The following is a 72,089-nucleotide window of genomic DNA, read 5'->3' as shown; positions in this document are numbered from 1 at the left end:
CTAAACATTGTTTACACTCAGCGCCGCACGCATGCGACTAATCATGGAGCAAGGAGTAATTGCAATTGTTCACTCTAATATATATGCACCTTCGCACTCAGATCGAATCTGGCCCAAAATAGCGCTTGCCCAAGTGAACATTTTCTTATACAGAATAAGCTGGCATAGCCTGGCTGTTGAAGTTTGTTGTTGACAAGATGTCGGACAATTTAATTTGCAAATGAGCATCACCCTTGCTAATTGACGATTTTAACTCGATAGCGTTAACGAGCTCATGTCGCAGAAAAACCGATGTCGGTGGCGTGACTGGAAAATCCTGATTGGTCGATAGGTTCATGACGTCAGAGCTACATACCCTAGCGCAAGAATTTCAAACAACCCACAATGCTTACGTGAAGCGTGACATCACGCGTGGAATGAGCGTGATTAAAACATGATATGTAATGCGAAATCAAGGTCACCGTATGTTTCAAATGATTTCACTTTTGAAAGTAATTCCTTTGCCTTAAAAAAAAATTTAAAAATTTTAGGCAGGATTCGAACCCACAACCCTTTAGTTGCGACTCAGACGCTTTTCACTAGGCCACGCGAGGCACGCTTGCGCGGCAAATGAGAATGCGATGCAAACGAGGCCCGTTGACGCGATCGCGTTCCACTTTTAAAGGCGAAGCTTAAGCGTCCTTCAAAATTATTTTTTGTTTAGTAAAACGAAGTAGTATTTCACGCTCTACTCGACAAGGCAGCTACTTAATTGGACACTTTCTGACGGTTTGCGTGCGTAATCATCATAGTTCCACCGCGCGCCCCTGTTTACATTCTTTTCGTCCAGCCCACAGACACATAAAACTAATGTTCACCAGATAAAAAAGGCAATAACAGACTTCTATATGTTTGAGAAGTTATATGTGTGAGAAACACATAGTTATTTAAATTAGCTTCAAAATCAGAAATGTAGGTAAGGCCGTCCCATATCACTTACAACATGCCTGTCGAGGATAAAAACGCCGGAAAAGATTGGCAGAACCGCTTTCAAATAATTTGGGGGGCATTGCTTAAGAGTGGTCGGCCCTCTATTTATGTTGTCAAATATTCAATTAGTAATTAAATATATTTTATATTGATAAAAAATTTTTACTTTATAAAGTTCACATAACCGCTTGAGACCGACTTGGAAGGACGATACTCGAAACGACGCGAGCTGTGGAGTCTACGCAAAAGTGTTTTTCTGTTTGCTGATTGGCAGTGTGAAACATCGGGTTGCAGGGTACGCTAAAAAGGACTCTATGCTCACATGATGAATTGGAAGTCAAATACACGAAATGTTCAAAAAAAGAAAGATAATTAATGTTATGTTTTCCAAATAATCCCTTCCAGAACGCCTTACTGCAAAAAGAGATGCGTAAAGATGCACGCAATGATATTCATGATTTTACATAAATAGCGCGAAGGACAGACAAAGAGTCTTGAAATCTTAGTATATTACATTTCATCAGCTTGCATGAGCTCGAAACTTCCGAAATACTGCCTCGGGAGGCTAATGTTATATTCGGTTTTACCTGCACTTGTTTTGAACCCCCACTTTACAGCACTATGCTAGAATAGTCATGCGTTCTAACATTTCTCTAGGCTGCCATATCTCATCGCGAGACAGCTATAAATACTTCACAAATTTACAATTAGGACATCTATGGCTAGTGTTGCGAACATCATATTTCACCAGAAAGCTGAACTATTTAGCATGGTATGCACGTGACGTTATCACACTATAGGCTGGTGGTCATTCTGATTCCTTCTTGCTGAGAAAGTCGAATTCGACGGTGCAAAGGCACGCTGCAGGAGGTGCAAGCTCAGTGAATGCAAAGTATTTGAAATGCTAGTATTATTATTCTTAGTGCATCGTCGTGAGGAACGGTGCCAGCGTCTGGCACGACAAAAACGTGCTTTTTGGCAAGAGCGCTTTTCCAATCAAAGTAGTTTCCAGGGTCACGCTTTTTGGTCTGCGCCAAAGATGCAGGGAAGAGGAACCTTTACAAACACAGTATGTTTCTAAAACTTCCCCCTCCCCCCCCCCCCCCGGCCCCACACACAGACGCACTTCTTTATACAGCGACGGCAACCAGACAGCCGGCTTGCCAGTTGTTTGGTTGCCACCGTCGCTCATAAATGGCGGCAACCCCTCCAGCCTTTCCACTCTGGCTTGCCGACTTGCGGCCGTCCATTACTTCATTCCCACCGTAGTACAGCATTTCTGGCCTTCCTTCTTCACCAGAGTGGAAAGGCTGAAAGTATTCCTGAGGAATTGCCTCCTTCGTTTGTGTCTGTTAATTTGACAATTTTATTTGACACTCGTTAACCGCAACCTTTCATTGCTTTTATTTTGCACCTCGTGAAGTTTAAAGGGGTCATGAAACGATATCGGGTTGGAATGTGCATAACTTTTCCGAGGCGTACTGGTCCCCTGGTCCAAGTGTACTCGCACAGGGCGCCACTGATTACGAAGCTTCTTTGTCGCGGTGCAATTGCGAGGATTGAACGAGACTATTTCTTTTAGTCTTGCCTTCTCAAAGATTGATGTCGTAATTGTAGGATTAAAACCACCCGCCTGTCGACAGTCGAGCGCGACTCGTGGATTGGGCAGGAGAACTGTGTGAGCACCGTACATCGGCTCGTAACAATCAATGCCTCGGCGGACACTTGGGTAGTGGCTCGTGTCCAACCACTGTGGTGATGAGAATAGTCGAACTCTAACAATGCCTGGAGCTCCAGCACGCGTTTTCTTCCTTTAAAACTCCAGCGCGGGGGTATGATTAACGTGGGCGGCATAAGATAGGCACCAGGCCACGTGGCCGCTTCTGGCTCCGAGTTGAGGGGATGAACGATGCTCATATTTCTCTAATTTTTTCGGCGACTACCATTGCCTAGAAAAAAGAGCAAAGCCAAGTTCAACCAGTTATTAATGTTAGGGACTGATCCTGAGTAGTATTTAGTAATGTATAGAAATATGTTATAGCTCATATAAACAAAATACAGAGGGGTCGAAACTTGGGCAATAACTTGAGAACGGCGCTCGTGTGAGACTTACAGCGACTGCCAACGTTCGGCTGTTCCTCTCACGTCACTAAAATATCTGATTTTTTCTAGGTATTCCTTCCGTACACACGTGTAGTTCTATGTAACATCATATTAATAGGTCGCATTTAGTCATTTCAAAACTTCTATTCTCAGGGACATCTTTCGGATATACTTCAGCAAGAACGAAAAAATGTTTCAATGCCTCAATAATGTAAAATTGGTCTTGCAACATTTATTTTTGTACTTTCAATAAATAGTGTTAAGAAATAACCCGTGACGTTGATAGGTTCCGGAAACATCCATTAGTTTTCCCCTAATAACAGATGCAGAAAAAATAAAGGACAGAGACAGCTGTCGATATCTCCTCAACTCGCAATTTGAACAAGCGGCCACGTGATCTGACCCTAATTATATACCGCCAGTGTTCATCGCAGTCATGCCCTAGGCTGCAAGGGTTTGCAAAGCAAAAGCTTGGGCTGAGCTTCAGATATTTTTAGTGTTGGGCTATTGATTATCATATCTAATTGACATGAGCCGTTACCTGAATGTTTGGCCATGCTGATTGTCATGAACCCGACCACTCGACTAGGGTTATGAAAATCGCTTACGTCACGGTGTCACGTGACTCTCGGTGCGAAATCGTGATGTCATGTTACGTCATGCTGTCAACAAGGTTAATGCATCTAGTGACTTTCTTAAATGAAATCGATTTAACGCAGTGAGTTACGTGACGTCACGAGGCCACGTGACATTACTTGACAACATGTATTGACACCATGACGTCACGTGACAACTTGATACATGGTTAATCATAGTGCCAACAAAGGTGCAATGAAAACCCACAATTTATCATCCGTTGCAATTATGTATATGACGATTCGATCAACAGATAGAAATACAGCCGCCAATTGTTTATTCCCATATGTTCATTTTGTGATACTAGCAAAGAAGAAAAAAAATATTGCCTTGAACCGTTTTGAACCGGTTACCGTTATATTTTTTTTTCGGTTCGGTTCCGGCTCAGTTTCGGTTCGGCTAAAAATAACGGTTCTGTTCCGGTTTTCGGTTCGGTTCGGTTCCGGTTCGACACCATGGGAATAATTAAACTATGATAAAATCTTTTATAACATTTGGAACTACAATGGTTACCCAAGACGATGGCTTTTTTTTCATTTTTAAAGTCATAACGCTCCAGGAGCCCTTCAAACTTACATGTTTTTGATGTATATCTTTTATGAACATCAAACAGATTTATTGGCATCTAATAACATTTATTGTATAGAATAGATATACATTGCGATGTATTAGAGTTTCACAATGATCTTGCTATGGTTCGCGACAAAGCACAGCAATATTACATGAGACTCCTAACACCGAATCTAACGCTGAAGAAGTAGCACTTTTGAATCATGACGATCGGCAGTTGCGTCTCTGCACACTGTAGGGGAACGGAGTGCCGATACTGTAAGCGCACCTCATTTAGCGGCTCTAGTTCCCGCGAACCTCCTTTCCCCTGATATGAATAATACACCATTATTATAGCTTATTTAGTTATAACCAACTACAAATGATGAGAGGGGGAAGCGGCCGGGTAGGAGAAACGCGGGTTTTATCTGTGACCGTTCTAACCATCTCAGAAGAGAAAATGCCAACTTGCGCTGGTTTCAAAAAGACGATCCAAAGAGGCGGCACGCTGTGTTCTTTGTGATTGTGCGTCTAATTCATATACAGGTACATTTGAACATCAACGATGGACGTCGATCGTCTTGAGGTAATGTAACTTATTAACATTATATAAATAATAAACATAATGAAGGATTGAACGACTCAGTTCTTCAATTCATGTATTGTAATATGGCGGTAGCCTATTGTACTTATTGGTGATGAAGAGCAATATGAGGTGACGACGTAATGATTAAATGATGAGGCTCTATAAGGACGACGACATTAGTGGGTATCGAACAACAATGTGCAGTGCCAGACTTGTTTCAAGTATCGTGTACCCAAAGACTTTTCCTATGGTAGAATGAATGAGGATGCTGCTTTACAACTGTACGTGAAACATGAAAACTGCACTGCGCGAAATTGCAGCTTATTAATTAATATGAAGGACAGATTTCTAGCAGCATCCCCTGATGGACTGCATGGAACAAATGGCCTCGTTGACGTAAAGTGTCCCCGTTCCAAAAGATTCCTGAAGCCAACTGAAAGCGCAAAAGAGTATAGGCGAAAATAAGAAAAAGGAGCCTGGTGTGAAAGGTCTAAGTCACCACCATAGCTCCTACTACCAAATGCGAGTTCAGTTACACAATACACAAAGAGAGTTTTGTGATTTCGTTATATTTACACTCAAGGGCATTGATATCCAACGTATTTAGAGGGATGAAACCTTCTGGTCAACCAACATGGAACCTTTTCTGCTGAAGTTTTATATGGAAGGCCGGTCTTCCGCTGAAAGTCCTTACCAAAACGACTAGTCCGATCGAATACCCTATCTGGGAATCTGTCGATCTTCGTTCGTAGGCCATAGTGTCATGAGATCGGGGGGCTTGGCTCTTTGTCTGCCGAAGATTACTTCGGCGGGTGTTTTCCCCGATGAAGATGAGACCGTTGCGTGCTGCCGGAACAAGAACATGGCGATTCTTCACTGAACTGCTTCTTCCGGAAGCTTCAAGAGGGCTTTCTTCGTTTCGCACGCCACCTGTTCTGCTTGCCCGTTAGTTGCAGGATGGTATGGAGCACTAATGTAATTCCTGATGCCGTTCTTTTCTTGAATTTTTGTCTCAAAAACTTGTTTATTTCACTTGAAAAAAAGATTTGGCGCGTTATCAGAAAAAGTATTTTCGGTAGGACAGAAGTAGCGAAAAGAGGGCGTAGAACGTCATTGACGCGTTTGGACGTCGTTGCATGCATCGTGTAAACCTCCAACCCCTTAGAGTACGCGCCGACCATAACTCTGCAGATGCGGATAAGTTTCGCCCCCCACCGACTGAATAGTGGATCGTTTTCAGTTACTTTTCATGATGGCGTTGGACTCAAGGAAGACTTCGAGTCTTTCCACAAAGTTAGCCCAGGTGCCAGGACTTATGTCGAAAGCGGTAAGTGTTCGAAACGTCGACAACGTCGGTAGCCACGTGTTGTGCTTGACACTGGACACTTACCATTCGCTGAGAAGAGACTTGCGTGTTCGTCTGCCATGAGTCGTCAGATATCAGGTCATCACCGCAACTCCATCTCCCGACAAAACAGGTCTTCATTGCCCGCATGTCCATAGTTAGCAATCATGTGAACTTATTAATTCCCAAATGCTCATAGCTTGCCGTCGCTCAACGCCGCTCATTCATAGCGTCTTCATTGCAAATAAACGTCTTCCTATTTATTCTGATGCTTTTCATCATACTCCTCCTAAGCTGTACTTACATTGTGTCAGTCGGTACTTCCGAAAATATTGTAGTGGCGTTTGTTTTCTGGGAACCCCCTATAATGTAACAACCTTTACAACATCTTCCGGGTCCCGTGAAACAAAATATTTCGTGACATCACTTTTTAGTCGTCATTAAATGGTGAGGTAAGTGCCGTAAATTGCGAAGCAGTTTAATAGACATTAGTTTTCAATAGTGTCTTGGAAGATTGAGTCTACTGAGCGCACATTCCTGCAGAAAAATTTTCATTGACACGTGAATCAACATTTGATTCCTTCTTGGTAAGATTTATTGCGAAAGCCCGTGACAACTGCCGAACCGCATGTCCCTATCAGAAAACAATTATTACCCAGCCTGACATTCTCGCATACATGAGTTTGCTGGGCCACGCTGAGGACAGCTGGCAGCAGTGCGAGCAAGGCCACGATGGGAACCTGATGGTGCTCGAGCCATCCCACCGTGAAGCAATATTTCGGCCACCCCACGGGTGCGTGTCGCCATCTATTGGTTCAATTAACGCCTTGTTTAAGATGGCTGCCGTGGGACCGGGGCGTTAATATGGCTTTGAAAAGAAAATGTGATACATTTCGGTGTGGGTGGGAGCCGAACCCGGGCTTTCTGGGTGCGAGACGAGCACGCTTCCCCGACGCCACGACGGCTCCACTGTTCTGGCTGACGCAAATTGTGCCTAGTGCGTGTTGCGAGCCCGGAGCACGAAGAAAAAACACCCAAACTGGATGACAGTTTACAACACACAGGTCTTTAATAGCCCATAAAAGAATTCAGTGCCGTCCTACATCATTTTCGAAGGCGGTGCAGGTGGCGCCCGTTGGCGGTTAACACTCCTCCCCCCTAAGTGGCGTTTTATTTTTTCATTGTCTCGGAGAGTACCGCCGGACAGATCGCTTGACTCTTGAGCTCCTCCTTAAAATAGCGGGACACTCTTCGGCCAGGGCAGGGGTTGGTAATAGGCAGGTTTCCCCGGATGGTACGTGTCGGCTGCTGCTCAGGTTCATCTTCACTTGGTGCGGTATTTTTCATAGGTAGCGGTAGCTCGGGATGCTCTTGAGGAATGACCCCTGGCTAGTGTGAAGGATGAATGGGGTTCAGTCGAAGGTGATCTCCATGTCTATGCCAGGACGTTCCATCTTCCAGGGTAATCTCGGCTGGGGATGGACTCGCTGGGCCCAAAATTAAAGCAGGCATCCAAGGTGGTCCAGGTCTGAAATTCCTCGCAAATACCGCCGTATCAGAATCGAGCAGCGGACCATGACGGCGACCTTTGTCAGCGTGCAAGTTCTGCTTCAGTTGTTTCAGTTGGACGGTGGTCCAAAGGCTGGTGTGCATGACGTCTAATGGCGTTTTGATTTTCCTGCCTATGAGCAACTCGCATGGCGTGCGACCCGCTATATCATGTGGCGTCGTACGATACTGAAACTGTAACCTTGCCGCCTGAGTTTTAAATTCACCGGGTGCACTCTTCTTGAGTTAGACCTTTATAGTTTGAACTACTCTTTCTGCTGCTTCATTAGAAGCGGGATGTATGGTGGTACCAGCATGCGACGAATGCCATTCCGCTGCAAGAATTCAGCATACTGGCTGCTGATAAATGCTGGCCCCTTATCAGAGACAAAAAGGTCGGGCAGACAATGTTGCGCAAAAACTGTCCTGGACGCCGACATGGTGGCCTCTGCTGTGGGTGATGGAACAAGATGGAACAGGGTACGCCACGAGGAGACTTGTGGTAAGCTTGACAGACATTGCAGTCTTTCACTTGGCTGGCGATACCATAATCGATCACAGGCCACCAGACATGGCATCTGGCAATCATGTCGGTTTTTTCTACTTCAGGATGCCCAGCATGAGGACGTTGAAGCATTTGGGGCCGTAGGAGCGTATGCACTAACTACTACACGAGATTCCCCCAAAAGGCCACAATCGTGTAGGCTGAGTTCGTTGTACTTGGCAGAGAAAAGACCCCAGTCTCCACCGGTAGAAAAAAGTGTTGCAGTGAGCATAGCCTGCACAACCTGTGAGAGCAGAATATCTCTCCTTGTCATTCGACCGACTGCAGCTGGAGATAATGCATCAGGGTAGGACTGGTCCAGCATGAACACGTCGGCTGGCGTGCTATCGGGGGCGCTGTTCGTCGGAAGAAGCAGTCTGCTGAGACCGTCGACGTTCCCCAACAGCCTGCCAGGCCTGTAGATGAGTTTAAACTGGTAACATGAAAGGGTCAACGCCCACCTTGTAACTCGGTGAGAGGCTTGGCTTGGCACGCCTCGATCGGAGCTCAGCAGTCCGAGTAAAGGCTTGTGGTTGGTAACCGCAGTGAATGGTCTCCCCCACGGGTATTGGCGAAGCTTGCTTACGCCGAAAACCAAAGCAAGAGCTTCTCTGTCAACTTGACTGTAATTTTGTTCAGCCGGAAGTAAACGCCGTGACGCGAATGCCACTGGTCGCTCCCTTCCATTACTATCAATGTGCGCCAGCACAGCACCGACACCGTACGGGGACGCGTCGTAGCTATGTAGAAACTCTTTTTTGGATGTCGTAATCCACCAGCACAGGTGCTCTTTTCAATCTTGTCAAGGGCCTTTTACTTTCACAAAAAGCTTGCTCTTGCTCCTTCTGCCACGTCCACCTTTTGCCCTCCATGAGCAGCAATAGCACGCGACGAAGCGTCAATGAAAGATTTGGTAAGAAATGTCTATAAAGTTATTCAGACCAAGTTAACTTTGAAGTTCCGTCGCGTTACGAGGAGCAGGGGCGTTGGTGACGGCATCCACCTTCTTTGGGTTTGGAGCCAATCTTTGGTTGTTAATCACATGGCCCAGGTACTCCACTACAGGTGCAAAGAACTCGCATTTCTCCAGCTTCACCTTAAGATCGGCATCCTGAAGTCGCTGGAGGACGCTCTTGAGGTTCTTCAAGTGGTCCTGGTCATCAACACTTGTGACAATGATGTCGTCAAAGTAAACAGTTAAGCTTGGTAAGCCTCGGAAAAGATTTTCCATTTCGCGCTAGAATATGGCTGGGGCCGAAGGAACTCCAAGCGGGAGCCGTGTGCATTGAACGAGACCCATGTGGGTGCTGATTGTCACAAACGTACGACACTCTTGGTCCAGGGGTACTTGTTGATTCACAAAGCTGTATTTGCATCCCTAAATCCAGCTTCGTGTACTTTTCTCCTCCTGAGAGCGCAGCCCACAGGTTCCCAAACGTGACACGGGATTCACTGTCACTTTAAAGTCCCCGCATATGCGCACTCTGCCATCCCTCTTTAAGAAAAGAACAATGGGGACTGCCCAGTCCGCAATTTTGACAGGCTTGATCACCTCTTCCTGTTGCAGCCTTTGGAGCTCATGGGTGACTCCATCGCGCAATGCAAATCGAAGAGGTCGGGGCTTGCTGAACTTTGGTGGAGCATCAGCGGGCACAGGAATTTTCGCCAAAATTCCCTTGAAGGTACCTAAGCCTTCTTCGAAGACTGAAGAGATTTGACTTATAAGAGTCCCGGCATCAGTGAGCCTGTTCACAGTTTTGAGTCCCACGAAGCTCAGGTGCAAAGCACGACGCCAGTTCCGGCCAAGCAACGTTGGTGAGGGCCCGGTGGTAACCAACAGTGGAAGAACTTCCTCATGACCTTTGTACTAAACATGAACGTTTGCTTTGCCTTAGACTTGCCCAATGCCTTCAAAAAATCCCCGCAAAAGAACGTTTGAAGGTTTGGGACTCATATTGGGACATGCAGCGTGAAACTTGTCTGCAGACGTCACCGAAACGCTTGCTCCGGTGTCTAGCTCCATGGAAATTGGTTTGCCGAAGTCTTCAACGGGTTAGAAAAAGTCGTACCGCGAACGACCCACTTAGGTGCTACATGTCGTAAGTCGTCGCTTGCACGAACTGACTTGGGTCTTAAAAAGTCTCAACGTCGTCGTGGACTGTGTTCATCTGAACCGACGACGTCGATCTTTGCTGGCCTCGACGAGGCGTCCAAGAAGCCTTTGATTTGTGCGGATTACCGTCCTTCCTTGAGTTGCAGACCACCAATAGGTGAGCTTTCTTGAGGCAGCAATGACACGTCGAAACGATGTGTCTGCATTGAGATGCCAGGTGGCTTCTGTCTCCGGAGCGAAAACAGCTGGTGTTTTGGTCTGTGTCTCCAACGTTGTGTGTAGACAGAATGCTTGCACCAGTTCGCCGGCACCCTGCTTCGCAGATTCCATTGCGAGCGCAGTTTGAACGTCAACTTAGAAGGCGAGGTCCGGCAGCTCGAGCAGCCGGGTCTGAATCGTAGCGTTGTTGGTGCCACACACAAGTGTATCACGTAGCATGTTTTCGGGTTCGGCTCTGTAATCACAATGCTATGATAAGCATTTCAGCGCTGCAACGAAATCGCTGATCGATTCCGCTTCAGAACGTACCCTGGTGTTGAAGAGAAAACGCTGAACCACGGCTGAAGGTTTAGGAGCGTAATGCTTCCCAAGTATAGCCAGAATCTCGGTGGTTGTCCATTCCAGTAGAGTCAAGGGCTTCACCAGAATCCGAAGTAAGGTGTACTATAGGAAACAATATGAGCGTGAGCGCGCCTCCGCGGCGAAAAGCGGAGGCGCGTTCATACTCATCATACACAGTACATCCTTTGGCCGCAGCACCTCAATAAAATTGACGTCTTCTTCGCAGCAGCGACGTCGTTGGCGTTGCAAAATTCATGAAGTCTTTCCACGTAGGCAGGCCACTCGTCGCCTCCACCTCGAAGGCTTAACTTCAGCCGAACGTTGGAATTTTTTTTCTTCGTCTTCCTCGTCGCCAATTGTTACGAGTGCGGAGCGCGAAGAAAAGACATCCAAACTGGATGATGGTTCACAACTCACAGTTTACAACACACTGGTCTTTAATATTAGCCCATAAATAATCCATTGCCGTTCTCCTACACAATTTTAGAAGGGGGTGTAGGTTGCGCTAGTAGGGGGTTCACAGCAGAGCCGTACATTGGGAGCGTTTGGCCAGTGGGTGTGGCGACGAAGGCGCGCCGGAGAGGAGAATAGTAAATGAAAGGGAGGAGAGCGCCGAAGGAGCGAGAGAGAAAGAAGGGAGCAGAGAGGAGACGACCGCCATTTTTTAGCAGCGCTGTCGGAGACTGGTCGGAGAAAAGAACTGCTGAGGCTACGCGTCGTCTGCTACGGGCCGACTTCTTTTTCGCCTGAATAAAAGTTTGTGGCCATACGCCGAAAAATCTTAATTTATTAGCTTTTTAACCCACCGTGGAATAACAGAATGTCATTTCTTGCCAGAGCCAGCGATATAAAAGGCAATAATCGAGATTTAGATGCAGATCCCTCGCATTCCGCCGGGAGAATGATTGAAGATGGCGGCCCTCCCCACTCAGGTGGGAGCAGCCGGGAGTTCACGCGCATGCGCTCATGCCTCTCGCTCTACGCCGCGTGCTGATTGGCTCACTTGGGAGGAGAGCGTTACGGCGGCGAGATAATAGACTGACCAAACTCTCCCTATATACGGCTTTGGTTCACAGTGCGTGCGTTATTGCACACGTTTCGTCGCAGCCCTCTTTCTGACTAAATGTGTGGCCTCTTGAGTGCGCAACACCTCTAGTCACCTTCCACAACAAGAACACTGTGAAAGACTTGAAATATTTCTCAACGTACTTCGCCCACTACAAGCCAAAAGCCCTCTCAATCGACCTCATCCCACCACTGCCGACACCACCGCAACCGTTACGACGCGAAGATTAAAGGCCAGACATATATCTCTCTGGTGACAAACACATTGGCGCAACAGAAGATGACATAATTCCGACAGACCTAGATTTAGACAAAGAGGATCGCATAGCTCAAAATAAAGTTCATCGTTCTGCAGCAAAATGGGCCTAATGTTTACGGTCTGTGGCTAGCGTGTACGCAAACACACGCACATAGAATCAGCAGAAAGAACTTTGATGCGTATCGAAAGCATCAATAAAAACTTTTCGCCAAAGGGACTATAATGCTTTCGCATTCCCACACGTAAGCAGTCTTAAGTGTCTCTGCCGAACTTTTTTTTACCCATCGCAACTGTTGAAGCTACTGGCGGCGAAGTTCTGCTCGAGGGAAGCGTTCAGTTGCTTCTAGAAAGAGGAATTGGTGTCGTAAAAGGAAAAACAAAAATTCAAGGCGGGAGCACCATGGTCCTGGTTACAAATTTTCGACAATAGCCGCAGCACTTTACGCAAACTATTGCTGCTGGCCACGTCGACAAACTCCACAACTCAGCCGCAATCGCTGCACTTTCAGAGGAGTCGACTTCGTCGCAGCACGAGGGAGCACCGCCCTCGCAACTTGTCATAGACCCGAAGCTTCCAGCCATTGAACAAGGACGGCTGCTTGATCTTCGGAGCGAAGTTAGCGAGTGTTTTGCAATTGCATCAAGGATCCGACAAGCAACAGTAGCTAAGCACGGTATCGTTACTGACGACGACGCGCGTCCTGTTCACCAGTCGCCGTACCAAGTTTCCTTGAAGGAAAGAAAAGTGACTCATGATCAACTCCAGGAAATACTCATTCAGCCTTCAAAAGGTCTTTGGGCGTTCCCAGTCGTTCTCGTAGAGAAGGAGGGAACCCTGAGGTTCTGCACGGACTATGCGTCGATAGAACGCTGTTACTAAGAAGGACATCTATCCGCTCCCCCGCATCGACGACACTCTAGGCCGGCTGCACCCCGATATTTTTCATCGGTGGACCTGACGAGTAGCTACTGGCAGATTGAAGTCGACGAACACGACCGCGAGAAAACTGCCTTCGTCACTCCCGACGGACTGTACGAGTTCAAAGTGATGCTGTTCAAACTTTGTACAGCACCAGCCACCTGCACCTTGTCATGGACGCCCTGCTGGCAGGTCTGAAATAGCAGAGCTGCCTCGTCTACCACGACGATGCCGTAGTATTTTCATGGGATTTAAGCGAACACCTGAGACGACTTCGAGCCGTCCTTCAAGCCATCAAGATCGCCGGCCTGTCACTCTAGCCTGCAAAATATCAGTGCGCCTATGACAAACTAGGTTTCTTGGCCATATCGTGAACAACGGAGGTGCTCGCCCTGACCCCGAGAAGATGCGCGACGTAGCCGCATTTACGCCGCCATCTGACAAGAAGGCCGTGGCAAGATTTCTCGGACTATGTGCCTACAATAGGCGGCTTGTTCGGGAGTTCGCCAAGCTGTCCGCACCGCTGACGCACCTCACGAAGGACGCCGTAAACTTTAAGTGGACACAAGCACGCCGGCGGTCATTCGATGAGCTCAAACGAAGACTTCAGACGCCCCCGATTTTGGCCCATTTCAATCCGTTCATTGAAACAGAGATCCACGAAGACGCCAGCAACACCGGACTTGGTGCGGTACTGGTCCAAAGTTAAGAGGGTGCAGAGCAAGTAATCGCCTACACAAGTCGGACGCTGTTTAACGCAGAGAGGAACTACTCGACGGCTGAAAAGGAGTGCCTTGCTGTTGTCTAGGCATTAACAAAGTTCCGCCCGTATTCTTATGGAGGTCCTTTCCGCGTGGTCACAGACACGACTCGCTCTGCTAGCCTGCGAATCTGAAGGACCCCTTGGGACGTCTCATCCAGTGGAGACTACGACTGCAGGACTGTGTTGTATAAGGCCGGCCGGAAGCACAATCACGCCGATTGCCTGTCAAGGGCCCCCCTCAAGGCCGGTCCTGTTTGCACCGAAAACGACGGCGATGAGTGTTGCCTCGGAGCTCTGGATGTCAGCGAGATGGCAGCACTTCAAGGAGACGACCCTAAACTGCGAGCAGTCATCAAGGACCTAGAGGGACAAGGAAGTACGGTTCCCCGGGCTTTCTTACAACTCCTGCCTGCCTTTGCCATTTGACAAAGGCTGCTCAACAAAAACTTCGGCGACAACAAAACAGCGTGGCTGTTGGGGTTATCCCTTCCAGCCGTAGAGAAGAAATCTTCCAAGGAGGCCATGACAACTCGACGGTGGGGCACCTCGGGTGCAGCAGGACACTTGCCAGAATTCGTGCAAAAAAAAAAAATATAACTACTGGCCCAAGCTCCCGAAGATTGTTAATCTCCACACATGATTGTGCCAGGAGTGCCAGCGCTGGATAAAACCGCCGTCAAAACCGGCACGTCTTCTGAAGCCGATCGGGCCCCCGACTGCACCCTTCGAGCAGATCGGAATGGATCTACTTGAAATTTTCCAGGGATGGGCAGTATTTCAAATACAAGTATTTGAAATATGTATTTCATATACTTTGTGTATTTTGTATTTGTATTTAATTACAAATTGGGTCATGTATTTGACGTGTGTATTTAAATACTAAAATACGGGTATTTCAAATACAATTGTAATTAAATACAATTTTGTGGGCGAAAATACATCCCTCAAATTTATTGTCACTGTCCAGAGCAGGAAGAAAACTATGTTCTGCACCGAATGCAGTGTCTCTCAATCAAGCACAAGCGTTTAGTGACTTTGTGATTACGGTGCTATACTCTGTTTCACCTTAAGATGTACCGCAGGAAAGGCTATCGCAAGCTCGTTGCTCTAGGGCACATCTCGACGGCACAAGCTCTCATGCGTTACGAGCGGCTCCCAACGCTATGAGCTCGCGCCTCTAGCCTTCGCTGCGGTACAACATAAGGTGAAACGGAGGTTAGTCCTGGGCAAGAATAGTGAAGAAATCGACGTTCACAGGCAGTATGGATAAATAAGTGCCTGTGACAGCTTGTGATGCTTTCCAGCCTGATTTCCATCCATATTTTTGCCTGGAACAATCTAAATGCACGGGTCGTCCAGATATTCGTAACTGGTGCGAGTTGCAATAAAAAAAATTTCTCTAGCTAGTGCAGCGCGCCTTGGTCGTCTCGGTTCTTTGTTGGTCTATACCAAAATGTATAATCGACAAAAAAAAGCTGCTTGCAGCTCTGTACTTTTTTTAACCTATTACGTCCAAGCCGATTACATTGTTTTGTGATTATATTTCTAGTATGTTACTATAGTCGGTTACAGGTTAAGGAGGTAGCGGCAAATGCCCCTCAAAGGGACTCATATATCCCTCCGCCATATCCGCATCCAATAGCGTCCCACAGTTTCTGTGGCGTTGCGGCCGACGGGCGAGGAGGGTCTTGCCTTTTGTACATATTTGCTTTATCTTTCGACTTTGACTTAGCATTGTGGAACCCACGAGAGGGAGATTAGAGTTTTCACCCCTCCGATGGAAACAAATACGACTTTCGGGGATTAGCTTCCCCCTCCGATGGATACAAAGGCTGCTTTCAGGGGCTCGGTTTCCCCTCCAATGAATACAAAGGTTGCTTTCTTAAAAAGTGGGATCGGAGACAAGTTGGAATCCATTGAAGCGGAACAAGGAGCGCTTCCAGTGAACTCTTCTTTCGACTGCGGAGAGATTTGAAACGGGCGCATCACGCTTGTGGGAGGAGCTTCTCCTACCTTCTTGACTTGTAACCGACTATTAGCCCCGAGAAGTTCGCGTGGCGCCCCCTTACGGCGAACGGGGGTGACGTCACGGTGAGGAGAGAATTTTTCCCCGACTCGCCCCGCTCGCCCTGTGGAGGCTGTGACGACGCAAGCTGACAGCGCGCTCGTTTCTATTTAATTATTTTTTTGGCGTGTTTTTCGTGGGAAGTGTAAATTTTTATATGTGCCTTTATTGGGGTATGGCCTGTAGCTACAGGCGAAACTTCAACCAACATTTTAAGCATGGTTGACAGGGCAGGCAACGCATGAATCGCAGCTGGTGTATGAAAATAAAGAAATTTGGCCACAATTGCAGGAGCATCACTATAGATCTACATCTCACACAATAAATGCTGCTGGTGGTCTGAATGAATTGGCAGGTTATGTATTCTATATTTTTTTGTATCTCTGTTTTTAAACAAGGTCACCGAAGCAGAAAAGCTGCATGCTGCTCGAGCAACATGCTAAATACAGTCTGGGCGATAGGGAGAGAATTATAAGTAAGACAGCCCAAGTGCAGGGACAAAGTAAAAAAAACAAGGAAAATTTATTTATACGTTGCTCGCATTTGACCTTTGCTGGATTCTGATAGTATTTCAATAGACTACACGTGTGGTATCTGTGGACTTGTTTATATCAATCCTCAAGTAATGTATAACAAATGTAAGCGAAGGTATCTAGCTCGTTATTAGTCCCTTAAGCCCTAAAATAGAGATTTTACTTAAATTTAATTGTCCTGAAGCTAAAATATCAGAAGCTTTTCTCACGCAGACTGTCGCCCTTCACAGGTTCCACATTTTCTGCTACTAGTGCTGCATCTACCACTGGACAGACGTTTGAATGCTTGCTTTTACTCCTGTTTTCCTCTGTCGTCAGAGACTCCAGCTGTAGGGAGTTTGAAGGCTGAGGAAGCTTTTGGGGACCTGCAGCAGTGTCTCTTTTAATTGGAAATGACAATTCAGACTAAACGGTGTATTTTTCAAATAACCAAGGCTGGAATAAAGAATGTCAAGAAAAGGTATAAACATTCCAAATACGGCACTATTGCTGTGCATATTTTGGGCAGTTCAGTACATATCATACAGGCAACTGGGGGCAATTCAGCCGTTTTTGCTGCTACCATACAAACTAATTTCCAGTAGTTGTGCATCTTCTAAGAAATATGCTTGCATACGTGTATAAACCATATAATTAATTCACGAAGAAGCTACATTTATGCAAAACCACCCTGTTCCACGAGCACTTCAAAGATCATCAGACGCAGGGCCTTTAATACATCTGCGAACCAGCGCATGCAGAGTGGCAGCGCTGAGTCGGGGTCGCGAGCTAATTTGCCGACCACCCAAAGGCCCACGATATCAATGCCACTTCAAATGCCTTGAAAGCGGGATGTAATATCGTCCCAAATCATGAACATGCAAGGAACGAAATTCCAGCGTCTGAAACACTTGCGCCACCGCTCCACCGACCCCTCGCAAGATTGTCTTGTGTCGTGTGGACGGACGGGAAGGTTCATCAGCGGAATCGTCTCCGCCGATAGCTTTCGGGATTTGTAACCCAATTTTAAAGGTAAAAGGGACAAGCAGGCATATAAAATATACGGAAGCACGTCAATATCGGCCTAACTCAACGTCTTGTACATCGGGTAAACGAAGTCCAGCTCCTCGAAGAGCTTGCGGCACACAACGCCAAACCAGAAAACCGGTGCTCGGAAGCGAGCCGATGCGAGATCGCGGAGCGCAGTCCTCCGCCTGACGTCACGGTACACCTCACCCAATCAGGGCGCGGCGATCGCAGCGACGCTTGTGTTCGCTCTCGGGGCTAATAGAGCCTCGCACGCTAACTCCCGAGTGTGCGATTATAAAATTAAAATAAGATACCCAGAAACCCGTTGCAGTTGCCCTGAAGTCGCTGACGCAAATTTTGAGGAATGTATTTGGAAAAGTATTTGGAGGAGACCAAATGCATTTGATTGTATTTGTATCTTGTATTTAAATGCTTTTTTGGAAATGTAATTAGATTTGTAATTAAATACATTTTTGACGAAGTATTTTGTATTTGTATTTCAATACATATTTGCATGTATTTTGCCCATCCCTGAAATTTCCCCACCATCGACGGAAAGAACCCGTTGTATAATCGTGGTAACTGGTTATCTCACCCGGTACGCCAAGACAAAAACACTTCTATCGAGAACCGCTGTGAAAGTAAAATAATTCGTCATAGAGTCCATCGTCCTTAGGCACGGCGCTCCTAAGGTTTTAATTACAGATATCGGTTTGTCGTTTATGGCGCAGCTGACGCAAGAAATTCTTTGTGTCCGTCACATCAAGCATCGTCGCATCACGGCTTACCACCCACAGACTAACCGGCTGACGGAGAGACTCAAGACCATCGCCGACATGATCTTAATGTACATCGACGTGGAGCACAAGACGTGGACAAGGTGCTGCCGTAAGTCACGTTTGCTTATAAAACGACATTTCAAGAAACCAGCGGAGTAACTCCCTTACAGCTGATGGATGGCCGAAAAGTGAAGACTATGCTCGACGCAATGCTGCCCTACGAGCCAGCTGACGATGCGTGTGATGACATCCAGATGGTCTCCCAACGGGCAGCAGTCCGCCAGCTCGCCAGACTCCGGATAAGAGATAAGCAACGTGCCGACGCTGGCCGCTACAACTTTCGTCGTCGGCACGTTCACTTGCAGCCCGGATTCAGGGTGCAGGTGTGGACACGTATTCGTTGTCGCGGCCTCAGCGAGAAACTGTTGGAGCGGTACTTCCGACCATACAAGGTACTTCGTCACCACGGGGAGCTTAACTACGAAGTGGTGCCCGACGGAATGCAAACATAACCACGACGCTCTCTACGACCCAAGGTGGTTCACGTGGTTTGACTCAAGACGTTTTATGCTCTCTAGGGCTGTGGACTTTTCGTGCTCCTGAGGACTTTATAGCTTATCGTTCTTTTGATTGTTTTTTGTGTTGCATCGGGGCGATGCGCTGCTAAATGGGGGAGTGATGTCACTTATGACTTCGAGGTAGTGCCTCCATGGCCGAGTGGCTATGGTTCTTGGCTCCCACGCGAAGGACCGAGGTTTGAAGATTGGGAGCAGGCACACCTTTTTGTTATCCGCGTAAAATGTCGAGTTCTGGTAAATTCGAGAATCCATGCTTGTTCGAGGTCCGAATGTGCTACACGTCAAAACGTTTGCGCCGATTGTTCCAGAAGTCCACGCGTGTACATAAGAGGCTCCGTGTGGCTATGGTGCCAAGCTGGTGCGCGTCTTCGACTGGTGTGATTAGCGTCCTATGCTGCCCATACATCAAGAGTGGCTCCGAAGTGGCGACAAAAGCTGCAAGAAAAGCCGGAGTGTCATGCTGTAGGATGTCGTGATCCTGGCGGTTGGACGTAGTAATGCTGGCGAAAAGCGCGAGCGAACGCAAGTGTCGCCGACGTGACGGCGTCCCAACTTCTGGCTGCCGAAGCGTCCGTGGACTGTCACATTGGAAAGCGACCTGCTGCAGAACACATAACCACCGCTGCTGGGACGCCGCCTAAATCGCGACCGGTCACCGCATGACACTTGTATGACGTCATCAGGTGGACATTGAGGGACCACTTTTTTGACGCGGCAGACACACCAGTTGGTGACGCGTTCCAAGCAATACAGTGAGGCGAGCCAGTGTCAGTCTCATTCTTGCTCTCGATCGTGCTACTCCGCCGACCTTGGACGTCTGCGACGCTATCTGTTTGTATTTTTGTTTTCGGTACAAGCTCGCCAAATTAAACGCTTCGTTTCTGTTCCTTCGTTGCCTCATCATCTTTCATTCGTTACAATATGCGGCACGTGAATTAACGACTTCTGTTCTAGTGGAACGAAAACGACCTCTGGGACACACAAAAGAGGGTCTGTGTAAGAGGAGAGTTCATATTTCCTTTCTTCAACTGTTTGGGTTATGACCTCGCCCGTGTAACTTTGGAGAGGGATGCCACGTGTTTGGCCGCCATCGCTCCGACATGCTCAAGGCGGCCGTAGTCTTTGTTTCTTACCAAGTCACAGTGGAACAAAGTATCGCAGCACATATTTCATAGGTCTTCCAATCCATCGCCACTGGATGGAACCAGCCAGCCACAAAAACTTCATGTTCCTGCTCTCAGTGCCAAACAAACAAGCAACATCGGATTTTGCGAAACAGCTTTATTTAAACACAGAAATATAAACTGTAGAAAGTGACAGCCCATCTGGTGTAAATGAGACGCGATTGCGACGACCTACGCGCAAGGTACTAACAATGCAACTGCAGCGCACGTGGGCGTCGTGAAGAGTAACAAACAATGGAACGGCAACAGTTCTTACATACAAACATTGGGAATGCAAACACCAATGTGCACACATTGCACAACAAGCACAGTTGTGGTAGGAATTTCATTTGGCAGGTACAGAGCAATAAGCAGTCAGACAACTGAAAGACTGCAGAGCGGAGGAAGGCACGTTGTAATAGTTCACAGGGCTTAGATGACAAGTTTTTTGTTCGTTTTTTATACAGAAAAGCTGTTAAGTGCTAATTCCCCCACTATCGTATCCGCGGACAAGCGGTGTGTCGACACAAAACTCTAGACAGCTCCCGCCATCTATGAGCGACGGCGGCAACCAGACAACCGGCTTGCCGACTTGCGGCCGACCATTACTTTTCCACGGACAAGCGGCGTGTTGACACAAAACTCTAGACAGCTCCCGCCATCTATGAGCGACGGCGGCAACCAGAGAACCTTTTTCCCCGGAGTCCGCGTCAGCGGCCACCTGTGTACGTGCCATCGAGCACGCCCCGTGATTGGCGCGGCCATACTAGAATAAAACGTCACCGTCTCACCTACCAATCGTGTGTGTCCTGTGTCCCGAGACGTCAAGGTCGCGCCAGCGATCTTATCAGTTGCCTTTTGGACTCAGGATGGGTCGGCCGCGTACCGTTCGTTCGGAGGAAGAAGAGAGGAAATGGAAGGAACGGCGGCGTGCGCAGCAGCGCGAATGGCTGCGCAAACGCCGCGAAGCCCCTATCGCCTCGAGTTCCACTGCGACGAGTGCTTCCGAATCACTTGCGAAAGAGCAGATCACTCGCCTGGAACGTGCCTGAGAACAGAAGTGGCGATGTGACCGGCGCCGGCGGGCCAACGCCACGGACGACGATCGTGCCACGGAAGCCATAGTACACCTTCGCTGGTCTTCCTTCTTCACCAGATTGGAAAGGCAGAAAGGTTTTTTTACCTTGGCTTCTACACGACAATTGTAAAGAATCCTTCTGTGAAATGTCTTCTTCGATGTGCCCAATCAGATAGGCCCTCACAACGACAACAAGGTATATCTACATTGTTATTAACTTCCTATCACAACTACGGGTGACCACCAGTCTTGTATTTATTTTGATGAGGTATGTAATACATCACGACTTTCCCCGAAAATGCAAAACGGCATCAAATGACCCTACCGAGACGATTTTGGTAGCTAAAAACCGAAGCACGACTATGTAAAATCCAGACAAGTGGCCAATGTCGCTTTAGTCATGTGGCTCAGAAAAAAAAAAAAAGCCGAATCTACCGCCAGGTCTAATTTGACTAGAATGCCTTCAGATGTAAACAATGAACGCAGCATCACTATAAAAATACTCTGCATCCATCTTTGTGTTGGCAAAGCTCCGCCTGATAACGCACCTTAGAGAAATGAATCAATTGAAAAGGTGGCAACCCTGGAGAAGTGAGTATTTACAGCGACCACAGACAAAGCAGCAAGCAAAACATCTTTTTTTACAACTCAACAAGAATGCCTTTTATCTCCAGCGCTTTTTGCGACTAAAATATTCAGTAGCCTAGAAACTGGACATGGCATAAAAGGCATTCTTTGTATACATAGCAGCTTTAAAGGCAACGGTGCTAACATAATAGCTCACAAGAAACCAGGAAATACAAGAGACCTCTAGTAAACACAAGGAATAATAATAGTAGACACCAGACAAGGCTTGGGCATATATCATGGAAGCCTATATTATTTTGTGTGTACTCACAAAACCTAATTTCAAAGGGTGCGCATCCTGAACCGGGCTTAGGTGTGCGAATTTGGCCGTGTGTATCCGGACCTCTTAGCCTCTTTTGCTCTCATAGTACAGTTCATGTAGCCACTACAAGCACTCTTTTTAAAAGTACATTAATCCAGGTTTGCAGGTACAGCTTGCTAGCATCACTTGCACATTCAATCTAAAGCCAATTCTATGGGAACCACTCTTACATGACCAGCTTTGTATGGACTTTAACGACTCCATTAAGAAAAGTAAGGTTGCTTTCTACATTATTTGTGTAAGCCATGAGAATATTAGCCATACCAGTCCCGATTTAGCAAATAATGTTGACCAAGTCTTTTCAATCCTGGAGCAGCAGAACAGTTCACCAGGATGGCCGCACTTGTACCAAGCTAGGCGCAACAATTCAACATCTCACGTACAATAGATTTCGTTTATTCACGCAGTGCAAAGCCCAACACCTGACGCCAGGCAAAAGTGTCGACATCACATCTATGACCAAATGTTGGCCTAATAACACCAAGCAGTGAACCGCAAGGCCGCAGAACAACAGCAAACATGAAGAAAGACCTTTGAGTAACTGCCTAGCCTTTACACCCTGGTGCAAAAGACCAATTCCAAAAGTCAAGACAAATTCAGAACAATATTGTAATGATGACCAGAACACAAGAAATATCTCTCATCCTCGAGAAAAGGTGCAACAATAAGAGTCCCAGAAGACTGACTAGGGGGGGGGGGGGGGGCAGCTACAATAACTTAACAGTAAAACAAAACAAACAAAAAAATCTGACGTTTTAAAATCTCTGTAGCGCGGCTCTTGAGGAGGGGAGTGTATGGAGGAGAGGGTATGCCGGTCCTCCTCTTACGTACCCATCTCTTGCTCTCCTTCTCCCCCTCCTTTACTCCTCGTCCTCTCTCCTCCTCCTTAAGTGACGTCAATTTTCCCGCTAAATTTAGCGGGGAAATGCTGTTGAGGTCATGTGACGTCAATTTTCCCATTGAATCTAGCGAAGAAACTGAATTTGTTCTTCGGTGACGTGACAGTGTGACACCAAGTCATGTCACGTCATCTTCCCCGCTAAATTTAGCGGGGAATTGAATTGGTGTTGAGGTCACGTGACGTCAATTTTCCCGCTCGATTTAGCGCGGTTACTCCGCCGCCGACGTCGACGCCGACGCCGCGAAACCCGAAAACGGGCGCCTTAGAGCTGCGCCCTAAAAGTAACTAGACGGGTTTGTGCTTTTCACACAAGGGCCACCTTGGAGTCCGAGTAGCACTGGGGTTCCGGGGCAGTGGAACTGTAGCTCCGAGGTGGCACATAGGTGCCACGGGAGACAGGCTGATCCGCAGGCACCATGCAAATGCCCGGGTTGTGTGCAGCATTTGCCAGCTGCTTGTAGAAGGACAGCACCACCACGTAGAAGTAGCACTAAAAATGAAAATATTTCCTGTTACAAAAATCAGCGAGCCACTCCAACGAACCTAGGAAGATGTTTATGTCGATATGAATACAAGGGGTCTACTATTCTTATGCTTCGAAATTTCAAAAACTCTCCCAGGTTATCCCTGGTCAATTCCAAGAGGAAAAAAGAAGGCATCAAACCAGAAATATACCATATTTACTCGCGTAATAGCCGCACTGTTTATGCAGAAAACCCGAGGGTTCGCTTTTCCGCGAAGCACGCAGGTTGCCAGTCACCGCAATCGACAGCATGAGTTCAGCTGTTTGCAGAACAAAGATGACGTCTTCGTGCGAAGATACCATCTCTGAAGAATGCATTTGTATGGAGAATCGTGTTCTCCATCTTGCTAATCACTATGCTAATTATGTGCAACGCAATGATTGGCTGTATATGTGTTTTGTGGGAAAGTAGACGTAAACATCTTGTTCACAGATAGTGCGGCTATTACTCGAGTAAATACGGCAATGAATGTGGTATTGCACTAACAAAAAACATGCTAAACTAGCAGGACCCGCTCTACCTTTGGGCACAAAAAATGTTCACGCCGCTATCTTTCACTCAAGACCGAATGTAAAAGATTCGTGGTCCCCTGAACTGGTTATATGGAAAATTTTGGCATTTTTTTTATATCAGCTGAACAGATGTGGGTAAGTCTTTAAAGTCACACTATTTCAGTTCCTCAGAAAACCTCGGATAGTTCATCGTTTTTCCAGACATTATGGCTATTCCCTAACCCTGCTGCCCACAAGACAATACCAGATTATCTCAACATTTTGACCGGATGTCAGCATTTTCGTTTAAGCAGAGTTCCGGGTTATTCAAATTGATTTTAGTGAAATGCAGAGGCTATCTTTCCAGGGTTATGTTTTTGAAAACTTGGCATTTATCGGAGTTACGCTCTGTAGTATCCACAATTCTTACAACTTTAGAATTAAGAAAAACAATATCCCCATACAAATGCCCCGAAAGATGCAAAAAGCCATTTCTATTGCGAAAAACATTTACATACAATATGTTAGCAAAAATCAACTAAGTGCACAGGCGAGCTGGTGGATTTTGATCATGTTGAAAATTGCCTGAGAAAATACAGTAGCCGAGTATAAGACTTTACTTTTCCAGTACCCTTTTTCTTTTACTAACTTTTCCCTGTTTTACCACAGCCTCGGCTACAGCAACATGATAAAAAATGTGGTATCTGGACTCCACCGTTATCAAGATGCCACAGCCCCATTCCATAAGAGAACGAAAATGTTACAAAGGTGTAAACTCGAAACCAGAAGAGTGGCTAGAACAATTCCACATACTTTCGACTGCCTTTTATCGCTTTGCCCTTATGCCGAATTCTCCTTTTCTTAAAGCGGCCCTGCAAGCACTTTTTACTAGTTTTTAATTTCCATCAAACCTGAGCGCACTGACCGTAGTAACTTAATGTAACCTTTTCTTTCTCGAATTTCGCCTTATTTTAAAAGTTATAGGCATATTAAAATTACAAAAACAAGCAAAAAATAACCTCCCTCATGACGTCCCTGGTTGCTTGAGCGGCCGTGAACTAGAGAAGGGATAGTGAACTCAGCGAGCGCTTACGGCTGCCGCACTCCGTGTTGACGGCGCGAGAGGGCGCCACTAAAGCGTATTCTGGATAGGCTGTATACAGCGGACAGCCAGAGCGGCTCTCATTGCATTTGCTGCGCGATTAAACACTAATTCGGCATGACACTTCATTGTCCACAAACGACAGCAAACACGGGGTGAAGATAAGTTCAGAATGGGAGTCACTTCGCGCTGCCGTACCGCGAAATGGCCAAAACGCAAGACAAAGCTACTCGCTGAAGGCATTCGGAACGCTCGGAGCCGGTCGGATCCTCAAGTCCGTAAACGACCGCAGCGCCGCCGCGTACATTCGGGACCTTTCCGTGTCGGCGCCTGATCCCCCTACTCTTTTCTAGTATGCGCCGCCTTTTCCACCGCTTGGTGGCGCGTATGTCGACGGGTCATTTCTTGTTTCCGTACTTTATAAACTGCATTTGTTTCTTTTCTGACCTAAAATACTGAACAAAAACTACTTTTATAAACAATTGAAACGTTTCGCGCCACTTATATTTTGTATTTCGACTAAAAAGAAGCTTTTAGCGGCTCTGACCAGTAGTAAGTCCAGGACCAAAGACGTCACATTTCGCGCGCTTTCGGTACCGCGGGTCGCCCCCGTCGGTGGAGGAAGCTTCTGCGTCGTCCGGTTAAAATATGATGCACTGATATTTAGTTACTTCCTCCGTGCCCGCTGGCTTGCCCGAACCCCAAGAGACGTGGAAACCGCGAAAAAGGTATACGCTTAAATGTGATTACAGGCCCCCTTTAAGGGCACATTCCATACTTTCCTAATATAAACGTCTGCGTAACACCACCGACACGGGGCAACAGCGTCAGTACCTGGCCCATTTTGCCCCTTTTCCTTACAGCTATGGTGCAAGAAACAAGTGTTCGACTAGTGTGTTTACTCCGCCCTAAAAAGTGGTCCCTCGATTTCTGCCCGATGACATCATACAAGTGTCATGTCACCAGCCACGATCCTGGAGGCGTCACTGTAGCGGTGGTGGATGTGGCAGCTACGCCTGTTCTGCTGCAGGTCACCCTCCTGCTGCTTGACAGGCCACGGAAGGTTTGTCAGCCGGAAGTTGGGACGTCGCGACGACAGCGACAGTCGTGTTTTTAATGCGACAGCATTCTTTAGCAACCCCCCGCCCCCCCCCCCCCCCCCCCCCCGATTTTTTATACTTCCTGGCCTCATAATACGCAGTAGATATGCGCATGTTGATGTTGTCCTATATGTCGTCCTACATGGTGTCCCAGATGTCGTCCTAGATGTCGTCCTTAATGTCGTCCTTGATGTCGTGCTCGATGTTGTAATCGATGTCGTAATCGATGTCGTCCTCGATGTCGTCCTCGATGTCGTCCTCGATGTCATTCTAGATGTCGCCCTCGATGTTGTCCTCCATGTTGTCCTCGATGTCGTCCTCGATGTCGTCCTCGATGTCATTCTAGATGTCGCCCTCGATGTTGTCCTCCATGTTGTCCTCGATGTCGTCCTCGATGTCGTCCTCGATGTCATTCTAGATGTCGCCCTCGATGTTGTCCTCCATGTTGTCCTCGATGTCGTCCTCGATGTCGTCCTCGATGTCGTCCTCGATATCGTCCTTGATGTCGTCCTTGATGTCGTTCTTGATGTCGTTCTTGATGTTCATCTAGATGTCGTCATAAATGTCGTCCTTAACGTCGTCCTTAATGTCGTCTTACATATCGTATAAGATGTCGTCCCAGATGTCGTCCCAGATGACGTTCTTGATGTCGTTCTTGATGTCGTCCTTGATGTCGTTCTTGATGTCGTTCTTGCTGTCGTGCTTACGTGGTCCTTGATGTCATCCTAGACGAATGCTCTCGTATTTCAGACAACAATAGTAGTTTCTGTAGCAATGATTTTCTAGAACATCTACGTCCAGCTCGCCAGGATCGCAACATCCGACATCATGACACTCCAGCTTTTCTGATGCCGTATGTTGACATTTGGGACTACTTTTCAGGCTCTAACAAAATGGCAGTATAGGACTTTAAACACCAGTTGCAGACGCATCCTGTGCACTGCACTGCAGCTTTCCGATACAGATGTCTCAGAAAGTCACGGAGAAACACTCACCCAAATGCACAGCCAGAGCAGACGAATGCAGACGACCAAAAGGATCTGGGTGGTACCCTGCGGGTCAAGCAGAATGTTGCAGCCCAATTCAGTGCAACAGGATTGGCAGAAACACTTCAATGAGCATGATAGCACAAACCTGTAAGAAGTGAAAGGGGGGAGCTAATAGGGATAAAGACCTGCACATGTCAGCCTTTTTCCCTATTTGTTCCGCACTTTCATTTCATAGAGTTCATGACACAACAATAGGATCCTTAAAGGTGTTTGTTTGTTTTTCTTTCTTTTTGTTTCAGATGTACTAAACTATACAGATTTTCGAAATACCCAGGCTTTACTGTTCCGGGAATGCTGTTCATTTCTAAAAATTAAACATTGATATAGCCAGAATGGTAATACAAGGTTATGCCGAAACCAACAATAAAATTTTCTCGCACCCTCCAGTGGGGCTACATCACATGTTACATGTGTAATACCTCCGTCAGACGAGCTCGTTTAGTGTCACTTCAAGCGAGTGCACTTCAGAACATTCAATGATCCTCTAAGTGCTTTCTAGCTACGCGGCCAAATCTAGTGTCACTCGGAAATGATGTCAAAGGCGATTGGTGAAGTAAAGAGCACGCAAATTACTCAAATATACACGCAGCTTTCTCAATAATCTTTTTTGTATCCTTTTTAAAAACATGTTAGCGGACATTGTGGCGTTAATCAGAAAGCTTTGCTCCAATTTGACGAACATATTGAGCCATGACGAGCCGAGACAAGTTCGAAGCAGATATTTCCCGACCTGGAAGACCTTTGCGCTACGGAAGTCTTCCAGGTGGTCTTCGCACAGTATGATCGCAGCAAAGGTCTCCTGCTCAAAACATGGGCGACTTGGGGTTCCTGGTGCTGCGGCTGATTCCACATTACATTCCGAAGTTTGCGGTTTCACGATCAAGCGGTACCCCTCCGGCTCGATTTCGAAAAACAAAAATGGGCGTCGAGCGTTGCTGCGCTATCAAGTGCAATGTGCACAGCCTACTGGAATCCTGACCTGCTCACTGAATGGCACCCTTTGGGACACGCTGTCGCCGAAGACGTGTATCGCTTTGCCGCTGGAGGCGCTCAACAAAGACCTTTCTGCGACCCAAACCCTCTTCACAGCCTGCCTGTCTGGCGCACTCAAACTTTACGGTGTCTTTCGGTCGTGGGTTGTGTCAGCGCCGGGGACAGCTTTGCAAAATCTCGAACAAGCCGCCGATAGTATGCACAAAGTCCGAAAAATGTTCGCACGGTCTTTTTGCCGGACGGCGGCGAAAAATCTGCCACGGCACGCATCTTAGTTATTTGGGTCAGGGCGAGCAGCTAAGTTACTCACAGCGTGACCCAAGAACTTGTGTCCGCTGAAGGTGAGACGACACTTTGACGGCTTGAGCGCCAGTCCAGCGGTTTCGATGGCGTGAAGCACGGCCCCAAGGCGTCTCAAGCGTTCGTCAAAATACCGTAAATATATGGCGACGTCATCGAGGTAGACGAGACAACTCTGGCATTTTATATCTGCTAGCACAGAGCCCGTCACACGATAGAAGGTGGCTAGTGCTGTACAAAGTCAGAAAGGCGTCACTTTGAACTCGCACAATCCGTCGAGTGTGACAAAGCAGTTTTCTCGCGGTCGCATTTGTGGACTTCAATCTGCCAATAGCCACTCTATAGGTCCATCGACGAATAATATCGGGAGTGGAGCAGCTGGTCCAATGTATTGTCGATGTGGAAGCGGATACACGCCTTTTTTGGTCACTGCGTTCAGCTTAAGATGGTTCAATCAGAACCTTAAAATTAAGTCCTTTACGAGCGCAATTGGAGAGGCCCAAGGACTGCTTAAGGGTTGGACGATGTCGTCGTCGAGTATTTCCTGAACTTGCTGTTGAATAATCTCGATACGGCAAGTGGTGAACAGGAAGTACGTCATTTTTTGACAATGCGGTGCTTCGCTAGCGTCGTTTGTCGAACCCCTAAGGACGTGGCGAAGCACTTGCTGAATTCGCCGAGAAGCTCAAGCAGCTGTCGCCGTTCTGTAGCACGAAGCTTCAGGCCGATGTCAAGTTTCGAGGCCGATGTCAAGTGCTGAGATAAAGACGGATATTTGGAGATTGCGATTACTTTATAGATGACACCAACCTGCCTCGTGCAGAGGAATATAAGTGTTTAGGATTGACCTTTACAAGCTACTTACGATGGAATACCCACACGGAAAAAGTTTCCAGAAAAGCTAACCAGGCACTACGGTACTTCAGAAGAAATATTGCAAGCGCTTCGCCAGAAATAAAAACATTAGCTTACAAACCACTGGTGAGACCTGTCCTTGAATACGCAAAAGTAGTGTGGGATCCATGTACGGTAGCTAACTCGTCCAAACTTGATAATGTCCAGTGGTTTGCTTCTAGATTTATCTTTAATAAATATAATCGTAACCCTTCCCCCCCCCCCCCCCCCGGACTCTGCAGACTCGCTGAACTTCCTTCTCTTAAATTAAGAACAAAGTGCGACCGCCTGAAATTTTTTTTTGATCATTCATGGTCTAGTTAGTATAGACAAAAATAATTACATGGACGTACGCGTCAGTGAATGTACGAGACATCGTCATCGCATGCACACCAGGGAACCATCTGTCAAAAATGATTATTTTTAATTTAGTTCCTTTCCTACGGCAATAAAGGAATGGAACCAACTCCCGAATTCCGTCGTCACTATGACAAATGTCAGATTTTTTTAAACATATAAAGAATATAGTGCTTGATAATGTGCCGTGAGTTTGTGTTTTGAATGTATTTCTTTTGCTTTTTTATTCCTCCGGGTGAATCACTTTTTTGAAGTGTCAGTGCATGATTGTTCTTTTCCATCTTGTATGCATTACCACTCTTGTAAAGGTAGCACACCACAAGGTAGTGTGTTAGGACCGCTTTTATTTTTAATATTCATAGATGACCTACGCTGTGGAATATCAGTTCCAATTAAGCTGTTTGCGGATGATTGTATTTTGTACAATAAAATAGAAACTGAACAAGATCAACTAAAACTGCAAAATGAACACCTCAAAATCAAACATGGGTGTACGACGAGTGGCAAATGGAGTTAAACCCTCGAAAATCAGTCGTTATGTTTATAACAAGAAAAAAAAAACATTTCCTAAATTGTGATTACTTTATTGATGACACCAACCTGCCTCGTGTAGACAAAAATGAGTGCTTAGGAGTGACTTTTACAAGGGATTTACGATGGAACACACAAACGGAAAACGTGTCCAGAAAAGCTAACCAGGCATTATGGTACCTCAGAAGAAATCTTGCAAGCGCTTCGCCAGAAATAAAAACAGTAGCTTAGAAAACACTTGTGAGACCTGTCCTTGAATATGCAAAAGTAGTGTGGGATCCATATACAGTAGCTAACTCGTCCAAACTTGATACAGTCCAGCGGCTTGCTTCTAGGTTTATCTTTAATAAATATAATCGTAACCATTCCCCCACGGGACACAGTAGACTTGCTGAACTTTCATTTCTTGAATTAAGAACAGAGTGCGACTGCCTGAAATTCATTTTTTGACCATTCATGGTCTAGTTCAGATAGACAAAAATAATTACATGGACGTACGCGTCAGTGAATGTGCGAGACATCGTCATAGCATGAACACCAGGAAACCATCTGGCAAAAAAAAAATGTTCCAAATTTAGTTTCTCTCCTGCAGCAATAAAAGAATGGAACCAAATCCCGAATTCCGTGGTCACTATGACAAATGACTGTGATTTTATTAAAATATAAAGAGTATAGTGCTTGATAATGTGCCATGACTTTGTGTTTTTAACGTATTTATTTTGCTTTTTTATTCCTCTGGGTGAATCACTTTTTTGAAGTGTCAGTGCATGATTGTTCTTTTACATCTTGCATGTATTGCCACTCCTGTAAAGGCCTTGTAGAGGGCCGACAGTATCAATAAATAAAATAAAATAAATAAATAAATGTTGCGGCTCTTGTCAAAAGTTTGTAATGAGGACCATGGTACCCGTCCTGAAGCTTCATTACAGCTCTTGTGTCGCCGATTACTCTTCCTAGAACCAGTTGGATGCTGCCTTTAAAGGGGAACTCCACCGATTTTTTTAGCTACCTCAACTAACTATATTTTCTGACTCCCCGGCCTTTACTCTCTCCGCTATGCTATTTAGAATCGCGAAATTCATAATAGTTATTGCGAAATCGGCAAATGAAAATGATGCAAAAACCAACATTCAAATATACGCGCGCTTTTCAGGGCCGTGACGTCAGTGGCAGGCAGGCTTGCCAGTCGAGCAAGCAGCCAAAAAATAGAATATGCCGATCATTTGCTCCGTGCTGGAGCGCGGGTACTGCAGCGAGCTTCCCAAGCATTCATTTGACACCATGAAACTGCTTCGAATCAGTTTAAAACAAAATCTACAGCCCAAAGAGTGAACCCCTGCCTTCCACTGACGTCACTTTTTCACTGTTGCCAGTAGAGACTTCGAGCTTGAAAAACACGGTGAGGATCAAAACTGTAAATTCATTAACTTCGCGAAAAAACAATATTTTGACCTAATATTTGGGATACTATTTTCGCGATGTTTGTTGCTTAGTTTAGCAAAATTTCAAGCAAATCGGAGACAATGAAAAAATCGGTGGAGTAGCCTTTTAAGCAGAGCTTCCACGCAGGAAGCTTCATTGATCCCGACGGGCGCAAAAACGGGCGATCGTGGCGACAGGTTTACGTGGTCGGCGAGGGCTCTGACCACGGGTGACGCCGCTCTGGGTATCTCCCACGCTAGGACAGAATTTGGTAGCGTCAACCTTGTCGCTTCTAGGTCGACGACCGCGCCGTATTCGCACAAGAGGTCAATCTACCGAGAATAACCTCCCTCGCACAGTCATGAAGAACGACCAACTTCGCCATGCAGGTTTCACCGTGGATTTTGAGTCGAGCAGTGCACCTCCCGACAGATGTTATGAAGTGCCCTCCGGCTGTTCGAATTTGTGGCCCATCCCACAAAGTCATTGCTTTCCGAAGGCGTCGACATAGCCTACTGGGGCCGAAGAGTCGGCCCCAGTATTCACAAGTGCCACCGCGTCAAGGCTGTCGATGACTCATTTGAGGTTGCTGGGCACTGTTCCGGGAGCACCGTTACGAGGCGTTTAGTCGCTAGAGAGGGAGCTGTCCGGCATTCTTGGAGGATGTTGTCTGTATTGGCGAATGTCAACCCCACCTCCCAGAGTTGAGCGCTTAGTTCTCCCGGCGAGGCAGGGCAAACAAACTCTGTCGACGGGACTGATGAAGATTTGACGCCGGACGCCGTGGGGACGGGAACGGAATCATTGGGGTCCAGCCGGCAGCGGAGACGGCGATCGAGGCAGGTATGCCTCGATGTCACTTGGCCGCTCTCCAAGCCGTGGTCAAGGGTCATCAGGCGCGAAATCCCGGAAACGCATCTGGCGGTAGGGGCACCATCGATAAGTGTGGTCGGCTTCACCAGAAAGGTAGCAAACAGGGCGTCCGTCAGCTGTGCGCCACACATCGGCCTTCCTCAGCCAGGGTTGCTGCGGGTTGCTGCGGGTAGGCGTACTGGGCCCGTTCTCCGCTGCGTTGGAAGTGCTGGGGTGCGGGAACCTCACATCGAGGTTGCGCCTGGTAACGATGGGCAGCTGACGGCGGTCGTCGAACTATGGCGGCGTAGCTGAGAGGGGGTTCTTTGGGTGCTTCCACGGCGACGGGAGCTTCTGCCTGGAAGGCTCGCTGAACCTCTTCTCGGACGACTTTGGCGATGGAAATTGAGGCGGGGCGATTGCAGTGGGTGCTATTTCTCGATTTGACCACTTCGGTCAAATCGAGAAGATGCCAGAGTCGCAACATGCGTGCCGGTTAGTTGGTTGTAATGGCTGGCTCGAACCGACAGTGTACGCTCGATCTTTGTTGCTTCGGCAACGAATTCGTCGACAGTGGTTGGAGGGTTGCGAACAAAGCCGCCGAAGATGTTGCTCTTCACGCCTCATCAGGGCACGCAGCTTTTCCTCGGTGGCCTGAGGGTCAGCACGGCAGCTCAGGCGGAGAAGGTCTTCAACAAAGCTGGTGACCGTTTCTGGGGCCGGGAGTCCTTATTTTCAGGAGGTCTTCCACTCGCTATCGTCGTTCCCGGTTCATGAAAGTCCTCTTAAAGGGACTACGAAATTACCTTTTTACTTTTGCCAGATAACTTTTACATTAAACCTTCAACGTTCACTGAATGCAGAACAGGCATCCGTTTTTGTCTCGGTTTATTAACCTTTACACAAACAAATAATGAAATATCGACTTTTTCGTTCTCTCCAACTGACCGCACAACAAGTTACGGCGCAATTTTGACGGTCGTGACGCACCCTGGCACAGGAACCGGTAGTTATCTCGGCTGTAGGAGAATGGGAGCGTTAGCGGCGGAGAGTTGGGGGTGCGCCGGTAGGTTTTACTGCGCTGATATCACCGATGTATTTTCTGAATTGGCGCCTCTCTTCGCCGGGATAGCCATGGACACATTTGTCCACGGGTCACGTGACGTAACTCTTCAGGCTAAATCTAGCGAAGAAACTGATTTGGTTCATAGGTGACGTGACACCAAGTCATGTGGCGTCATTTTCCCCACTAAATTTAGCGGGGAAATTGAATTGGTTTTTGAGGTTACGCGGCGTCAATTTTCCCGCTAAATGTTGCGGGGAATTTAAATGCTGTTCAGGTCACGTGACGTCAATTTACCAGCTAAATCTAGCGGAGAAACTGAATTTGTTCATAGGTGACGTAACGCCAAGTCATGTGACGTCATTTTTCTCGCTAAATTGAAGGGAACAACTGAATAGGTGTTGAGGTGACGCAACGTTAATTTTCCCGCTAAATGTTGCGGGGAATTTAAATGCTGTTGAGGTCACGTGACGTCAATTTTCCAGCTAAATCTAGCGGAGAAACTGAATTTGTTCATAGGTGACGTAACGCCAAGTCATGTTAGGTCATTTTTCTCGCTAAATTGAAGGGAACAACTGAATAGGTGTTGAGGTGACGCAACGTTAATTTTCCCGCTAAATGTTGTGGGGAATTTAAATGCTGTTGAGGTCACGTGACGTCAATTTTCCAGCCAAACCTAGCGGAGAAACTGAATTTGTTCATAGGTGACGTAACGCCAAGTCATGTGACGTCATTTTTCTCGCTAAATTGAAGGGAACAACTGAATAGGTGTTGAGGTGACGCAACGTTAATTTTCCCGCTAAATGTTGTGGGGAATTTAAATGCTGTTGAGGTCACGTGACGTCAATTTTCCAGCTAAATCTAGCGGAGAAACTGAATTTGTTCATAGGTGACGTAACGCCAAGTCATGGTACGTCATTTTTCTCGCTAAATTGGGGGAAACAACTAAATAGGTGTTGAGGTGACGCAACGTTAATTTTCCCGCTAAATGTTGTGGGGAATTTAAATGCTGTTGAGGTCACGTGACGTCAATTTTCCAGCTAAATCTAGCGGAGAAACTAAATTTGTTCATAGGTGACGTAACGCCAAGTCATGTGACACCATTTTTTTCGCTAAATTGAGGGGAACAACTGAATAGGTGTTGAGGTGACGCAACGTTAATTTTCTCGCTAAATGTTGCGGGGAATTTAAATGCTGTTGAGGTCACGTGACGTCAATTTTCCAGCTAAATCTACCGGAGAAACTGAATTTGTTCATAGGTGACGTAACGCCAAGTCATGTGACGTCATTTTTCTCGCTAAATTGATGGGAACAACTGAATAGGTGTTGAGGTGACGCAACGTTAATTTTCCCGCTAAATGTTGCGGGGAATTTAAATGCTGTTGAGGTCACGTGACGTCAATTTTCCAGCTAAATCTACCGGAGAAACTGAATTTGTTCATAGGTGACGTAACGCCAAGTCATGTGACGTCATTTTTCTCGCTAAATTGAAGGGAACAACTGAATAGGTGTTGAGGTGACGCAACGTTAATTTTCCCGCTAAATGTTGCGGGGAATTTAAATGCTGTTGAGGTCACGTGACGTCAATTTTCCAGCTAAATCTAGCGGAGAAACTGAATTTGTTCATAGGTGACGTAACGCCAAGTCATGTTACGTCATTTTTCTCGCTAAATTGGGGGAAACAACTAAATAGGTGTTGAGGTGACGCAACGTTAATTTTCCCGCTAAATGTTGTGGTAAATTTAAATGCTGTTGAGGTCACGTGACGCCAATTTTCCAGCTAAATCTAGCGGAGAAACTAAATTTGTTCATAGGTGACGTAACGCCAAGTCATGTGACACCATTTTTTTCGCTAAATTGAGGGCAACAACTGAATAGGTGTTGAGGTGACGCAACGTTAATTTTCCCGCTAAATGTTGTGGGGAATTTAAATGCTGTTGAGGTCACGTGACATCAATTTTTCAGCTAAATGTAGCGGAGAAACTGAATTTGTTCATAGGTGACGTAACGCCAAGTCATGTGACGTCATTTTTCTCGCTAAATTGAAGGGAACAACTGAATAGGTGTTGAGGTGACGCAACGTTAATTTTCCCGCTAAATGTTGCGGGGAATTTAAATGCTGTTGAGGTCACGTGACGTCAATTTTCCAGCTAAATCTAGCGGAGAAACTGAATTTGTTCATAGGTGACGTAACGCCAAGTCATGTTACGTCATTTTTCTCGCTAAATTGAAGGGAACAACTGAATAGGTGTTGAGGTGACGCAACGTTAATTTTCCCGCTAAATGTTGCGGAAAATTTAAATGCTGTTGAGGCCACGTGACGTCAATTTTCCAGCTAAATCTAGCGGAGAAACTGAATTTGTTCATAGGTGACGTAACGCCAAGTCATGTGACGTCATTTTTCTCGCTAAATTGAAGGGAACAACTGAATAGGTGTTGAGGTGACGCAACGTTAATTTTCCCGCTAAATGTTGCGGGGAATTTAAATGCTGTTGAGGTCACGTGACGTCAATTTTCCAGCTAAATCTACCGGAGAAACTGAATTTGTTCATAGGTGACGTAACGCCAAGTCATGTTACGTCATTTTTCTCGCTAAATTGGGGGAAACAACTAAATAGGTGTTGAGGTGACGCAACGTTAATTTTCCCGCTAAATGTTGTGGGGAATTTAAATGCTGTTGAGGTCACGTGACGTCAATTTTCCAGCTAAATCTAGCGGAGAAACTAAATTTGTTCATAGGTGACGTAACGCCAAGTCATGTGACACCATTTTTTTCGCTAAATTGAGGGGAACAACTGAATAGGTGTTGAGGTGATGCAACGTTAATTTTCCCGCTAAATGTTGTGGGGAATTTAAATGCTGTTGAGGTCACGTGACGTCAATTTTCCAGCTAAATCTAGCGGAGAAACTAAATTTGTTCATAGGTGACGTAACGCCAAGTCATGTGACACCATTTTTTTCGCTAAATTGAGGGGAACAACTGAATAGGTGTTGAGGTGACGCAACGTTAATTTTCTCGCTAAATGTTGCGGGGAATTTAAATGCTGTTGAGGTCACGTGACGTCAATTTTCCAGCTAAATCTAGCGGAGAAACTGCATTTGTTCATAGGTGACGTAACGCCAAGTCATGTGACGTCATTTTTCTCGCTAAATTGATGGGAACAACTGAATAGGTGTTGAGGTGACGCAACGTTAATTTTCCCGCTAAATGTTGCGGGGAATTTAAATGCTGTTGACGTCACGTGACGTCAATTTTCCAGCTAAATCTAGCGGAGAAATTGAATTTGTCCATAGGTGACGTAACGCCAAGTCATGTGACGTCATTTTTCTCGCTAAATTGAGGGGAACAACTGAATAGGTGTTGAGGTGATGCAACGTTAATTTTCCCGCTAAATGTTGCGGGGAATTTAAATGCTGTTGAGGTCACGTGACGTAAAGTTTCCAGCTAAATCTAGCGGAGAAACTAAATTTGTTCACAGGTGACTTGACATCAAGTCATATGACGTCATTTTCCACGCTAAATTTAGTGGGAAATTGAATTGGTGTTGAGGTCAAGTGACGTCAATTTTCCCGCGAAATTTAGCAGGGAAATTGACGTCACATGAATTGGTGTCACGTCACCTCTGAACAAGTTCAGTTTTAGAGCAAGGTTTCTGGGTTTCGCGGCGATGCCGCGAAACCCAGATACGGTCGCCTAAAAGCTGCGCTCTAAAATACGAAGAGGTAGCGTCGCAGGCGTCGAAGGTCGGCGGAGTAGCACGATTGAGCGCAAGAGCGAGACTGACTTGTACGACGCGGCGCAGCTTTTTTTAAGCCTTCCCTGAGACCTGGAATATTCTGCCTCGATCGTTCTCGAAGTATACATTCTGAACATGCATAGTCTGTACTCTTCGGCAACCCTCTCGAATCTTCTACGTTAAAAAAAAAAGAAAAGGACACGCGGTGCCGGGAATCGAACCGGAGCCACCTGTGTGGGAACCAAACGCGCCGCCGACTCTGCTACGTAAGCCCGACGAAATATCAAAGAGTACTTCTCTAAAAAATAGATTCTATTTATGCTTTTTTATAGTTTTCTTTTTACTCATGAAACACTGGTATAGACGCTACACACACGGTCTCTTGGATCGAGTTTAGCGAGTTCGGTGAGCGACAATAAAAATCACTTGAAGCCAGTAACAATAAAAGTTACTGGCTTCAAGTGACACTAAATTATGGGGATGGCAGCTTGGGTGAGTTGGATACTAAATGATCCAGTCGAACAGGCGCATAACTTTCAAGTCAAGAAGCCAGTCTCAAAACCGTAGCATTTCTCGCAAGGACAACTCCAACAATGGCACACTCCGGGGCTACAGGCAACTCACGTTGGCTATGACGACGATGATCAACCAGATGACAAGGATACCCTGGACCACGAGGACCATGAAATCAAACACTAGGTAAGGGAGGATGTAGTGTCGCTGATCCTACGAACAAAAAAAAAAAAAAAAAATATCGGCATAAAACAAAGCACTTTTAAGCTTTTTCATTTCTATAATTGTAAGAATTATGATCAGTTTATTTTGTCACAGCGCTTTTACACAGATGTGAACAGGGGGGCCAGGAAAAAAACACTTTAGGTTTGAAGCTTCACGGGTTGCAGCCCTCCAAAACACAGGGCAAAGCGGCACTGATATCAAAAACACGAAAGAGAAACAAAATGGAGATAACTTATCTAAAATGACATAATAAAATAAGTTGCATTTTAATACTCACTGAAATAGATAAATGTAGCAAACATAAAACAAAAATTCTCATTATTACAGGAAAGTTTGAATTTTACGGGCATTTAATGAAAGTTTACGAAGACTGACCTCAAAGCACAAAAGAAAAACACAATGAAGATAACTTATATTATAAGATGTAATATAAAATAAGTTGCATTGAAAATAGGTTGCTATAAAAAAAACACACTGACGGATATAATAAACAAATATAAGAAAAACATTCCTACTCAACATAGAAAAGTCTGAATTGTATGGGCATTTAATGAAAGTGAATCAACAACTTGGGAAAATATGTTGTTTAAGAGTGACGGTAACCTGTAACTCAACCTCTGAAAGCCAAAATTAGTTCTAGATGATGGGACGCACCGTAGATGCCCATGACGTGAAGGATATAATGATAATCAGCAGAACGTGAGGGCGCAAGTGCGCTGGTGTATATTAAAGGGAAGCTACGGAGCTTCTTGAAAAAAATGAGTTAGAAGTGAATTCTAGTGTATTTTTACCTCGTGAACCCGAATACCAAAACCATTTGCCGCGCAAGTGTTTTTAAAGGCGAGAAAAACGCGAAAGACTGTTGCTGTCCGTGACGTCATCGACGGATCTTTTGGCTTGCCAAGGCTAGGGAGGCGGGGCTTCAGGCCTTTTTTCAAATTGCTCCTATTGCTCTCCGGCGCGTCGCATTGAAACATAATTGTGATATTTGCTATTCTAAAGGCCAAATGAATGCAATTCAAGCGTTTTTTCTCAAATGTAGAAGTGCCCCATCTTCCCTTTAAACATTTTAGTGAAAAACTCTAGACTGCGGTAATGACAAAGGACGAATTACTGCAGTCTCAGGTTTTTCACAAAAATATATAATGATACATTATTTTCACGTTTGGCGAGGTCTAAAATAATTGTAATATGTTTTCTTAAAAGGTAACTGCAAAGAAAAAGATGTGTTTTTAGACAGCCTCATTGGGACAAGCATCTCAAAACAATTTTTCCCCTAAAAAATAATTTTTACAGCAATATTTATTGCGCGAGACTGATTTTAGTTTGAGGCTATTTCGTCCATTTTAAATCGCGCGCCACAAAGTGGCCATTATACGGCACGGAGTGGCTGCTAGTGCTACACGTCACGGAGCGACGTCCCATAGCAACTTGTCTCATTGGCTAAGAGTTTGATTGACAGTTTAGATCTTGGTTTTTAAACCTTTGTTATATGTTGTAATTTCCTTCTGAGAGGCATACTTTTACGTTTAAAGAATAACCTATGTAATTAGAGTCATAATTCTTTTGAAAAAGTTTACAAGACGGGCACTTCCGTTTGGATTTATACCAAATGGAAGTGCCCGTCTTGTGGTTGGTGGTTTTGTGGTTGGTGGTTTTTGTGGTTGGTTTCTCTTGTGGTTCGTTTTGTGGTTGGTGGTTTTTACTTTGCGGCTCCGCGAAAAAGGTGACTGAATAAACTTCCTAACTGAAGTGAGAACAGCAGGGCGTCTTTTGAATGGCTGGCCTCCAGCACGCACTCAATGTCTGCCGCCGTGCTTTGGGCGCTCAAGCACGCTCGAGGTTCACAAGCTGTCGGAGCACTGTCAAAGGTAGAAAGCTCGCACTGGAGCCGGGGACAACTGAAGATCTCTCCTCCCTGCCGTTCTATCCATGTCAGCTGCTTCTTTTTTCCCTGCCTATTTAGGCTTCCTTTATCACAGCCGAGTCTCTGGTTAACGTTATCATCGTTTCAAGAAAAGTTTGTACCGCAAGATGCGATTGCCAAATCCGAAAGCTTGACTATACTTGGTTTCATTTCAAGTTCAGGCGCAGCTGATGCTACGACCTGATGGGGCCAATCAGATAAAAAAAGCGAACCATCACTGTGCTCATCATGTGTCTGTTCGTGTTCTATCATCGCCCAACCCATCGTAAACAGAAAAGGCCCCGTGACGCAAGTTTTGACGCTAATTGATTCGTCCTACTGGCTCGTAGCGTCTGTTGCGTCTGAACGTAAGCTGAAACGAAGTATACCAAACTTTTCCAGAATTTTTTGTTTTCTGTGTACAGTCATGTCTCGTTGATATGGAACTCGTTAATATAGATACCTCGCTATATGGGCACCATTCTAAGGGACAAAATGGGAAAAAACGTGCATTTCTGTCTCGTTATTATGGACAACTCATTCTGGACGGTGTTTTGGGGATCGAAGGTGTCCATATTAACGAGACATCACAATCTTCCAAGGGGAGAAAGAAGCACCTGCTCCTATTAACTATAAGAAGGAAAAGCAGTCACAACGGGTAGAGAACTGTTACTTAACAATCATATTTTTTTCCCTTTTTGCGCCGTCACTTTTTGCACGGCTTGGCAGAATGAGATCAGGGCTGTCAGTCAACGTGGCGAAACTTGGAGTTCAAACACCTCATACAAATCATGGTCTTAATGCACTAAAGTATGAAATTGTTTCCTTCATTGAACGAGTGTTTACGTGTACATGAGCCATCATTTATCGGTACTCTCATTTCTCAAAGAAACGAAGAAAAAATAACTAAAACCGTTTTAGGTCCGGAGTATTCTTCTATCGCTAGCAGCTCTAAGCTTCATAAAAAAAGAAGCTGCTGCAAGTGGTTTTTTTTAGACAATGTTTTTTTTTTTCTTTAATGTGTGTTGGGCATCAGCACCCCAGTTTTTACTCAGGACGTTTTTCCTTTTTGTAATACAAAAAAAAATGAAAATAAAGGGTCTTATTTTTTATATTACTATTAATATGAAATCTGGCTTTCCTGAAGCTCAAACGGCAAAAAGCAGGAAAGGGATGCCTTACCGTGTAGGCACCCCTGACACAGAGGCTGGACACAATGACCCCAATGACGCCGATGACGATGTAAGCGACGAATTCCCCAACCTTAACTGCAGAGAATGCAACAAACGTGTTAGCACAACCTAGAGGGTAATTCTGACGCGTGTTTATTTAGAAAACAGGAGTTAGTCATCCTCAGTGGGTGCCTGGTGTCGTCATTGCAATCAGAAATTTAATCAGTGCAGCACCACCGCTAGCCAGGGGTCCTTAACGTGCATCCCGCAGTAGTGATACGTGACGACATGCTAGAACGATACTCGTCCAGATCAAAACGGGAAGGGGTGGGGATTGAACACAGGATCCCAGGGTTCTGCAGTGAAAAAACTTTGGCTCTACGTGCCCCGAGCTGCACATCGTTAACATGCTCGGAAAACCGGTGCCTTGGCAACACCCGCTTGGACGGGCCTTTGTCCAAGCATTTACGCGTGCCTAGATTTTTATGCATGCACGATTCACAAGAACCAAACAATTTAGAAAACACATCTGCGACGTAACATCTTGCTTTCATCTTTCGCACGAAAACCGCTGGCTTAGAGTCGGCTGCGGGGGGCTCTGCTCGCTATTTGTCTTAGTCAGGTGCGAACAAATATATGATTTGTGGCATATCTTCATTTAGAATTACAATATTAATAATAATAACCTATATTATACAACTTATAACCATTGAAACACGAGAAAGAAAATAGAATCCAAGTTATTCCTATTAACTCTCAGCATCTCTGACATTTGACTTGCTAAGTTTTTCTCAGAAATCCACCCTTTTTGAAGTCATGGTTCCAGAGGTTGTGCAATGAAAGCAGATGTTTGCGTTGCATGGATTCACGAGCGACCAAGACAGACTTTTAAGCCAGAGGCTCGTGCCGCAGCGCTCCTGGTGTGGATTGTACGTTCTCTGCCCGAACACCTCGGACTGGTGATTTCCGAGAAAGGTGGAGTATGCGACTCTGCAGCAAGCAGCCTCTTTGGGTAATATTTTGGGAACACATACTGTATTGGGCTGTCCTCTAAGGGCCTTGGCAAGGGGCTGTCACGAAGCTCACCTCTGTCGCTCCGATTAGCTCGAGGGGTTCGCCGCGTTCGCTTTTTGTCAAGTTACGGCAAAATGAAGTAGAGATCTTTTTACTGTTTACGAACGCAAGCCATCTCTTCCGCCCCAAGAGACTTCCAGTCGCGTTGTTTCGGCAGGCTTTCCGAGCCTGTTGATGTCAATATTTTTGAGACGATAAAATGCCCAAGTTCTGTAGAACTTGGGGATTTCTTTTGTGCTATAAAACAGATACGAGGAGATTGGTCGTCTGACAGGAGTTTTCGAATCTACAAATATCGCGCTAATTAATCCTTTAGCTGATCATCTGGTGAACTCAGACTTGTGCCTATCTCGAATTCTCTACTCAACATACTGTATTTCAAATACTTTTTGAAGTATCTTAGTGTCTTAATTGCAAATACTTTTGACCGAGAGTACTTGATACTATATCTTAATTACATTTCTGAGTAAGTTGTACTAATTATCTCAAGTACATTTTTGACATTCCGCCACTTTTCGTGTTTTTCGGTATGAAGTGGCGTGAGCGTGGTACGAGCAAACGTGAACATTCTTTCGAGCAACCAAGTCATGTAGCTAGCTCCGATTAGGTACGGTGACTTTGGTTGAGCTAGTGAAGAAAACATCGCTTTTTTGCCGATTGTGACTCATATTTAAGTCCAAAGTTCGTACAATGAAGGTTTCCCCCTCGCCTTGCCAAAGGCGCCTTTTGTTTCTTAGAGTTTCCCCAAACAATCCTCATACAAAAGGGGCCCGTTGGTTTTACGGAAGTAAGGATTTCCCCTCTGAGACGAAACGCAGACCGGTAAACGACCTACGACAACAATGCAGACTTGAGTGTCGAGAAAATAACAAATAAGAAAAAAAATGAGAAGTGTACCAAAAAAAAATAAAGACATTTTTGTTTTGCTTGGTGTATATTTGGCCCCGCCACTGCAAAACGTCTAGGCTTTCTTTTGTTTATTTTCTTTTTGTCGTCAGTCCGTCACTGATTGCTCTCGCGAACACTGTCTGTGAAAGCAAACATCCATAAGCAGAGAACAGGACAGGAAACGAACTAAAAGCTGAATGACCTCTCAAAATCCCAACAGAGCGTCCCCCAACGCTAAGTGCCTTTCTGTACGCAACCTACTCGAAGAAGGTGCGACCACTGCCGTGGCTAATATGTGGGTTCTCTTTGTTATCCATCCACTCATATCCGTATCCCAAGTTCGTTTATAATGAACTCCCCATAAGGGGAATATGTATTGTAGTTAAACGATGCGTCTAAGGTGCACCGTAGGACATGATATTCAGCGATGTCACTAGCGAAAGCTTGCGCTGGGAACCTCCTTGGTTCGATCGCCACAGCCCCCGCCCGTTTCGATCTGGATGAGTTTCGTACCGGCACACGTTCGTGTAATCACTACTGCGTGATGTACGTTAAAAACCCCAGGTTAGTGGTTGTACTGCACTGGCTAAATTTCTCATCTACAGCTAAGCAACCGGTTACCCGTTGAGGCGTACCAACATCAAGGCTGTATAAACATATAAAAGGAAGCCAATTTTTTTTTTGGTTCGGAGTTACTTTTGTTTTATCGCTCGATTCTGCTGTTTCGCCAACATCGACGCCTGCGACGCTAGCCTTTCTCTATTTTGTTTTGGGCACAAGTTAGCCCCATTAAACGTTTAGTTTCTTCAGTCATTCCCCCCCTCATCATTTGTCATTCGTGACAATATTCTGCTCCTTAAAATTGGACTGCATAAAATAGCCGTACAATTCTTTTTTGCCGGTTTGTGTTGTTGCGCGCTAATAAACCATTCTGGTAAACCAGATTTGCGCAACACTATAACTGTCGTTGTCACTGACATTGATTCAAATTACGCAATGCGGAAGTATCTTCAAAAGTACTTGAACTACATTTCTAAGCATTTGTATCCTACTCAAGATACTTTACAGTGAAAGTAACTGAGTACTATTTTAAATACTTTATGAAGCAGGTATTTAGTAGTTTAACTTATATACTTGTATCGAGTATTTTGTTCAACACTGGTGAACTAGTCATGAAATATTTCATGAACGTTGCAGAAAGCGGTGCTATGGTGCCGGTTGTTTATCCTCATTTGATCGGAAGTTCGCGGGGGCGTAAATTGCCCCATTGACAAAAGCGCCTTATTCTGGTTCATTTAATAAAAGGGTCTAAAGAGCAATCTCGCCGCACAAGTGAAAACGTGCTTACCTTCCACCGAGCTTTTAATCGAGGGTAAATCGTCAAAGACCTCCGCGACCTCCTTCTGGTAAACCAAAAACGTCGCATAGATGATGATGCCAACCAGGGCGTCCATCTGGAAGAAAAGAAGGGAAAGATCAACAATAGAGATCTCGGAAATACCTAAGCCATGTTGACACTGGCCATGTACGGTGTACGCTGCATGAATAAAGAACAAATTACCTGTACACATGCGTCAAGCATGCTGAAGCATGTTCGCTTCATACAGCTGTATGCTTTGCACAAGTTTGCAGATCTTGAGCTAGGTACGTTCAAAGTAAACGCTTCACATTCACGGGGCACGGAACAGGCATTGCGACACCTCTTCCATGGGCGTAGGGCATACTTGGGTAAATTACTGCAGACATTTCAAAGAACCGATTAATTTTAATGCAGCAAAAATAAAAGTATGCTTTCTGAAGAACTTCTATTTAGCATTGTACCGTTAAATCCGTAGAGGTTTCACGACGCAGGTTGAGCCCTTTGCAGTTTCAAAAATTTTATATTAATGGCCATGCGCTTAGTTCCAACATGCTCTGGTGAATCATATATCATCGACCAGGGCAGACTCATAGCTACATTCGTCTGCATTCCAAAGAATATTTAAAAATAAAAATGCCAAATGAATATGGACAGTGGGAGACCTCACGCTCTAAAGTAATTAAGTTTTATAGTTTTTCTTTTAAGGTTTAGAGATAAAAAGAAAAAAAAAAAAAACAGCCGTGAAAGCTACACTTTTGCGGTTTGTGCGGTTGAGTTATACGGCCAGGGGACATAATATAGGGGATATTCGTAACCACCAGTCGGTTGATTAAATATAATTTGTTAATTAACTTTTTTATTAGTTAAAATAGACTAGATTCCAATTAGAAACTTGCCTTAGCGTCATCAAAAACCACTCAATCAACTGTTTTTAGGAAGATACAAGGCAGGAGCATCATTTTACGGCATTCTGAAAGAACGCTCAGTTTCAACGCGTTTCTAGGTTTCGGTTTCTTATCGGAGTGCACCTTTGCGCCCGCGGTCCTGCCACCAAGTAATTGCGGCACGAAGCTACGGCCTCGCTTTCCTCATAGGATGGAGAGAACTATGTCGCAGGTGTGTTGCGCGTCTCGGCCACTAGGGAGCAGGACAGCAGGCGCAGAAATGCGCTTCGATAAGAAACCGAAACCTCTGCCTTATCTTTCTAAAACCTGTTGATTGAGTGGTCTTTAAAGACGCTCAGCAAGTTTCTAATTGGAACATGTCTATTTTCACTTCTAAAAAAGTTAAGTAACACATTTTACTTAATTGGTCGACCGATCGTTACGAATAGTCCTATGTACCTCTGGCCGTATAACTAACCTGCACAGTCCACGAAAGTGTAGCTTTCACGGCTTTTTTTAAAACAAATTTGTGAAGTTAAAAACAAAACAGAGAAACCTGTACATGTTTATAGACAGGCGTAAGTTAGTCAACACCAACGTTCATCTGGACACTCAGCTCTACATGAAACTTTTAACCAGTACAGTACGACAGCTAGCCTGGGGTCTTAAACATGCACTATGCAGTAGTGGTACACGATCGCACGCCGGTACGATACTCATCCTGATCAAAACGGGCGGGGGTCTGGATTGAACCCAGAATTTCTGGGTTCAGCAGCGAGAATTTCCGTTGCACGTGCTCAGATCTGTGGTGCGCTAGCAGCCTAGCACACAAAAAACAAGCAGAGTGGCCATAACTGGATTATATTCCAAATAGACGAGAAAGAAACTAAACCATTTTGAAAATTCTATGAAGCACCAGTGGTGGCCGCCACGTTTGGGCATTTTCGGTTGCCACGTTCGAAAGTCATTCCGATGCCGTGTGTCACGGGAACTTCGAGAGGGGCGCGGCGAAACATGGGGCGCGTGGTCACTGTAATGGACCTCTTTCCAGTAAGCAACTGCGCGTGCGTTCTGCCTTGCCCTTGCTTCCGTCCAGCGCCGCTAACGTTGTCGGCACCCATTAGCCATTAGTCTTTGTATTGGTAATATGGATTTGGGCACTTTAACTTTCCACGACATGCGCTATATATTTGTGTATGCGATCATCATTTTGGTTTCACGTTTTGTATTCAGGTGAACTTTGGTTTGTGCGCCTATGAACCGTGCGATGTTTATATACTGTGTAAGTTCTCTTTTGTGCATACTTGCCATTGACCAGTGTAAGTGGCACGAGGTCCAGTCAAGCTGCCTACTGCTGCTTTTTTTTTTTTTTTCCTTTTGAGCCTCATGTCAAAATCGACGGAAATCAAAGTTAATCTGCTGCATCCAAAACCGGCGACGCCCGGGACTGGCTCTCCGAAGACAACAGTATGTGGAGCGCTCAGAGGTTGGAATTTCCATCGTTCGCCGAGTCGGAACCCCTGCGCTAAATGCTAACACATTTCGTCGAGAATCAGCGTAGCGATAGCAGCAGTTTCCGCATCACTTTTTTGCACTTTCGTTTTTTTTATAATTTGCAGTGTGGGGCTTAAGAAGCAATGCAAACCGACAAAAATGGCAAGCCAATGTGTTCTTACGGGCGGAATGATTGTTGCTGTGTCCTCCTCCGCTGGGTTTGGTGGAGGTGAGGACAGACCTTTGACCGGCTGTTTCTCATGGAAAAACATTTTTTTACGAATTTATTTTTTACGTTTATATATCGCACGTTTTTTTTAAGCGTTTGAGACCATAAGAACAGTAATGGAGGCTGGGGTTGTCAGTGGCCTTTTAAAATAAAACGTCTCCACTCAAAACGTGCTCTTCACCACCACAAATTGTTGCGTAGCAACTCTGTCTTTATTAATTATTTTTTACCTTTCTTTTTTTAGTTTTCAGAACTGTTGCAGCTTAGCACACATATAGGTGGTATTTCTTGGACGCTATGTTGGAGCGCGTTGTTCAGAACGAGCTTTCATTTTTCTGTACACAGCGATTTATACGCCCTGGCCCCTTCCCCGAAACGGACCCTAAAGGCTGTGCCAAACACTCAGTCTTGGGTAGTAACGCGTTACTAGTAACGCGTTACTGTAACTTAGTTACTTTTTCGGTAACTTGTAACTGTAACGAGTTACTTTTTGAAAATGTAACTTGTAACTGTAGTTCTATTACTTTTTTCTGAGGTAACGATGAAAGTAACGAAGTTACTTTTGCCGTTACTTTTCAGTTCTTTGTGAATAATATATCATTAAACGAGTATAATCTAGCTATTCCTTGCACTTTCCAAAGTGTCTGTTCCGTCATTTTGAGTGTCAGTTGGCCTTGCACAAACTTGAGAATACGTTCTTTCTCGCGAGTCACTAACCGAATATAGCCACGTGTAGATTTGATGAAGAAAAAAAAAAAAAAAAGAAGAATGTAGTTATCTTTACGCACTTGCTTGTACTTTGTGACTGAACACTTACATCTTAGTATATTGAAGCACTACCTATGTTGCGGTTTTTTCTTTTCTGCGCACGCATTTTAATCGGGTGAATCAACCGTGAAACAACAATACACGCGGAGGGAACTTCGTATGTTTCGTATTTTGATTAGTGCCACTACTCCGCACTGCGCATGTTTTGTATATTGATTTGCGCCACTACTCCGGCGTGGTTTCAGCGGTGGAGGCAAAATTTACTGTTGTTTGCGCAGGGCTTGTTTCGGGTTTGCCGGGTACGAACTGAAATATATAAAAAAAAGTCCACGAACACAGCGCAGCCGTCAACGAGCCAGCAATGTGCTAGTGCTACAAGGATAGGAATGTTGATGAGAACAGAACAAAGAACAAGCATGGCCGGCGTACAGAGTATTTTTCTGTGGTGAAGTTGGTTGCTAACTATTTGACCGCAGTATGCAAACTTTGCAACAAGGAGTACTCCGACAATAAGTCTTCGTGTTCAAATCTGAGAAAACACATCCAGTTCAATTTTTGTCTTTATTCTTTTCATAATATTGACTAATTTTCCAGCTAAATTATTAAGTTTGAATTTACCGCTATGGTGAAAGCCTGACTGATTCGTGTCTATATTTTTTCTTTCAAACATTAGTTTTTCCTTAATTTTTGTGTCATATAAAAGTAACTGAAAAGTAACGTCGTTACTTTTTGAAAGTAACTGTAACTGTAACGAGTTACTTTTTTGTTGCGGTAACTGTAACGGTAACTTCGTTACTTTTTTGTGAAAGTAACTGTAACTGTAACGAATTACTTTTTAAAAGTAACTTACCCATGACTGCAAACACTACAACAAAACTTCGTACACAAGGTGCACCAACCTCCCACGTGCGATCATCATCGACGTGTCAGTATCCGCCGCACGGGGGACGACATGTCGGACGGCTGCAGCCATCGGCAACGCGGATTTCGCGAACTTCGCTGACGTCCCCCGAAGACCGGTCCACTCGCCAGGATCGTTCACCGCACTCTTAGAGACTCTTCGAGAAAACGACGGCGAGGAATCCGGCGGCCGTGATTGGCCAGTGCAGCGCTTGACCTTGGCGCCGTCCAATCAGGGCGGTGGAATTCCTCGCCGACTTTTCCGCCAAGTGTCCAGATCAGAGCCCCTGGGTGGCGCAGAACGGAACCACGCTTGGCGAGCTAGTCCGCATGCACGTGTCTCGAACTGTCGTGGGCGGGTCGTGTACGTCAAAACTTTCCGGTGTCGAACCGGTCAGTTTTGACCAGACTTGAAAAGTAATCCGTTACAAGTAACGGATCACTAATATCTGTTACTTTTTCGTATAGGTAATTTTGTAATTACCACGTTACTTTTTTTCGGAAGTAATTTGTAATGTAATTTTGTTACAAAATATTCGTAACGGATTACTTTAATTACTCGTTACTTTATAAAAATATGAGCATACTACCATAACTGGAGCGATACGAGCAGAACATTCAGCAGCATAAAGAGAGCAGGTTCAAAAAAATAGAAAACATCAGGAAGGGAAGAATAGCCGAAAAGAAAACACGATTTTTTGTATGACCGGTCACTACACTCTCAGAAAAAAAGGAGCCAAGTGAGCAAACAAGGGTTCTTTTCGCTAAAAAAGAACCGATTTCGGGGAAGATCCCTATGAAGCGTGCTTTCTCAACCAAAAGCACCCCTCGCAAAATAAAAAAATAAAATGCAGAGCTAGTTTCCGGCCTGGAAAAAGCGAAAAGGGTGCTTGTTGCAGCCAGGAAAGAGATAAAGCGATCTTTGGAAAAAGGAGGTCACTTAAGTCTTCTACCGGATAGAGGGACACAATGACCAGGCTCGAAAGGCTTTGCACGCGAGAAATTGGGTGTGCCACTCTGTGGAAACAAAGCTGCCCGTGTGAGCTGTCAAGTCCTTGAAAGCTTAGACAGGTGGAATGTCGTAGTTATTTACCAAGTCGCGTGCAATCTGAGGCCGAGATAATCTTCGCCTTCGACCACAGATGAAACAGGCTTCGATGCCTTTGACTCCCGGGCCACCTGCTTCAGCGGTTTGAACACTGGCGTTCGTTTGCAAGCGTAACTGCTCGCCGTGTTTTATTTAGTATGAAATTTTAGTATAAAGCTACTCTTTGGTACTCATTTGTATAAACCAAACGGGTCATTGAATTAAAGTTTATTTGAAGAAATCCGTATCTGCGGAAATCGAATGTGTACTTTATCCCCGCCCCCCCCCCCCAAAAAAAAGAAAAAAAAACTGCATACAAATTTTTGAAGGCGCAAAACTTGAATGAGCAACACACACACAAAAAAAAGTGCGTGTTTTGATGAATGAGTGATACGGTGATTAAGCGGAGTCGTGTTTTTTAGTAACAAGAGCCATTTTTTAACTTCCTTTCGTGTTTAAACAATATACGTATAACTGCGCGTATAAATGAAAAATGAATAAAACAAAAAAAACCTTTTTTTTTTTAGTATAGAGTGCAGCTGTCCTAGCTTGTGGTCATGACACCGCCCGTCTCCCAATACGGCGCCTCTGATTGTTTCGCAGCACGCGCCAAGCCGCGAAAATAGAGTTGGGACCCATCCGCGAGTGGCGTCAAAAATACTGCTGCGCGGAAGGTTAAAGTGATGTGTTGCAGTCATCTTTATCTTCAGAAATAAATCAGCCTGTAAATGGTGGTTTTTCGATTTCAAGGAGCAGATATGTCTAGAAGGATACCCCGAAGTAATCCTATAGGCATATTCGATAAGTGCGTTTTGAGTGAAGCAAAAATAAACTTCGATATGTTGTGCGTTCAAATTTATGAGTAATAACGCAGTGTAAAAAATAAGTGCTCCGTCCGCCGGTGAACCCCGCTCGCTACTTTGAGGTCGCCCACCAAAAGTTAGAAAAATGGGATGGCACGAGGAAAAAAAACAAACAGAAACGTGTTCGTTGCTGTTCTCATAGTTTTCGCGAACAATATGGCATGGTAGGATGAAGAACAAAATGGCTTCGGACGAAATGGCCCTGGACGAAACGGACCCGGACAAAATGGTCCCAAGTGCAATCCCAGAGAGAATGGTCCCAAGTGATTTTTAGACGCTCATCTTTTAATAAGGTGCTACTCTGAAGTTCTATTAAGTACATTCAATGCTCTTATAATGCAACTTTTGTAGAGACTATAAAAAAAGAAGCTCAATATAGACGCCAGGGTGTTGGAACGAAATGTTTTTCGTTCCGTTTTCATTTTCGTTCCGTACAAAAGAGTTCCGTTCCGTTTCCGCTCCGGAACAAATAATAAATGCTCCGTAACGGTTCGTAACGGTTTCTTTCTATGAAAACACTCGCAACAAAAATTAAAAGGAACGTAACGTTTATTTTTACACAAAAATAGATAATTCAGGCGCTCTAGAGGAATCCGCGGAAACGACATTGCTTCTGAGATCATGTTCATTGCCTTGAGAATGAGATCATGATCAAGGCACGGAGCATGATCTCAGAAGCAGCACGTCATCAAGTGTGCTCGGTGAAAGGCAAGACCTCTGGTCCGATAAAATAAATTTCAGCGCCGAGAAGGCCCTGAAGGCCCATAGGGATGAAGTACACTTTTGCAACAGAGTCTAAGACTGCCGTATCCGTAGAAAAACAAAAGATAGACTTCTACAACGCCGGGTCACAAACTTCCCGCGCTGCCGTGATCTGTTGTCTGTCTGTGTCTGTGTCGTCAGAAGAAAGCATGGAGGAAGAGGGTGCAAGAGCCAAGGAGAGCATTGCGAGCGTGTGGAGGCGTCGCGCCACCGCGCTCTCATTGGTGGGAAGCGATGGCGCCTTGCGTCATGTTTTTTGTTTCTCGTTGTATTTTTTGTCTTTGTTTTTGCTATGCTTGTTCGCCCGGAGTTTAGACGCGGGAGCGATGGCTTGCTTGTCTTCTCTTTAATTATTGTACAAACCAACGGCTGTCTCTTCGCTGCGTGAAACGAATTACTGAAATACCTGATATTTTCCCTTGAACCGAAAACCGATAAGAAAAATTTTTCGGTTTCACTCCGGAACAAAATAATAAATAGTGTTTCGATTACGTTTCCGTTCCGCCCAAAAATATCGTTTTTTTCGTTTTTTCGTTTTTGGTTTTCGTTTTGTTCCGATACCCTGATAGACGCGACAATGTTGGAGAGACACACACACAGGGCAGGCACCTGTCTCGTGTGTGCTTTTCTTCGACTTCGTACCGTTTATTTTGCACTCTTTTTCATTATGCCGATCAACCAACTAGCCCAACAATCTATTTTACTGCTTGATACAACTCTTTCTGATCTCCCGCTCGAAGCTTTAAATTGATGCTGTACAGTTACATTTTGTGAACTTAATGTTTTACTTTAAAGGAGTTCCCTGGTTAGTTCAACAGAGCTACAAGAAGACGTTTTGAGTGAAGCCATACATAGCGCACATTTACAACTAGTCTTTTTGTTTAATGAAATGTTTATTTCACAAAAAGAATGTATTCCATTATGCGAATATTTACCTTTGTATGTGTTGGGATTGTGCCAATTAAAGCTAATAAAAATTAGGAGCAAGAAAATACATGACAAAATTTATTTGGACCATTTCGACCGAGTTTACTATTCGAACAATTTTGTCCGTGGCCATTTTTCCGGTTCTCGGGCTGGTTCTGTGTATTTGATTCCCATTTCTAGCGTAAAAGGGGTAAGCGCCGACTGCACGCCCAAGGATTTGCGTGACATGGCGCTTAACTCAGCTAATATATGTTCAGAAATGGCAATTGACGGTTCGAAGGTCGCTCTGATTGGAATAAAAATTATTTGTCAACGACATCTATTCGCTCTGTCTAATTACTTTATTATCATTTCTCTTTTCAGTTCCAAAATAGGCTCGATTATCATTCAATCTTGTTTTCCAAGCCTCTATTTTAGTAAATTCCTATAAAAAAACACGTCACTGACTGGACACTGAATCATCGAATCTAGGTGCGTTGTCGTATTGCCGTCACAAAAGTCGCTCAGCCACCAAATAGGCCGACACGCGTTGTTCAACACAATGTGTTGCTTCTTTCCGTTGACGGAAGGTGTCATACCGAATCTAGATTTTCGCTCTTGTTTATTTTGCGTTTCTTTTGGGCAAGAGAGTGATCTGCCAACAATTTTACCGGCGTTTGACGGACATGCTTGGTGATGTGACCGCCGTGTTTCCTGGCAGACAGGGACAGAAAAGTGATGACATGTGCATAGTATCTTCGCCAGCGAACCATGGTTCGGACAGCTCAACGGCACCCCAGAAGATACGCCATAATGTCTTCAAAAGCGACGTTTCAGGGGCTAATCTGCTCAGCACTAGGCTGACAGTTCGGTGGAATCGTCATGCTCGTTCGACCAGTGAACCTTCTGTCTTGCACCACGTGATCACAACCGCAGAGAAAGGTGTCAGGTGATAAAAACCGAACGACTAATTGGTTCGGCGAGCACGTAGCTTCCACCACGCTGTCAGCTTAGCGGTGAACAGGGATGGGTCGCTGAAGGTCACTAGAGCCAACAGGATCTATCTTCGTTGCTCGAGGGAGTGCCAGCACTCGCTCGTACGAGTGGCGGATCGGAACAATGTTTTACCTCCTCTCCCTTTGGGTTTGGAGCTTTAGAAGGAAGTACCTTCCTCACTTTCCTCTTAGCCATCACTTGCAACATGTCAGCGGACGTGAGCACATGGACGATTGGAGACGTCTGCAGGTGGCTTTTTGAAAACGAACTGCAATCGGCCTGTTCATCATTTCAAGGTGAAACTTTGTAATTTCTCTTAAAAATTGCTATAAGTACAGTTGCGCTCAATATGGCCAGAAAGTGTTTGATGCATAGGCATAATAAGTAGGACAGGAAGCGGCCTCTTATTAATTAAGCTACATGTCGTTTGAAATTTCTTTTCTTTTTTTTTTTTTTGCTATTTTGGCTTAGGGTTGTCCAAACAAGCACGTTGCAAAAAAACAACAACATTATTTTGACAGTCTCGTATCTTGAACTACACAAGAGAAAAACGTTTTTGAAGCGAACACTGATCTCATTACTATAATACTGACTTTATATATATGACAAAATACTGAGTTCAAGCTTTCCGCCAGAAAGATCTCAAGAACAGAACTTCGAATTTACAGCGCGAATGAATTGAGCAATGATATCTCTTCGTAACTGTAGAAACTTATACTACCGGGCTTTAATTAGCTAATGTATCTGTATTTATGGCCCCAATAAACGCGAGAAAATAGGTGCTGTAAATGTTTGTGTTTTTTGACCGGCCAGGGACATGACACTCCGAGAGCCAATCACTGCAGTTTACGGCACCGCTCAACTAATGACAATGCCGAACATTTGGTTAGACCCAAAGATGCAGTCTGCGCTGTGACATTAAGGAATGCAAAACGTCCCGCTTGCATTGCTTAATGTAACGGCGCAGACTGCATTTCTTGATCTAAACGTATGTTCGGTGTCGTCATTCGCTGAGCGGACTTCGCAGGTTGCAACGACTGGCTCTCGGAGTGTTGTGCGGAAATCGAGAGGCGCGAACTTTTTGTGTTGGCACAAATGTGGATGTATGTTTGATAAAAATAATTGTTTTACTTGGTCCTATATTCAGTGCTACAACTATTATGTCAATAGCTTACATGCGTAAACGGCGCATAAACGTAACAAATTGCTTTTGTTTTAGGGATTCGTTGATACGGACAAGTGTGAATACGCCGTGAGCGTTCGCCGTCATGTCTTGCTCATGAAAGAAGAGATAACTAAAGTGCCCCTGAACGTCGACCTGATACAAGACCGCATGATGCGGACGTTTCAGTCTTGCCAAGAATTGATCCTCAGCGAGGCTGGAGTCCTCGCAGTCCTAGAGGAATTTCCAGCAATGATTTTCCCGGAATGGTAATTATATATTGTCTTCTTTATATTTAGTCTTAAAGTTTCGCGATTTTTACAGGTCATCAGGACTTCAAAAGTTTCTTACTACCCGTTTTATCGCCTGTGAATGAGATAAGGGCTTTTGATACGTGCTAAATGATATAATTTTACCTCGTCATAAGGCTAGGCAATGAATTAACATTCCGATTAAGTAACTACATGTTTTATTCTCAATCATGTGAGTTTAATCGGCATATTGGTTGAATTTAGAGTTACGAAAAGTCTTATAAATAAAAAAAGTAAGGAGAATAGTCATTTAATTCTTTTTGTTTGTTTATCACACAACTGTCTCTCATGGCTACTTAAGTGTTTTATGATTATTATCTAAAGTGGTTTTGAAATTTAAATAATAACGTACAAATATCTTATTTTAAATGTTTGCCATGCTTTTTTTGTGTATGAGGCACAATGGCAAGTTGCTATTTGAACTTGTTATCGTACAAATATGTACATATATTTTATTTTAAATGTTTGCCATGCCTTACTTCTGTATGAGGCACAATGACAAGTTGCTTTGTAGTACCCATTATAAGACGTAGTAAAAACTTGTCAAAGAAAAAATCGGTTGTTCTAGGCCTTTTCTGAGATACAATATCATGCCTGGAGATCAGTGCGACCTATAAATTGATTAACTAGTTAATATAAAAGAAAACTAATCGAAATTATTTTAATTGACGCCCAGCCCTACTCCACTATTGGGCAGGAGATCGAACTATAGGGGGCGCTCTGACCCCTTAGTTGTCCCCACCCTCGGTGTTTACTCAACACAAGGCCTGCACACATGCCAACAGGCCTTATAGACATGCCCATGCCATCTTCTACAATAGAGTGCTGGGCACAGTTTAATGTAAAAAAATACTAACAGTCGACGAAACTGGATTTATTCTTAGAGAATGCGAACTTGACCCACTTCGGCTTTTGTGCGGAGCTGGGACCGTGCATGCTGCATTGTTCATGCAGGCCAGGGTGGAAACAAAAGAGCCCCTCCTCGCCCTCACCGGAGAACACAAACTCCAGCCGAACGCTGACGCCGCGTTCGGTTATGTCGGCCGAGCGCTGAGTCATTGTATTTGTTGTCCCCATCCGTGTAATTCCAAAGTTAACCGCTTGGGGCGTCACGGTCGCTCCTCCTCCCCAATAGTCACAGAAAGTGAACATTTAGTTAATTAATATATATACATATATATATATATATATATAGGGTGTTTTTTTCAATAACAGATTGTTTTAAAAAAGCCGTGAAAGTTACACGAGTGACAAAAGTTACACTTTTGTCGCTCGTGGAGGTGAGTTATACGGCCAGGGGGACATATTATAGGGGGATAATCGTAACGATCAGTTGGCTAATTAACTAAAATTTGATAATTAACTTTTTAATTAATGAAAATAGACATATGGTTTCAATTAGAAACTTGCTCAGCGTCATCGCAAACCACTAATTTATTAATTTTCAGAAAGACTTTGAGCGCGTGAGAACCGTAGTAGTGCACTAAAGTTGCCACTCGTGGAGCAGGTACAAAGCTAGCGGTTGCGGTAAGGCGCCCGCGCTATTCTTCCGTCTTTTATCTAGCCCCAGCCTTGTACCTGCTCCACGAGTGGTAACTTTAGTACAATACTACGTTTCTCACGCGCTTAAACTCGCCGAGGAAGTTTCTAATTAGAACCATATGTCTATTTTCATTAATTAAAATGTTAATTAAGGAAATTTAGTTAATTAGCCGACTGATCGTTACGATTAGCTCCCTATAATATGTCGCCCTGGCCGTATAACTCACCTCCACAAGCGGCATAAGTGTAACTTTCAAGGATTTTTTTAAACAAATCAAAAATACAACCTGTATATATATATATCTGTCTGCGTGTGTGTGTGTGTGTGTGTTAGCAATCCGTGTGTACAAATCTATAGCGCATAAATGTACTTTTGTAAACCAGCAACACTTTCCATTTGTTGTTTATTTTTCAGTTACTACAAGAAGTTAAACTGCCGTTCGGCAAAGACATCCGGAGGACATGAGAACCAAGATGGAGGCATTTACATTTTCTAAACTGGTGTTCCTCAGAGGAAAAAAAAAACACGTCACTCTGAACCTCGAAGAGCTGCTTGAAGGTATACTTTAGTCGGTGTTTTTGTAATCTATCACAAGTTTCAGACTGCGACGACGCGGAGGTTTACCTTCGTCCACCATAAATATGCTGGGTTAACTTTTACTACCTCATTACGAACTGATGACCGCTTATCGGGGCCATTTGTTTAAGACAGGGTTAACTTATACTCGGAAACAGCTTTCTGTGGCGTTTCTGAAGCGGAGATTGCGTGTGCATAGCCTTGATTGGCACTCAAGATGCGCGGGCGTTTTTAACATCGACTACATTGCCAAAAAAGTTGCCCAAGTCACCCCTGAGTATAGTGCATTGTCACAGGTGGTAATGCAAACTTCTCAGGGTTATATTTTCAATATACGAGCTAGTAATATAAAACAAATCCTTGCTTTATTTTCTGAAAATAATTTAGAGGAAATATAAGCGACTCAAGTCAATGACAGGTTAAGAAAAATCTAAAAGAAGAAAGCCGACGGACGCTTGGAATGGAGAGAAGGTTTCTCCTCTCCCCTACAAGCTTCTGTCCGCTTCCTGCTCTCCAGCTCGTAGATTTTTTTTTTAACGTGTTACTGACTATAGGGCAAGAAGGATTAAATATGGGTAGAACCAACGTTTCTTGAAACATGCCTAAAATTCCTGTGCATCTTCTTTCCCGCAGAATTATCGAGGAGCCAATCACACCAATCCACGAAGAGAGCTCGGCGAATAAAAAGGCCAAAGCATGTTTAGACATATGAATGAAGCGAGAGATGTCACTGAGCATGACGTTCCACGTGCTGGCTTCATGCTCAGTGTCACGTTATACAGACTTCATTTTTAAGTCGAAACATATTTTCAGCTTCTCCATTGGCCGAGTTTTCTTCGTAGATTGCATTGATCGGCCCCTCGAGTATTCTCAGGGGAAGTGGACGCACGGGCATTTTTAAGAGCCGAGAAAATGCGGTGGCACGTTGGGCATTGTTTCACGTGTGTACTGTACATATATTGTAACTCAGACTTCCGATTTTCTTCCTTTACTACTTCTTGGTTGGAAAGGGAACACATGATGCTGCGTGCCGTTTTGCGCTTTTACACAGTGTTGTAGCGAAGGGGGCTTCGAAGGGGACGCTTCGTCATCCGCTGGTCGCGCTCTCTAGATCGCACTGATTGACCCACTAAATGTTTTAAAGGAAATCACATCTGCGGGTATGTTTTAGAACGTAAGGCTAAACGAGAAATAAAATGCTTAGTGAAACCTATACAATTATAATTGATCTAAAAGTGCGGCGAATGAGTAACTCCCAGCATAATTATACAGAGGAGAATACATGTGTTTATATTCTTGCTTTCTTGTTGTAGGAAGTCCGGACACTGATGCCACTAATCCATCTCCAGCAAAATAAATGTGACATCTTTTTGGACGGTGTCCTGACGGTGAGCGGCATCAGAACGACAGTAGAAGTTGTGTGCGTATTGCTGGCAGTGATACCCGTCTCGCCTTAAAACTCTTTCAAATTTTGTTAGTTTTTTTACTGCGAACTGAAAAATCAATTTTTGCGACCCCAATAAAGTATATGAATGGACATGATCTTTACTTTTCTGCCTGTCACCTAGTTAATTATGTACCGGAATGAAGTGTGTTGACGCTGGCCAGACTGATGTTTGCCAACCTGTCGAAAAGGCCCAGTGCTAGTGATTAATGAACAATCTAAAGACACTTTGGTTGATAGAAACAAAATTCTCCTTGTGGAGCAAGAAATACAAAATACGATCTACTAAAAAATAACTAGGAATGTGAAGAAAAAACGATTTGTAATAAAAGAGGGTTAGAAGTACAAAATATGGTTTACTAAAATAACGCTAACATACTCTAAAGAACTCGGGATTTATTGAAAGAACCAAGAAGGGTTCCGAATAAAACATGAAATAGGGTTCATACAGAAAAACCAAAAAGGGATCCGTAAAGAACCTCGAAATAAGGTTCATTAAGAGCACGAAGAAGGGTTCTGGAAAGAACCCGAATAGGGTTCATTAGGAAGAACCAATAAAGGATACGAAAAGAACCCTGAAATAGGGTTCATTTAAGAGCACCAAAAAGGGTTCTGGAAAGAACCCGAAATAGGGTTAATTAAGAGCACCAAAAAAGGTCCTGGAAAGAACCCGAAACAGGTTTCATCAAGAGCACCATAAAGGGTTCGGGAAGGAACCCGAAATAGGGTTGATTAGGAAGAACCAAAAAAGGATCCTAGAAGAACCTCGAATTAGGGTTCGTTAAATAGAACCCAGAAGCGTTCTGAAAAGAACCAAAAAGAGGGTTTGTTAAGAAGAACCAAGAAGGGTTCCGAATAAAACATGAAATAGGGTTCATAAAGAAAAACCAAAAAGGGATCCGTAAAGAACCTCGAAATAAGGTTCATTAAGAGCACGAAGAAGGGTTCTGGAAAGAACCCGAATAGGGTTCATTAGGAAGAACCAATAAAGGATACGAAAAGAACCCTGAAATAGGGTTCATTTAAGAGCACCAAAAAGGGTTCTGGAAAGAACCCGAAATAGGGTTCATTAAGAGCACCAAAAAAGGTCCTGGAAAGAACCCGAAACAGGGTTCATCAAGAGCACCATAAAGGGTTCGGGAAGGAACCCGAAATAGGGTTGATTAGGAAGAACCAAAAAAGGATCCTAGAAGAACCTCGAATTAGGGTTCGTTAAATAGAACCCAGAAGCGTTCTGAAAAGAACCAAAAAGAGGGTTCGTTAAGAAGAACCAATAAACGATCCGAAAAGAACCCCGAAATAGGGTTCATTAGAAAGAACCCTTCTTGTGGGTTCTTTTCTGCACCTTTAAGGGTGCCGCCCATTGGACAAGCGAAATAACCCTAAAAGGTGCTAGTTGGCACGTTTTTTTTTAGAGTGTAGAACCACTAAAAAAAACGGGGAAGGCATGCACAAATATGCGAAAGACAAATATCAAGTAAGACAACGCCGAGTAGGCCCCGCGTCGTCTTCCATCGTGTTTTTCTTCTTTTGCCTGGCAGGAAGAAGCTCTTCGTGTTTATTTGTTTTTGGCTTTTACGCCCCGTTTCACCCTTTTCCGACTTCTTCGACGCCTCCCGCCTCCTGCAGATATTTCCGCGAGCGCAGCTGACCAAGCAGGCAGCGCACTCGTGGCTTAACGGTTATCGCGCGTGCGTTCCACGCAGAAGGCCAGGGCTCGATTCCTGGCCGCGGGGACGCATTTTGTAGACTCTAACGTAATGTTCTGGTAAATTCGAAAACCGTGTTGCTTGTTCGAGGTGAGAATGTTCTACACGCCGAACCTTCTACGCGGATTATGTCAGAAGCCAATGCGCGTACACAAGGGGCTCCGCGGGGCGCTTTGCAGTCAGTCTCGCCCCAGCGCTCGATCCAGAGGTTTCGCCGACATCGACGCCCATGACGCTCTGCTGTTTTCTTCTGTTCCTTTTTGTTTTGGGCACAAGCTTGCCCCATTAAACGTTTAGTTCCTACAGTTATCATCGCCTCATCAAAATGTCATCCGTGACAATATACATTAAACGCGGGTCCGTACCCCCTCGATTCGCGGGTCACAACTGGCGTAGCAGACGATGTAGCCTCGCACGGGGGGGGGGGGGGGGGGGGGGGGGTCAAATTTTCTTTGTCTTTGACATGCGCTACTTTAATCTAGGACGCTCTTGAGGCACGGTTGAAAAGCGCCCGGCATGAGGCTAAGAGCATCGTCTTCGAGGGTACGGACGATACTTCTTTTGGTTTACTTGTTTGCGCATGGTGGTCGAGTCCACTCCATTTTACAGTCAACTGTCAACATAAAAAGGGGGGCGGGGGGGCTTAGGCCATCTAAGGAGTGCTGACAAAAAGAAAGAGAGAGAACGCGTAAAAGTGGTGTGATCCTCTAGTTGCTCTAGTTTTGTGAGACCGATGTCCACCACTTCTCTCGCTCTCTACGCCCCCCCTCCTTTGGCGTCCACGAATATTTGCATGAAAGTGAGAACCGATGAACGATCGATAATTCGCAACCGCCACTTCTTCTCTGACTGGTCGAGTTTTCTGTCATGCAGTGTCTGTCGCCTCCATGACCATCTCTTAATGAGATGTTTAAAATCCAGGCCATAAGGAGAACGGAATCCTAGAGTTTCAGTGGATACTTTGCTTGCCAAACGAAACAAACACACATTGTCATCAGCAAGAACAACAAACTCTAACCTACGAAAACACATCAAGGTAAGCTGGGACACCTGCATTCTGCATGGGCTATACATTGTAACGTTAGAACGAAGTTTTTCTTTTCTTTTGAATAACAGGCGAAACACCAGAGTCAAAAGGGAGCTTTCGTAGATCGCTTCTTTATCTCCGAATCTCGTAGCGGAGGTAGACGCTGCTGCTGAGCATGCGCACCGCTAGCTTTGTCTGCACAGCTCCAGGAATCTTTTTCGGGGCCCGTAAGCTAGCGGGATGGCGGGTGGGGTTGCAGCTTTCGGTGCCTTGTCAGCTTACAGGTGAACGGAGTGCAACTACACTCTTTCTCTTAAATACAATATTTTTTTTTACAAAGACTCCCGTATGGGAAATAAAAAGTAGTGTTGCGGAATATTTTTCGAAAATATCAAAATTGTTTTTCTTTGTTCTGGATAAGTGGATAAGTGTAAGTAGGTAAAAAGTAACCTGAAAGTAATCTGTAACGTAACGAGTAAAGTAATCTAACGGTAATCCATTACTTTTGAGGCTCGGTAATTTGTATCTGTAATCCATTACATTTTTCAAGTAACGAACACAAGTCTGGTTTTGACGTACATATGTCTCGCGCCTATACTCCTCTACAGAATTGTCTTCTGCTTTCTAGTCAGACGACCAAAGTCCGCAGTAGCTCTCGTTATCTAATCTACACTCGCTACTTGCAAGGACGAACGTGAATTCTGCAGCACCTCGCACACAAGAAGGGAGAAAAAAAGTTTATAAACGACGAAATAATGCTAAAAACGTCATTTCCGACAGTATTTTTTTTTCTTTCTTCGTGCGCCTAAAGTTGATCACGTTTCGCGTCTCGGTTGACACGAACCGGCAGACGCGTGAAACTAAAACGAAAGACCAGACCGCCCGTATCAGCAGAAAAACACAAGCGGTCCCCCAGTCGCAGACACAAACATCTTCCTTCACGCTATAGGGTGTATCACGCAGGCGGCGGGCAAGGCTAGCTGACGGCACGATTAGCAGACGGCGCGCGTAGCGAACGGGACCTTGAGCGCAACCGGAATACCTTTTTTTGTTATTTGTGTTGTCCGTTTACGTCTGCGCGTCTCCCACAGAAATGGCGACGAGATGTTTTCGTGGCGCTAACTTCCGGGCGCTCTTGTGTGACGGAGAGGGTACAATGCAAGCAGACGACATGCTATGTAATAGCACGGAGTGGCTATGTTAGTTCGCATCTATGCCGACTAAAAACGTGTAATTTGTTAAAGAAACGCCGATGATGTTTTTGTGTGTGATCTTTCTAATGAATAACAACGCCTCAAAATAGCTTTTTATATAAAAAATAAAGTTCAAAAACAAGCCTAGAGCTTCACATTACAGCTTGCGCGGCGTACGTCAGTGATATTCACAGCCCCTCCGATTCTTATTCTTTCGGATCTGTGGAGGCTCTTGTAGAAAAAGGTTTGCCATTCACCAGATTAATTGACGTGCTGTGATCTTAGCTGTGCACAGTTGTGTTTGCAGAGCGCCGCACACTTGTTTTAGCTATATTGAGCTTGCCGATTCCGACGCTTCTATCCAAGTGTGACACGACAGTTCAAATGCTCGTCAGTAACTGACGCTTAGCTCCTACCGCATCGAACACGTGGCTAAGCCTAAATAGATGTGAAAATCGTTGTCATCGCAACATCTCACTACTCCAAGACTCGCGTTATCTGCAGCTTGAAATCAGTTCTTCTAAAGCTTCACAGTTACTCCCGCTAAATAAATCAGCTGCTTGCAAAGTATGCTCGCTCGTGTTCATTTTAGTTTAGTCCTCGTTGAAAACCTAAATCTTCGGCGACAGACGATCAACGCGGAGGACGAACGCCACAAACAATTCGAGAACGAGCGCTAAATTAGAGCGCTACGAATTGTATTGTTTTGGCTGAAAACAGCCAACAATGTTTACACATTTTTAAAAAAACCGGCGACGATGGACGAAATGGAAACCAACACAAAATGTCTCAAACGCACCTACTAAACTTTTTTTTGCATCATTATACATGCCGTGTCTCACACACGCGTCTCCCGGAATTCGCACACGTTCTTGCGACCTTGCACCACGGTACAACTCGTCATGACCTCAATTCAAAGCAACGACCTCATCGATCGTACACAACAAAACGCACACGGATGGATGTACCGTTTATAAAAGGCGGTAGCTTGCGCCACCTAGCCTACAAAGTAAGAAACAAAAGTGTGACTTCTTTACCTCGGCTATTCGCTTACCCTCTGCAATTTCGAAATTATCACCAGGGATTGTGGGATACCACCGGGAAGACCTTTGAGGGATGGTGCAAAAATATAACTAAAACTATCACCCCTCGCTTCTTCTCCCCAGCGGGGGAGTCGCCCATTTTCCTTCTGGTCAAACCTAGTCGGTGTTACCCCGGCACCGGGCCCACTGGGAGTCAAGGTGGAGGCTTTGGGCCGGAGCCACCTGGGAGAGAGTCCCAATTCTTCTCTGTCACGCCTGTCCCCAGCTCTGTCAGTTAGTTGTATGTCATTCAATTCTCCCTAGATAGTTTCTACCAGTCTTCCAATCTCCTCTTTGTTATTCAATGCACTTATTCATTCTTCCATTCTCGTCTATAAACCCCAGCGCTCCGGTTAAATCCGTCACCCTTTCCGGGAGGGCGAGAGCAAGCCCTGTGCACCTCGACACCACATGGTCAATTGTCTCGTCTTCCATTGGACATACGCACAGCGTGTATCCATTTCCTTATACTTTGCCCTATATGTCCTAGTCCTCAATGCTCCCCAGTTCTAGCTTCGAATAACAACGCAATTTGCACACGTCTTTTTGACCTTTAACCACGGTACAGACCTCACCGCGTGCACTATGATACAGGCAACAATTCAACCGTCATTTCCATTTTTTTTAATGTGTAACTCTATTTAGGTACGCCGGTTTACTTATTTTTTTAAACAATATTTACACTGGTTTTAGATTTTCTTTTGCTTTAACCGGTTTGATTTGGTTTTACTTTAACTATTATTTGTAGACAAAAAGTACTTGCTAAGCGCATATGTTTTACGTTTTTTTTTTTTATTATGTTTGTTAGTCGCGATGACGCTGCAAGCGGGAAACGCAAGCGCGCCCAACTGCCTCGAGAAAACCCTATACTATAAGTCGACGACGCCAACGTCGTTGCGTTCGGGTCCCGCGATTTCTTAAAGGCACCCGAATGTTGGGACCCCTCTTCTAAAAGCCTACTAAAATAGCCCGTTCGCATTTTCGATTGCGGTCGCTGCCTAAAACAGAGTGGCGCCTGCACTGCGTCGTGACTCATTTCCAAGTTGCAATCACGTAACCTTAAAGCCGCGAACACACAGAGCGAAGTTGCATCCCGTAAGCACAACCGCTCCGCTCTTCCAAACAAGAAACAAAAAAAATAGACGTTAAAGCGAGGAGAGGGTGATGGCCGGAAGGAGCAACTTGAGGAAAACATTGCGCAATTCTGCCACACGCTTTCGCGTCGCTCCCTCAAGGCCGCCGCTGACGCTTGCACCGAACAAACAATCCACCCGCGTCCGCGACACCGTTACAACCGGCTCGTTTCCCGTGGCATGTCTCACTGGCACCAAAATAATAAGGCCCGCTTCAGACGGGGCAACTTTTCCAGCAATTTTGAGGCTGCTGGCGGGTTGTTCCCTAGCTTTCCCTAGATCGACACGAATTGTTGAGATCGGGTCCGGCTCGAACGAGCGAGCAACTCGGAGCAACTCCAAGACGTTCGAAACGGCTGCAGCCAATCAGGGACGCAATATTTTCACGTGACACCCCTGTGGTGGTGATGATGACAGCTATAAACTTGGTTCTGGTTTGAAATGGATCGTTTTTGGAAATAAACCTTTTCAGAAAGATGAGTTAGTATTCTCAACACCATTCAAAGATATAAAAACACATTTTTAGCACTCAGCTGGGCGCCTAAAGAGTTAAAGAAAAATACAATTTCATGATGATGATAACAAGTCATAGCAATTCGGTTGCTGCGTGTGAACGCGGGCGGCCCGTGTTGCTGGATTTGCGACGTCAAGTTGCTGGGCGAAATTGCCCCGTCTGAAGCGGGCCTAAGAGTTTTCTAAGTTCCCACGAAAACAACCAAAACCGCCCCTCAAAAATAATCGCAAACAGGACGCGGGTACTCACAACACTGAGGATGGCCAACACTTTGGTGCCTGTTCGGACCGTCATGCAGCCACAGCAGCAATGCGTGAGGTACGCCATGATTCTCTCCTAATCCAAGCTCCTTGTCGTACACGAACAAAGCAAGATCATTTTGAACATTCGCTGCTTCAACGGCGGAAAACACTCGGAGAACCGCCTCCAGCGACAAGTCAACAAATGCGCGGCGCTCTGTCGAACGTTATGAGAAAGGATGAGCAAAAAAACGGAGAGCAGAAACGCGAAGGCGCTGCAGTGGCGCCAGTGGCGTCGGCGGTGGACGGCACACACTTTCCCTTCCTTTCCCCCGCCGACATCGCGACACGCCCCACCATCCGCGGCGCTGGCCACCATGACGCCATCGTACGTCATCGTAATTTGTTTTGGGTTTTTAAAAAAAAACGTCACAGATCAGGACCACAGTGAAATCCTATTTAGTGGTCCCACTCAAGGCCACTTCCGGTAATCGCGCGTAGACTGCGCTCCTCAAACCGGATGGCAACAACAACTGGACGTCTATATCCAAGAAAAAAAAAAAGAAGAAAAGAAGGAGGTAGAAAGAATGGTAATAAAATTATTTGAGTACTCTATCTTATTATTTTTAGAAAACATAATTATAAAGGTCCCAAGTACGATCAGGATTAAATGGCCTTTTTATTTGATCGCCTTCCTCTTTGTTTTCCTTTTTAGCTTCCTCTTTGTTCTCGTCTTTGGAACATTACACACGCCGGGCCTTTTCTCCTCAGCCCTCCTGGGGTGATATGGAACCACGTTCCTAAGAGCAGTGATTTCGGTGGTGTCATTCAGTCCCAAGTAGTACAGAGTCTTGAGAATTCCTTTTAGCCTGCGCGTTTGGGTGACCATGTAATGCCCAAAAAATGCGGCCTTGGACCCTTGTAATCCTCTTCGGACTAAATCCACGTCGCCTGGTTGGATCTCTGGCACTGTCCTTTGGTGTCGCTTGTCGTAACTATTTTTCATTGCTGACCGATATTTTTCTTGTGGCCGTGAGAGTTGTTTCTGTTCCTGCAATTTGATTTTGTTGGTTAAGCCCAGAAGGTGATCTGCAGGTATCCACGGGCTCTCTCCGCACGCGGCGAAGTGTGGGCTACATCCCAGTCCAGCCGTAAAGGAATTGTTGTGGTGCGCAACGGCTGCTTCAAGCGCGCACTTCCATCCACCCGTGAAGTTAGGATACATTGCCCTGAATTATTTGGTGTCTCGTATCACCCGCTCAGCTATCGGATTTGCTTCTCGGTGATACGGAGCAGTAAAGAGGAATTTAATTCCCTTTTCTTGCGCACATCTCTGCAACTTTTTGCTGCGAAAGGCCGGTCCATTGTCTGAGAAAATGACTTTATTATTCCGAAATGCTTCTCGTTCCATCAGCGAAATGACAGAGTTGGCGTCTTCTTTGCCCTCCTTGGCAGTCACTACTCGCGTGCATTCATATATAGCGATCGGGAACACTTGCGTTTTCTTGTCATCCCTTCTTCTTGATTTCTTCATATCAAGATGAATGACCTTAAAGGAGACGTTAGAGTATTCGGGCGTGACCATTTCATCTCCCCAAGGTCGGTATTTAGCCTTATTCGCTTGGCACGCGTGGCAAGTACGCACATAATTGGTGACGTCGTGCTTCATGGTCTCCCACGAGAGCCTTCGCTTCAGTTTCCAGTAGGTTCTGCTAAATCCATCATGCCCTTCTGATTCCGAATTGTCATAGTAAAGCTAGAGGATTGTAAGAACACCGGGCTCTGGCACACGGAACTTTCCAACTCGCACTTCCATGTTTTGGGTGCCTTCCCGAATTCGGGCATGGTGAATGCTCTCGGTGAAGGTATCTTTAGGAATGTGCAGCCTGGAGAGGGCATTAGCATCAGAAAGCTTTTCTCCGGGTCGGTGGGTTATTTATTTATTTATTTACTCTCAGGGCGATTAGGCGTTACAGAGAGGAGTGGTGGAAAACAAAAAACACGTATAGCAAAGAATAGTTATGATGTCATGTGATGAAACACGGCAGACTTGAAGGTAATGTGGTCGCTGATGGAGACGACGGAGGCTAGAAGGTGGTTCCAGTCCACGCTGGTTTTGGGGACCAAGGAGTCGAAGTAGAGGTTAGTCCTACAACTGGGTACACCAACTTTAAATCGATGATCGGAACGGGATGACACATAAAAGGGGGCTGTAAAACGTGACTGACAAAGGCTGTCGTTCGTGGAATAGATTTTATCAAAGAGGCATAGTCTGGAGATGCGACGTCGGATAGAGAGTTCGGGGAGATTTAATGTTTGTTTCATTTGAGAGACGCTAGCTAAACGGGAATAGTCGGACAAAATAAAACGGGCAGAGCGATTCTGGATAGATGCAAAGATTAGAACAAGCGAGTTGATATGTGGATCCCATACAGACGAAACTTACTCAATTTTGGAGTGCACAAGTGTATTATATAATAACAGTTTCAAAGAAATCGGAGCGAGAGAGAAATTACGATGAAGGAAACCGAGCATGCGGTTAGCATTATTAGCAACGTACTCAATATGTGTTTACCAGGAAAGATTAGAGGTAATCTGAACACCCAGATATTTATAGGTGGAAACGGAAGACGAGGGGGAACAATTAAGAAGATAAGAAGGCGGATTGGATTGATTAGTTGATCTCGTGACTCTCATTACCTTGCATTTGTTAACATTGAGTTTCATTAGCCAAGTGTCGCACCACACGCAAAAACTGTTAAGATCGGTTTGAAGGATAGATTCATCAGAGGAGTTAGAAATTTCTCTATATAAACACAATCATCAGCATAAAGTTTAGCAGATGAGACAATAGAGTCAGGAGGGTCATTAATGTAGATGAGGAAAAGAAGCGGTCCTAGGACAGACCCTTGAGGGACGCCTGATGACACAGAAGAAAGTTGAGAATCATGATCGTTAGTTCATACATACTGGGTGCGATCATGTAAAAAACACGCAATCCATCCTAAAATATTGCTATCGAGGTTCAGTTTGCTAAGTTTGTAAAGTAGTAGACGATGCAGAACTGTATCAAAGGCTTTAGCGAAGTAAAAAAAAAACACAATCAACGGTAGATGAACGGTCTAACACAGAAAACAAGTCATTAGTAAAAACGAGTAGTTGGGTTTCACAGGAGTAATGTTTACGAAAACCATGCTGGCAGGATGTAAAGAAGGAATTCGATTCAAGGAAAAGAACAAGATTGGAGTATATCACATGTTCAAGTATCTTGCATGGAATGGATCTCAAGGAAATTGGTCTGTAATTACTAGGGTTAAAAACATCACCAGATTTGTGCACTGGAACCACCTTGCCGACCTTCCAGTCGCCGGGTAGGGTGGTACACAGCAATGACTGCGTAAAAATCTCAGACAAGATGACAGATGAATAAGTCACAGTACTCTTCGAAAACTTGTAACCGATGCCATCAATACCTACTGAAGATGAAACTTTCGTGTTTCCAATCAGTTTAGAAATACCAACCGAGTCGATGAAAATGCGTGTAAAATCCCAATTTCGAATAACAGGTAATGCAGTAGGTGCACAATTCGTGAAGAACAATGTGAAGGTATTATTCAAAAGAACACAGCTATGATGACGTGGTATCAATAGGCCACTTTCGGATTTTAGACGGATGTCTTTACGTTCACGCATACTGACGACATTCCAGAACATGCGTGGGTCAGTGGATAACAAAGATGGAAACGTGTTATTAAAAAAAGCGTGCTTGGCGTTGACAATAGCTTGTTTATATTCCGACGCCACGGACAGATAAGCTGACCAACGTTCGCCTCTCTTGGATTCCTTACAGCGACGAAAAAGACTTTTTTTTTTTCTTTTTTCTGAAGACGTTTTAGCGATAGGTTGAACCACGGGGATTTTCGGGAACAGGATATTCGACGAAGAGGAATATATTCATCAACGAGAGTAGTGACCTTGGTTTTAAATAGATCCCAATTTTCATGAATCGATCGTTCCCAGAACTGCGGAAAGAAAGCATCAGCAAAAATTGCCAACTCGGCGTTGATTGCTCGAAAATCCGCTTTGCCATAGTCCCGAATTAGTTTATACTGCCTAGGAAGGCGGGGGGAACTGGATTGTAAAGTGAATTGAATAGCAGAGTGGTCGCTTAAACCAGGCAGAAAAGATATGGATGAGACAGATTCAGGTGTAGCGGTCAATACGAGGTCAAGAACATTAGCTGATGAGCTAGTCACGCGAGTAGGTACATTTACAAGTTGGGAGAGGTTAAACATAGAACAAGTGCTAATAAAAGCTGAACACTCCGACGAACCAGAAGTTACAATAGGGCAACAATTTTTCCCCGATATGCCAGGAAAATTAAAATTACCCAGCAGGAATAAGGGGGCCTTAGGGAATCTAATAAACACATTACTGAGGCAATTATTACGTCAAACGAGAACTGTTGTATCTCGCCGACCTACGCGGCCAGTCCTCCCTTCGGTTGAGTTAAACTTTAGAGATAAGTAAGTGCTTGGTTGTCCATGAAAGGTTTAAAATGACGACCTTCAAGGTAACTTCGGAAATATCTCAACGCCATGATCACCGCTAGAGCTTCTTTCTCTGTGGTGGCATAGTTTTCCTGGCTCCTGAAAAACGTGTATGAGTAGTATCCAACTACTTTTAACTGACGGTTGGACGGCTCTGTCAAGTGTTTCTGGTAGAGGACGGCTGCTGCGCCATAGTGTGAAGCGTCCGCACAAAGTGTGAAAGGCAGTTGAAAGTCGGGTAGCACAAGGATTGGGTCAGAAGAAATTAACTTGACCAGGCAGTCGTATGCCCTTTCGCACTCATCACACCAGATAAATGGAGTATCCTTCTGAATTAAACTGGTTGGGCACTTTGTCTTCGTGGCATAATCTTTAATGAAAGCTCGAAAATGTCCAGCGAGCCCCAGAAAAACGCGGAGTGAGTGCAGGTCATAAGGTTTTGTCAGCCTAGAGACTCTCTGCACTAATGGCTCCTTTATGCTTTTCGTTTGGCCGTCAAAAACTCTTCTGATGAACTCTACTGTTTTTTTTTTCTTTTGGAATAATTCGTTTTTCCTTGTGTTGATCTTCAACTTGGATGTGCTCAGTGCTTCAAGAACCCGGGACAGGCGATCGACGTGCTTTTTCCTTTTCCGGGAATAAATGATAATGTCATCGACATAGACGTTACAGAAATTACCCAAGAACTTCTTGAGCACTTCATTCATCATCTTCTGAAACCAGGCTCCTGAGTTCTTCCATCCAAATGGTAGCCGATTATACTCGTAGACATGAAATGGCGCCATGAAGGCAGTAAATCTCTTAGTTTCTTTTTCTACGGGGACTTACCAATACCCTTTGCAGAGGTCGATCCGGAAAAACCATGAGCATCCTCTCGTCTCATTGATGATGTCATGCACGCGTGGCATTGGGAACGGAAATGAAGTAAAGTAAGCGAGACCGACCCGTCGACCGGCATGGTAGCAACTCGTTTATTTCTGAGCCGCGCCCGTAAATATAACAATAAGGTAAGATAAGACAACAAGGATAACACCCCCAAGCCGATACGGACAAGCACGTGGTGTTGCCGCTTGGTCCTTCGCCACTGTGATGGCTAGCTGCATCGTCACTTCCCAACACTGCTTTCCCCTTATAAAAAAAGCCAGCCGGTGGACGTCGAACTCGACTGGATCTTCTTGGAGATCCGGCTGCCGGTGTACTTCTATGGTCGGAGATGACGCTTGGTTGCTGCGCTGGAGATGCTCGTAACGCGGCATCTTCCGCCGCTGCGTCGACCGAAGAGGCCCTTGTGGGGAGTCGTAATCACGGAGGCGAACTTGGTCTGCATGCCGAAGTCGCTCTCCCTCGGGCGAGCTGACGTGCACCAACCGATGGCCGCTGGTTTTTTTCACAGTGCCGGGCAGCCACTTGTCTCCAGGGGTAAGGTTTTTGACCCACACCGTCTGTCCAAGACGGAATGGGTTAGCAGACACAATGGAAGTTGTCGATGGAGGCACTAGCACAAGGGTATCAATACGCGATCGAATAGTATATCCGAGTAACCGTTGTGAGGGGGTTTGCCCGTCTTTTCCTGGTGTTCACCCTATTGAAAATTCCATCAAGGTACGTAATTTGGGACACTGACTGCCAGTCAGCAGCCTTGGTGGAACGTGATGGACCATCAGACGTCATCTCATGGTCCATCAGATGACGTCTGACTGCCACTGCCAAGGGAATTTCATCAACAAGGGCAGCATTTATATAAGAGTAACGCTATACGCACTCAAATATCGCCAAATGCCTCGATAAAACAAAATGTTCGAGGAAAAAAAAAAAAAAAAAAAAAAAGCACGACCACCGCGTATCGAACCCGCGACCACTTGCGTACAAATTGGACGCCTTAACCCCTATGCTATGCCATTCGTTTTATACGAGATGCTTCGGCTGCAAATGCAGTTAAGTCTTCAGCATGTTATGCGAAGCACTCGTACATCACTCACCGTACTTCAGTTCTACTCACCTGCCATGTAGAGTACTTTCGCGCCGTAGAACGATCCTTTTGTTCGCGCGTCACCGGCCCAGTAGACCTGGTACACCTTGTCGTCTTCAAATACACCGCTAAAGTCCCTTACATCATCGGAACTCACAACAGGCTGGGTCTTGTCGAGTAG

The 72,089-nt window shown here is 45.1% G+C and overlaps 1 protein-coding gene across 2 annotated transcripts; it reads right to left on the bottom strand.

The window, feature by feature from the left end:
- Window positions 1–20,186: 20,186 nt before the first annotated feature.
- On the bottom strand, window positions 20,187–65,630 carry LOC115326889. Of its 2 annotated transcripts, XM_029987834.3 has the most exons (6): window positions 65,400–65,630; window positions 44,556–44,661; window positions 41,256–41,341; window positions 38,054–38,155; window positions 27,227–27,283; window positions 20,187–23,504 (listed from the first exon to the last, which is right to left on the bottom strand). In XM_029987834.3, exons 1-6 carry the CDS (start codon window positions 65,475–65,477, stop codon window positions 23,319–23,321), a joined length of 615 nt encoding a protein of 204 aa, XP_029843694.2. In that variant the 5' UTR covers window positions 65,478–65,630; the 3' UTR covers window positions 20,187–23,318. The 2 variants fall into 2 exon arrangements, with proteins under 2 accessions (XP_029843694.2, XP_040063213.1); XM_040207279.2 differs by lacking the exon at window positions 27,227–27,283 and having other exon boundaries at window positions 23,182–23,504; window positions 65,400–65,614.
- Window positions 65,631–72,089: the final 6,459 nt, after the last annotated feature.

Source organism: Ixodes scapularis, unplaced genomic scaffold (assembly GCF_016920785.2).
Source record: "Ixodes scapularis isolate PalLabHiFi unplaced genomic scaffold, ASM1692078v2 PGA_scaffold13__105_contigs__length_92229423, whole genome shotgun sequence".
Taxonomy (NCBI): domain Eukaryota; kingdom Metazoa; phylum Arthropoda; class Arachnida; order Ixodida; family Ixodidae; genus Ixodes; species Ixodes scapularis.
This window is presented reverse-complemented; position numbering and strand designations above follow the sequence as displayed.

Excerpts from the sequence above, each read along its gene's own strand:
- LOC115326889 (XM_029987834.3), bottom strand. The coding sequence starts at position 65,477 with ATGGCGTACCTCACGCATTGCTGCTGTGGCTGCATGACGGTCCGAACA. Across the intron at positions 41,342-44,555 it reads GATTAAAAGCTCGGTGGAAG|TTAAGGTTGGGGAATTCGTC; the intron begins GTAAGCACGTTT and ends CATTCTCTGCAG. Across the intron at positions 38,156-41,255 it reads GTGTCAGGGGTGCCTACACG|GATCAGCGACACTACATCCT; the intron begins GTAAGGCATCCC and ends TTTTGTTCGTAG.